Below are 65467 nucleotides of genomic sequence, written 5' to 3'. Positions count from 1 at the left end.
TCATTATCAGTAAAAATAAAGTAAATAATAAAAGCTAGTTTAGTGCTAAAGAGAAATAATGTTGTTTTATCAGTGAAAGAATGATGAATCAGTGATGAATGTTTGCCGGTATTGTGTCCCAGATATTTGGTGCTTAAAATCGAAAGGCTGCTTCACCACTTTTTACGTTTAATATGTGGAATGTCTAGAAGGTTAGCAATAGATGATCTTAAGAGATAAAAGTGATTAAGAGATTTAAAAACTACCAATATAATATTGCTCATGTAAAAGGCTGTAAAATAAAGCCAAATGATTATAATCACATTGACAAAGGAATTTATAGTATATTGCATTATAAATATATTAATGTTTTATGTGTTTTATTCAGACCAGGTGCTTTTGTAGGTTTAACACTCATTGAAGGTGTCACGTTTCGTGACGTAACGGAGATATGACTGATGCAAACGCAGTTTGAACAGGTTTTATTTAGGAGAGACACAGGCAGGAAAACCCAAAACGTGATCCAAAACGTAATCCACAAACATGCAAGAGGTCAGGCGATCGGCAAACAGGCATACACGGGGCAAGGCAGGAATCAAGGTCGTGGTCACGGAAAACAGGATTGAGACACAAAACATGAAACAAACAATGACTGTGAACTGGGAGCGGAGAAACCAGCGTGAACTAAACAAACGAATCGAAACATGACATGAACTATGACTGGTTATCTATCGTAAGGACTCTTAACTAATCTACAATACTATATCTTATCTAATCTATCCAAACTACTCTGTCTAATATTCCGCGCTGTGTGCTGGGAGGCGCGCGGTGTATATACAACCTACTCAGCGTCGTAATAGCTGACGGCTGAGGGCAATTCAGACACACGTGAAACAATAGCCAATGACAGAAACATAAACAAATGCACGTGTAGAAATATCACGATTGTCCACAAGGGAAAAGCAGGTGCTCGCGCACCTGCTTGTGCACGCGCACCTGCTCGTGCACACGCGCTCACGTGCTCCACAGCGCGCTGCTTAAAGGGGAACTCGTGACAGAAGGGAGCAACACTATAATGAAACATTGAATAATTTAGCTTTAAAAAATTTTTATATTGTCTAATAAATGCAACAGGTTTAATTTAATGAAAATAAAATATATTTGAATATAATTAAATATATATAATTTAATATGTAAAATATAATTATTTCATATTCATTTGCAGGTACTTATATTTGGATCATTTTAATTCTCATAGGACTGCTGGGTAAGTATGGTCTCTCTCTCTCTCTCTCTCTCTCTCTCTAATAGATACCTGTAAGAGACACCTCTCTAACACCCGTACAACTGCACATTCATGCAGTTGTCTACTCGGCCAATTATGAAAATATGCAGATACAGTTCAAGAACTTCAGTTAACGTTCACATGAAACATCAAAATGCGGAATAAGTGTGATTTCTGGGACTTTGATCTTGGCATAGAGGTTAAGCATTTCATAAACTGCTGATCTCCTGGGAATTTCACACACAGCAATGTAGAGTTTACACAGAATGGAACGAAAAACAAAAAACATATGAGCAACAGTTCTGTGGGTGGAAACACTTTGTTTATTAGAGAGGTCAGAGGAAAATGGCCAGGTTTGTTCTATCTGCCAGGAAGGATATAGTAACTCATATAATCACTCTTTACAACTGCGGTAAACAGAAAAGCATTTCACCATGCACAAAACATTGAACCTTTAGGTGGCTAGGCTACAACAGCTGAAAGACCACACTGGAAAAAAATAGGGAATATTTTTTTTTCTAAAACATTAGGGAAAAAAATCACCTGGTCTTCAGCTGTCCAGTTTGGGTAAGTCGGTGCTCATGATAGCCTCAGATCATTGTTGTTGTCTGACAGGAGTGGAATCTTATGTGGTCTTCTCGTTTTGTATCCCATCCGCCTCAAGGTTTGATGTGTTGTGTGTTCTTCAATGCTTTTCTGCTCACCACGGTTTTAAAGTGTGCTTATTTGACGCTCTATAGACTTCTTGTCATGTCAGACCAGTCTGGTCATTCTCCTCTAATCTCTCATCAACAAAGTGTTTCAGCCTGCAGATCGTCAGCACACAGGATGCTTTTTGTTTTGTTTTTTTTGCATCATTCTGTGTAAACTCTGGAAACTGTAGTGTTTGAAATTCCCAGCAGATCAGCAGTTTCTGAAATACTCAAACCAGCCCATCCGGCACCAACATCCAAGCCATGGTTAATGTCACAGAGATGAACACTTTTTCCCCATTTTTATGTTTGAGGTTTCCATTAACTGAAGCTCTTGACCTGTATCTGCATGATTTTATGCAATGTGCTGCTGCCATATGAAGGCTGATATCCGCATAATTGAGCAGGTGTACAGGTGTTACTATTAAAGTGGACAGAGTGTGTGTGTGTGTGTATATATTTATTAGGGATGTCACAATACCAAAAATCTAGTAGTCGGTACCGATACCACCAAAAGTACACGATACTCAATACCAAAGTCTATACCACGGTGTGGAATAAAATTTAAGGCACTAACTTGCCACTGGGAGCAACTTGGGGTTCAGTGTCTTGCCCAAGGACACTTCGGTATGTGGAGTCACGTGGGCCGGGAATCAAACCGCCAACCCTACGATTAGTGGACAACCCGCTCTACCATGTGATCCACAGCCGCCCCAGATTAAAATCTGTCTATAACACACACCCACACACCTGTCTGGCTTGCTCAGTAGTGATTAAAATCTATACCCGGATTCCTGTAAAACTTCTTTGTTTTGTCTATTGCTATTGTTAAAAGTGCTATGGGAATCAGTTTTAATTGAATAGTAATGTAAAGCATGGTGGTATTGCTGTGTTTTTTTTGTGTGCAAATTTTAAGCTGTTATTTTCACCTACAATCTTAGTCATGTTTTTTCTGTTTCTTCTTTTTTCTTCTTCAGTTTTAGGTTGTGTCATTTTCTACAGGTTCAAGAAAAATAGAAAAAGTAAAGAGTAAGTGGTACAATTTTCTAAAGTTATTTTTAAACTAGAATTAATCACATGGCATGCTTACTGTTTTTAATGTTTTTTTTTATCATGTGTGAGCATTAACCTGCTGCTTTTTTTTTTTTTTTTTTTTTTTTGCATTTATCGGCTACAATTAACAGCTTATCAGAAATTGAATGTTCTTTTCCAAAACATGCACACACACCATGCTCAATGGCATGTCAAGAACACTAAATACTTCTCATACCTATAGGACATTTTTTTTCGTGCGGGAAGAAGGGCTCTGTAGGGAATCTAGCCAGCGGTGGGCGGAGCACAGACACACAGGAGGCTGTTTAAGTGTCACACGTGGAGGATTTATTTAAAGTTCATGATGGTGTGTGTGTTTGAAGCGTGCTGCCGTGAGGGGAAGTGCTCAGTCATCTGCGGGGCTGCCGGGCCATGCTGGGTGTTTCCTGAGTGACGGGGAACCCATTCTGCAGTATTATTGCAGATAATAAGTCAGTAATACAAGAGTACTTTTGTACTGATTACTCTTGTACAGTAGTAATAAGGCAAGCAATGTCACGGGTGCAGCCAGGGGGCAGAGTCTTTGGTCGCGTCGGAGTCCTCTGCAAAAAACACACAACAGATTAGTATTCATGCCCTGGGAGCCTTCACTCCCTTTGTGAGTGGAGGATCGCCCTTTTATACTGTCCCATCAGGTGTTGGATGATGGAGAATTGCGGCACTGCTTATCAGCCATCAGCCGTGTGTGTCGGCAGCCCCGCCCCGCAGCCACACGTTCTTCGGCTGTCCAAAACATTGGTGGTGCTGAAGCGGAGCTGTCTCTTCAGCACCACAGCAGGAGGAGCGCTCTTTACTTCTTGCGCACCAGCCGCCGGCCTGTCACCACAGCTCTCTGCAGCTGTTTAATATGAGGAAACTAAGCTACGTTTAAACATAACTGATATTCAGCAATGCCCAAAGTCACCAGTGGCAGACTTGCAGGTCTACATATGGTTTCTGGGCTAATGGAACTGAAGAAGAGATGTTATAGCCTCTTTACTATCTTTTTTATTCATTTTTTATTTTTTTAAATCAGTACATGTATGTACTTCACTGTATAAAATGAATGAGTGGGTTGAATGATCAGAACAGTGGATTCGCAGTGACTTAACTTCTGTAGTTAATTAACTTCTTTGCTGGCCAAGACGTTGATCCTACACATCTATGATTAAAATGAACTTCTAGCTTGTTGTTGGTGACACGGCAGATTGAGGAGTTAATAATCTTAGTAATTGAATGTAGGGGAATGCATTTTTCTTTTTGTCCAGCCACCAAGAGCTTTCACATTTCACTGCTTTGTAAAAATTCTGAATTATCACTGTTTTCACTGAATTACGCACTGCTGAATTCTCTAATTAAAATGAACTAATTAATAACAAAAACAATAACCATCTGGAAGAGAGAAATATAAAGTATATCTAAATAAAGTCAGTCTAATGGTTCTGAAGGTTTGTCTAAAGGTTCATCTGCTTCATGCTTTAAATTCACAGCTCCACCTGCAACAACGCTTATCAGCATGATCACATTGGTGCAGTTTTATCAGCTTACTTTGCTTTTCTGTTCCAGACCTAAAGTCCGTTCCAAACCTGAAAACTGTTCTCTGGTCAATGTGTCCTTCATCAATCATACAACAGAGGAATCTTCACCAAAAGGCATGTACTGATGTACCCATACACATCCCAGAGTCTCTCCAGCAACGGAGTCTGGCCAAGATTTGGTTGAGTGTCCAGACACCTTGTTTTAAGGTATTGAATAACCTTAGCATTTATCTACAAAGAAAATGTATGCTTGCTTTTCAAAGCAACGTCTGCTGTATTCTCTATTTTTGTAAAACACAGCTGAGTTATGAGTGACTTCTGACGTTTGTCTTCTTTGCATTATGTTTGCACTAAATTTTTATAGAATGTTGAATCACTGCACTAGGGAGGCACATTTTAAAGAATGCATCCCTTATTTTCAACAAAAATTATTTCCTTATTTAATTATGCCATGATTCATCACAGTCAGTCAGAGAAACTCTCACCTGGAACACCCAGAGCATATGTATATTGCATTTGCCACTTTATGACGTAATGCAAGGTGAGATGGATGCAACTGCAGTAAAAGCTTTATTATGAGAGATGCAGGCAGGCAAATGCAAAGTGAAGAGGAATAACACAAATCCAAAACAGGCATGGTCAGGCCAGTGGTTTTCAAAGTGGGGGCCACGGCCCCTTGGGGGCCGCCAGGGGGCGCTTGGGGGGCCTCAACAATTTGGTGTGAAAAATAAATTCTCACTCTGACAACCACACACACACACAATCAATTCCTAATGTAAAGATGTAATTATTAATAATAAAAAAAGGGGATATATTCAGAAGTGTGTATTTTGAATGTGTTTTAAAGACATCTTGCAAAATGGGGGCCTCGGTCAAATGTTAATGCCATTTGGGGGGCCTTGCCCTGGAAAGGTTTGGGAACCCCTGGGTCAGGCAATCAATAAACAGGTAAAACTAGGCAAAACCAGAATCAAATATCACGAGGGCAAAAGTAGGATTAAAAAACATGAAACAAAGAACATTGAAATGGCTTAGTACAGATCAGGCAGCAAAGCATTGAAAGAATACTTAACAATGAGACACGGGGGTTTAAATATACAAACCAATCAGAAGGGGTAACACGGAACAGCTGATGACAATGATGACACATAAGGGAAACAACCAATAACGATACAGGGCTGGAGACAGGACAGAAACCATAACGATACACATGGCAAAGTAAACAAACATCATCCTGGAAGTGCGCTGTCGTGCTACGGGCTTAAGAGTGCTGAGCGCTCCTAAACTCAGCGCGAGGGGGAAAATACCTGACACACTTGATATGGATCATGGCAGTTATTTTAAAGAAACGTTTTATACATAGACATAATCATACCCTAGCACTTTGGGTCTTCAGTGAAGGTCAAATTGATAAAACAGGTATTTTAAGGTATTGTCTTAATCTATGTCCATTAACATGTTTGGTGCAACCTGTGAAGAGCAGCTGATTACTGGATGGTTAAAAACTTTATATGTACACTGTCTGAGACTTAATGAGAGCCTTTGTTTGAGACACTGAGCCTTTAAAAAGGTCCTACTAATAAATAAAGCAGGTATACGTGTATGTAAAGAGATGTAAGTGAATTATAGTGCCTCCTGACTATCCATACTGCCTTTAAACATGGGAACAAAAAAATGTGTAAGGATAATATTGCAGTATTTCATATGTAAAGAATAAAACACAACAGGGTGTGCTGTTATAGGAAAACAATTAACTACATGGTGGTTTTTACCCCAAATAGTATTATCCTATAACTGTTTTATTCCTTTTATACCACAGAATATGCCAAAGTGTTGAATTTTTATTTATTACAGAATGACATTTTTCATTTACATGTACTTTAATTATTGTGAAACAAGTTACTGTTATTACTTACATTATAGCAGCTATACACAGCTTGTTAACAAGAAACCACAAGTCCTAAAGACTTTCCTGTGATGGAAAACTTACTGACTTTTACAAAGAGTCTATAAATGTTAAATAAACATCACCTTACTGAAAGCTTCTTTATATCAATGATTAAATGTTTTCTGTGTTTAGTAAAACCAAGCTTTTTATTCATTTATTATTAGGCTTAAATTCTGTATAGCGTCAGCCATGTAAGTCAATGTGACTGAGCTGTTAGTGTATGTATGTGTATATATATATATATATAAAAACCCAACAACTTATCAGAGCAAGTGCGTTAATATAAACCTGTGATTTGCCTTAACAGCCGGTACTAAGGTTAGAGCTACTGTTATAGACAATTAATCAACTCCTTCTGAACTATCCAAATCAAGAATTCAACTGTCATGTGATTTGATGTAATATACAACTATATCTGCTTTGTTATAATAATATACAGTGCCTTCCACTAATATTGGCACCCTTCGTAAATATGAGCAAAGAAGGCTGTGAAAAATTGTCTTTATTGTTTAACCTTTTGCTCTTTTGTTCAAAATATTCACAGAAATTCGCTGCACTCATGGATATCAAACAATTGCAAACAAAACACACGTTGATTAAAAAAAAAAGGTTAAATATAGGTGTGCAACAATTATTGGCACCCTTTAGTCAATACTTTGTGCTACCTCCCAGATAACAGCTCTGATTCTTCTCCTATAATGCCTGATGAGGATCCGAGAACATTTCTCCATACAGAATCTCTCCAGATCCTTCAAATTTCAAGGTCCACGCTGATGGACTCTCCTCAGTTAGCTCACCCCACAGGTTTTCTATGGGGTTCAGGTCAGGGGACTGGGATGGCCATGGCAGGACCTTGATTTTGTGGTCAGTAAACCATTTTTGAGTTGATTTTGATGTATGTTTTGGATCATTGTCCTGCTGGAAGATCCAACCAAGCCCCATTATAAGTTTTCTGGCAGAGGCAGTCAGGTTTTCATTTAATATCTGTTGATATTTGATAGAGTCCATGATGCCCTGTAGCCTAACAAAAAATCAATGGGAATATACTTCAAATATATTTTTCTCATATGAATTCATAGGTGTGCCAATAATTGTTGCACACCTATATTTAACAAAATAAACCTTTGTTGCGTTTGCAGTTGTTTGATATCCTTTAGAGCAGAGTATTTTTGTGAATTGAACAAAAGATCAAAAGGTTAAAAAATAAAGACAACTTTTCACAGCTTTCTTTGCTCATATTTACCACGGGTGCCAATATTAGTGGAGGGCATTTTAGTAGCACAGCATTGACTTTGTGACCATAGTGTTTTGTTACACGTTTTTTCCTCCTCTGTAAATTCTTTTTGTATCTACATACAAAATAAGAAACCAAAAATTGTTTTTACATCACTTAAACTGCATCAAGCTGATGTTTTATTAGAATGAAGAATTACCTGAAAATTTGTAAATTTGTATATGAAATAATGTTTCATGTTGTATCCAATGGATTGGGCCATAATTAATAATGAGGAATTATTATTATTTATTTTTAAATACTGTTTTGCTGTCACATTGCACTAATGTAATTGCTCTGTAAAAAAAAAAACATAGCTTGAAAAAAAATTGTTTGTGCTGATATTACTTAATAAATTTTCTTTAATACATTTGGTCTTTACAGTCATTTTTGGGTCAAATGGGTCAAAATCACATCTTAAAAGAAACGAAATTCCTCCTAAAAGATGAAAAGGAAAACTAAACCATAGAGATTGTTCATCTTTTACACATGCTTGTAACCATCTTGACTTATAACTCCAGTTATTACCCCAAAGTCAATTACATTCATCCCTCCTTCTTCTGTTAATTTTACCATATCACCTTTTCGAATCAAATGTTGCTTATTATTCCAAATAAAATGATAATGAATTCAGTTTATTTCCTTAATACACCTGTCTGGTACTGCCAATGGATATGCTGGGTAAATTAATCTTGAGATTCCTTCCATCTTTGTTAATACAATTCTTCCAAAAATTTAAATATTTATTGGTAACCAGTTATTCAATTTAAAAACAAAACAAACAAACATTTTTTAGTAATAGTATGCAATCTAATTTTTTAATGGAATATTTTTAATAAAATTTTGTGTATTATCATGAATAGTGAGGATCTCATATTTTTTCAAGTTTAAATATAACCCTGAAGCATCTGAAAAGGCATTAGGTATTTGATCAGAGTCCTTTAAATATAAGGTTGTGCTAGTTGTGTAATTATCAAGGATCTACCCAAAACATTTAATGTTTTTATACTTTCATTATTTTTAATATACAGTGCTTGTAACTGGTAATATAAGTGCTTGCAAGTAAGAAAAGAAGCGGGCTAACTGGGTGTCCTTGACGTATTCCCCTTTTAATATCAAATCTTCTTGTAGTACCCAACTGAAGTTAGACGGAACTTGTTTGTTGCATTTTGCATATGCAACAATTTGCATATTGCAGAGACTCTAAAATAAAAGGATGTTCAAGTTTATCAAAAGCTTTAAAGAAATCCAGAAATAATAATATACCATCATCCTCTATTAAATATGAATAATCTAACAAATCTAAAACAAGCCAGATGTTATTGTGTATTAATCGATTTAGAAGAAATCCAGATTGTGTATCACTAATTACCTGTACTACTTTTAAGTCTACTAGCCAAAGCATTAGTAAATATTTTGTAGTCAACATTAAGCAATGTAAGTGGCCTTAAATTATCAATAAAAGTTTTGTCTTTTTTTGGTTTAGATATTAACACAATTATAGTTTGTTTCATTGTTGTTAGTAGTGTATTAGTTTCTATGCGTTCCTTCAATGCTTAAATAGCATTTCTCTTATATCAGTTCAGAAAAACTGAAAGGTAAGTTGTATTCCATCTTGACCTGGTGACTTCCTTAAAACCATTTTCTTAATAACTAACAATTTCCTCAATTTTTAAATCAGAGTCACATGTCATTTTAAAATCTTGGTCTATGTTAGGAATAAAAGGATCTTTTTTCAAGAAATTCTCAGAGTTTGCTTGAGAAAAAGATGATGAATATAGGCATAAGGCAAACTTAAATAGTTCATAATTTATTTCTCTTGGATCAGTTGCAACTTTTATTATTTATATTTAGAGTAGTAATTGCATTTCTTCCCTGACCTTGTTTTATTTCTAATCTACTGTTAGGAGGACACATGATGGAATTGATGTAAGGTCAGTAAGACTTTGAGCGTCTTTAAGTGAAACAAGCATTTCATAACAATGGTATTTTTCAAACATGAAACCCCTGCGATCATGGACAGGTATCTGAAGATATAGCAGTATGAATGTGAAACCCCTGTGATCAAGCACAGACGACTATCTGCAGCAAATGGCTTTTCATCTCAAACTGCGCATGATTGTTGACCTATGCAGATTCTCAAAATAGACCACGCCTACCTGATGACACAATATCTATTACACTCAGTGCGTTTACATGGACAACAATAACCCACTCTTAACCCAATTAAGACAATACTCTGATTAAAAAACTACCATGTAAACAGCAATTTTTAATTACTTTAATCCAATTAAGGTCATACTCGAAGTAAACACAAATCGAATTAAGACGTGGAGTATTCCTGTTTTAGTCACATTATCGATGTGTATTACAGACATGTACACACTTTAATCACACTATTAACGGCGTGTGGGAGTTTTCACCGCATTTTGCGACAGGACACGTACACACACAGTAGTGCTCAACCGTTTTACGGCAAACAAGAGAGCACGGCTGCGTCCCAAACCGCATACTTACCTACTATAGGCCTATAGCAGGCGAAATACATGTATCTCGGCTACTATACAGTAGGTAAGTACGCGGTTTGGGACGCAGCCCATGGCTTCAAGCAGTCGTCTATCTACCTCCCTTCCTGAGGCCCTATCCTAACTCCTTAATTGTCATCCAGCCTCAAGGTTATTTACTTCTGTGTAGGAAAGTACAGGCGGATACAGAAAAACAATTATTGTTCAGTAAGACACAGAACTCATCTAACTCAATACACACTTAGAATAGAACTTGATCAAAAAGTGTTCTATGGGTTTAGATTTTTAGAGATTTTAGAGTTTTTTTTAACTCAAGTCAATATTTATGTAATATTTAAATAATCTTTAACAACTCTTTGCCTTTAAAAACCAGTAGTCTCATGTACACTTTATACAGTTTTATGAGAACGTGAGATGATGTTTTTTTTAGCGTTTGTTTCCTCTGTAGTAGACATTTTGTTTTTGCATCTCTCTCTTTTCTTTAAACTTATTTGACTTTCCCTTTTAATTTCTGCTGTGTGATCAAGAAAAAATTCCACCAAATTTAATATTTCCTCTTTCTGCTAAAAAAAAAAAGCATGGGGAGAACATGCAAACTTCCTGCACAGGGCAGATGCAGGATTTAAAACCCCAACCCTGGATGTGTGACGCAATTTGCTAACCACTAAACCACCGTGCCGCCCTATGTAATGTTTTTATTCAGAAACACTCGATATTCTTTTACTCTGATTTGAGACATTTTCTTTTATGTTGGTTCTCAGGAGGATATTAGCTAAGTAATTATACACAAAATTCTGCTCCTTCCTAATCCTCCTCCTCTACCTTTTTCTTCTTCTTCTATTATCTTGTATATATTTACTCTCTATGTGCTTCAAAAGTAAATGTAACTTATTTCACACATATATTTTTTTATTTCAGGGTAACTTTCTTGGACAGTAGTGATCTAGGACAGAGGAACACCTAGAGCCTAGCTGGTGTCAAATATTTACAGTTGAAGATGTTGCGCTACATGATCATCTGCTCTACACTTCTCATGACTGCTGTAACGGTCCGAGGTGAGGTCTCTTTTAGACATTAGATGTTACAGCTGCAGCTCCCCACCTTATATACACAGTATCTCACAAAAGTGAGTACACCCCTCACATTTTTGTAAATATTTGATTATATCTTTTAATGTGACAACACTGAAGAAATGACACTTTGCTACAATGTAGTGAGTGTACAGCTTGTGTAACAGTGTAAATTTGCTGTCCCCCTCAAAATAACTCAACACACAGCCATTAATGTCTAAACCGCTGGCAACAAAAGTGAGTACACCCCTAAGTGAAAATGTCCAAATTGGGCCCAATTAGCCATTTTCCCTCCCCGGTGTCATGTGACTTGTTAGTGTTACAAGGTCTCAGGTGTGAATGGGGAGCAGGTGTGTTAAATTTGGTGTCATCGCTCTCACACTCCCTCATACTGGTCACTGGAAGTTCAACATGGCACCTCATGGCAAAGAACTCTCTGAGGATCTGAAAAAAAGAATTGTTGCTCTACATAAAGATGGCCTAGGCTATAAGAAGATTGCCAAGACCCTGACACTGAGCTGCAGCACGGTGGCCAAGACCATACAGCGGTTTAACAGGACAGGTTCCACTCAGAACAGGCCTCGCCATGGTTGACCAAAGAAGTTGAGTGCACATTCTCAGCATCATATCCAGAGGTTGTGTTTGGGAAATAGACGTACGAGTGCTGCCAGCATTGCTGCAGAGGTTGAAGGGGTGGGCGGTCAGCCTGTCAGTGCTCAGACCATACGCCACACACTGCATCAAATCGGTCTGCATGGCTGTCGTCCCAGAAGGAAGCCTCTTCTAAAGATGATGCACAAGAAAGCCCGCAAACAGTTTGTTGAAGACAAGCAGACTAAGGACATGGATTACTGGAACCATGTCCTGTGGTCTGATGAGACCAAGATCAACTTATTTGGTTCAGATGGTGTCAAGCGTGTGTCTGGGCGACCAGGTGAAGAGTACAAAGACAAGTGTGTCTTGCCTACAGTCAAGCATGGTGGTGGGAGTGTCATGGTCTGGGGCTGCATGAGTGCTGCCGGAACTGGGGAGCTACAGTTCATTGAGGGAACCATGAATGCCAACATGTACTGTGACATACTGAAGCAGCGCATAATCCCCTCCCTTCAGAGACTGGGCCACAGGGAAGTATTCCAGCATGATAACGACCCCAAACACACCTCCAAGACGAGCACTACATTGCTAAAGAAGCTGAGGGTGAAGGTGATGGACTAAACCTTACTGAGCATCTGTGGGGCATCCTCAAACGGATGAGAGGGGGTGTACTCACTTTTGTGAGATACTGTAAAATATATTTTAAGGGGGACAGCAAATTTAGACTGTTATACAAGCTGTACACTCACTACTTTACATTGTAGCAAAGTGTCATTTCTTCAGTGTTGTCACATGAAAAGATATAATCAAATATTTACAAAAATGTGAGGGGTGTACTCACTTTTGTGAGATACTGTATATAATTGCTGACAAATCACTGTGGTATAAGTGGAATAACACTGTTTTCCCCCATAATTTTTCTTTTTTCCAGAAAAAGTCTGTGGAACTCCTGACGGGATTACCAATGGAAGGTATATATTTCAATATCCAGACGGAAATTGGCTCGGTGCAACCATCACAGCAGCATGCAATGAAGGGTAAAAAATTTTTTATCCATATTTGGTTCTGCACACATGTATCTGCACAATAATAGTGAATAAACAGACTGTGGGTAAATAAGCAGACTATGTGATGTATACAAACTATACTGCACTACTACAAAAGTTTGGATACTTTTAAAATACGATTGTTTCCCTAAACGAACAGACTTCATTTAGAACATAGGAGAAGCAGTTAAGAAGAATTTTAATAAAAGCCTCCTGGGTGAAGCTTCTCATGAAGCTGGTTGAGAAAATGCCAAGAGTGTTGATCACCGCATAATTCCATATTTGTGTTAATTCATTGTGATAATGTCTTAATGTCTTTATCCAACTTTTACCTGGTGGTGTAAAATCAAAAGTGTCGCAGATCATACAAAGATAAGACTGTATGTTAATATACCTAATGCAGCTTCTTCACAGTCTGCCGGTCATCATTGAGAGGCCATTAAAGCTGAATATATACGTGTGTGTATGTATGTATGTATGTATGTATGTGTGTATATAATTATATATATATATATATATATATATATATATATATATATATATAAATATATATATATATATATATATATATATATATATATAAAATGTGTGTGTGTGTTTGTGTGTATATATGTTGTTTTTTTTTTTTTAACTTGTTTATTGCTAAATTAAAATCTATTTGCAGTTATCTGCTTGTTGGAGAACCAGTGAGAAACTGCAGAGATGATGGTTGGGATGGGAGAGCTCCTGTATGTGAAGGTAATGTCATTTTTCGCTTTTACATTTTTCATTTTTAAAAATAGTTTTGTGCTACATTATGATTTTATTTAGCATTTAATCAGTTAGGTAAAGACTCATTATCATTCATTCATTCATTGACCTCAGACTATTTCACCTTCACGTGTACAGACTTCTTTCAGGAAAGGCATACTAAGACAATTGTTTTTATTAAACTGTTTTATGTACTGTTTGTGGAATTTCATTTTTCTATAATAATAATAATAATAATAATAATAATAATAGTAATATTATCACTGCACAATATGATGGTTTCTGGCAGTTTCCTTTCTCTTATCACTGTAGATTTTACCACAGAATTTAAACAATTATATTTCCCCTTCAACATGAATATTTATTGTGATTTTTTTCCCCCTTTTTTTTAGTGATTAAGTGTCCAAAGCCTCAGGGTATCAGAAATGGAGCCTTTGGACCAGAGATAGACACACAATTATGGACAGATTGTCAGATACTTTTGTGAGAGCGGACTTAAACTTATTGGACCTTCACTGTTACAATGCTCTGGTGATGGAAATTTTCATCCTTTTCCTCCTCTGTGTCAGCGTGAGTTCCACTCAATTCAGTGTTTAAAACAATATTTCATTAAAAATAAAAATAAAAATCCTGTTTTTACATTTTCATGTTGATGTATGCCTCCTCAACCAGATGATTGGCTGATTGGGGATTCAGAAGGAACCCTGTTTAACTATGGTCATGATGAAATAATCCCTGATAATAAGAATAATAAGAATAAATGTTAATTATATTGTACCTTTTTTTTTTTTTTTACCTTTAATTATATTGTACCTATTGAAACTCATAATGACTTCTCCAGTCTCAAAATGATTCAACTCCCTGAATAGAATTCAAAACAGCACAAATATACAAAACAGGTGTTGTCTCGAGCACACCTGATGCAACTAGCCAAGGGCTTCATTACTTGCACCAGGTGTGCTTGAACTGGAACACACACACACACTATAATATAATGTAATATAATATAATGAACCCATTTTCTATTAGCACATTGATATTAGGTGTACAGTTGATATGGTTTGGAATAAACAGCATTCTATGTTTCTGTTCACTCTTCTCTTTTTCCAGAGACCTGTGATATACCTGAAATAAACAATGGCTATGTTTGGCTATGTCAACTTTTTTTGTATATAACTCATCGGTCCAGGTCCAATGTAACACTGGATACAAGATAGAAGGGCGTAATTTCCTGACCTGTGGCAAAAATGGATGGAATCCACCTCCTCCACAGTGCCACTTAAGTAAGATTAATCAATGTTTTGAATGACTGATGACCAGATGATTGGCTGATTGGGAGTTCATTAGGAACCCTGTTTAACAATTGTCATGATAAAATAATCCCTGACAATGATGTAATAATAATGATGATGATGATAATAATAATAAATGTTAGTTATATAGAACCTTTCATACATTTAGATTGCAGCTCAAAGTACAAGGTGAATTTAAAAAAAAACCCACAAACACTGAAGCATATGCTAGTCCGAAATAAAATGGTAAAATAAGCAAGTCATAAGTAAGGAATAAGACCCAACCTGGCGTACTGCTGTTGGAAAATAATCAACAACAGGGTGTGATGTGGCCCTAAGTGCTTCATTCCTCTTATACCACAGCAGATAGCCGTGTTTCATTTATTAATGAACTGCACTGTATGTTTTTTAACTGTTTCTAGTTCTCGAATGTCCGTGCGCCAAGTTCATTCCTGGTAGCACTTATGTTTATTATGGCTATAAACAGTTGTTCCAGCCTTCCTTTGTTTCTTTCTTTTCAAGTTAATAAGATGCTACTTGTCATGTTAAAGAGAAACCTGAAAGCGCAAAGTTCTCTGTCCTGAAGACTTTTCTTTGTCTTAACCTTAACATTAAGGATTTTAAGTATTAAATCTTTTTATTATTATTAAATATTAAATCTCCTTACAGAAAGCTTCACCAGATCAATGATACATTTGTCATTGTTAAATACCAGCATGATTTAATCTGTTTTGTAACGTGAATGAGGTGTTGCTGTAGAAGAAATAACATTAGAAGAAGCTCATTGCAGCTAGAACTACTGTCAGAGCTGCTGTTTATACAAGAACAAACACCACCTTCTGACCAATCAGAATGGAGAATTCAACAGTGCTCTGGTATAAAAATGCACAATAATAATAGTGTCAGAAACAGTAAGAAATAAAATATTGTATATTACAAAAAGATCTGTAAATAATAGAGTAAATGTACAATAATTTATCAGACACTCAGAGATGTGTAAAAGTGCCAAGAGGCTGAAAAGGCTGATGGAGGAAAAGGGTATAAGCCGTTATTTGCTTTATCCCTACGATAATATTGCTCATGTAAACGGCTGTAAAATAGTCAAATGAATAAATCACACTGACAAAGGAATTGATAGTATATTGCATTATAAATATATTAGTGTGGAGTTTTATTCCAGGTGTTTGTGTAGGTTTAACACTCACAACAGTGGCAACACTGAATACTTGAACTGTGAACTATTTTATATTTTGACTGTTTGATTTGGGCGCACGGTGGTCAGCACGTTCGCCTCACACCTCCAGGGTCAGGGGCTTGATTCCCACCGTGGCCCTGTGTGTGCGGGGTTTGCATGTTCTCCCCATGCTGTGGGGACTATTAAATGTCTGATGGTTGTTAAATGTAAAATTACATCAAGAAACAAGTTTTAGGATTATGATTTATTACAGTTGACATGTCCAGTCCACAAAGTGAAGGTCTGGTGAATTTATTTTCAAGAAAGACATTTCAGTTGGTGCAGGCTAGTTTTGAGAGAGTTGTCATGGATGAGGATACGAATGTTATTTGGAAAAAAAAATGTTTTTGCATAGGTGTATGAAGATAATCGATTAGTTGGACGATTTCCCCCAACTCCTGTTTTACACAACTGTTTGTCCAAAACAGAAAAGAACTCAATACACACACACACACGAATATATATGATTAATGTAGGACGGTAGTTTAATTGGGTGCTTTTTGTGCATCCATAAAAATAATGCATAAATACTATAAAATAAATGTTATATATATATATATATATAAATTTATTTTATAGTATTTATGCTTTTTTTTTATGCACAAAAAGCACCCAATTAAACTACAGTCCTGCATTAAAAATAAAAACTTATTCTTATATCTGATTGATTGCTTGCTTCTGTGGACAGGTGTCTTTTATACAGGTAACAAGCTGAGATTAGGAGCACTCCCTTTAAGAGTGTGCTCCTAATCTCAGCTCGTTACCTGTATAAAAGACACCTGGGAGCCAGAAATCTTTCTGATTGAGAGGGGGTCAAATACATATTTCCCTCATTAAAATGCAAATCAATTTATAACATTTTTGGCATGCGTTTTTCTGGATTTTCTTGTTGTTATTCTGTCCCTCATTGTTCAAAGAAACCTACCATTAAAATTATAGACTGATCATTTCTTTGTCAGTGGGCAAACGTACAAAATCAGCAGGAGATCAAATACTTCTTTCCCTCACTGTAGTTGCGTCTTGGGTTCAGAAAGTCTCCAAAACTACAATCCGAAGTCACCTACATCACCACAAGTTGTTTGGAAGGGTTTCAAGAAAAAAGACTCTACTCTCAACCAAAAACAAACTCGAGCGTCTTCAGTCTTCCAGACACTACTGGAACTTCAAATGGGATCGGGTTCTATGGTCAGATGAAACCAGAATAGAGCTTTTTGGTAATAAACACCAGAGGTGGTTTTGGTGCACACAGAGAGGTAGCCATATGGAAAAGTACCTCATGCTCATGGTTAAATATAGTGGAGGCCCTTTAATGTTTTGGGGATGTTTTTCTGCCAGAGGACCTGGACATTTTGTTAGAACACATGGCATCATGGACTCTATCAAATATCAACAGATATTAAATGAAAACCTGACTGTCTCTGCCAGAAAGCTTAAAATGGTCCGTGGTTGGATCTTCCAGCAGGAATGATCCAAAACATACATCAAAACCAACACAAAAATGGTTTACTGACCACAAAATCAAGGTCCTGCCATGGCCATCCCAGTCCCCTGAGTTGCAACCGATAGAAAACCCCACAGGTGAACTGAAGAGGAGAGTCCACCAGCACGGAGCTCTACATTTTAAGGATCTGGAGAAATTCTGTATGGTCTTCTATCCCTTGCCTTGTAAAACTCCGAGCTGTTATCTTGGCAAAGGGAGGTAGCACAAAGTATTGACTAAAAGGGTGCCAATAATTATTGCACACCTATATTTAACAAAGTGTGTTTGTTTTTTTTTGGATAAACCTTTGTTTTGTTTGCAGTTGTCTGATAACCATGAGAGTAGACTATTTTTGTGAATTCTTTGAACAAAAGATCAAATGGTTCAACAATAAAGGCAATTTTTTACAGCTTTCTTTGCTCATATTTACCAAGGGTGCCAATATTAGTGAAGGGCACTGTATATCTAAATAAACAATGCTTATCAGCATGATCACATTGGTGTAGTTTTTATCAACTTAATTTGCCTTTCTGTTCCAGAACGATTCAAAATGATTCCAAACCCGAAAACGATTCTGTAGTTCTCTACCATTTATAGACCAGAGGAATCTTCACCCAAAAGCATGTACTGACTGACTGAGACCCATACACATCCCAGAGTCTCTCCATCAACCTAATTTGATCAAGATTGGGATGAGACAAGTTGCTTTACGGTATTGAATAACCTTAGCATTTATCTACAAATAAAATGTATGGTGGCCAACCATCAAGGGAAGTCCCACAATGCCATCGAGTCACCGGATTAACTTTACGTCCTATAAAGGAAGCCAGCTTACCGGCAAGAAGGGGAGAAACAGCAAAGCTCGGTGTTCTCTTGGATTGTACAAGCGATCACTTTTTCATGTTGCCTTGCCTGACCTTGCCTGTGATCATTTTCGTCGCATTCAGGAATTATCGGAAGTTGTGCATTAATTTCCTTAGGGACTGAGTCACAGAACATCAGTGCTTCTCACGAGCTCCCGGACTGAGGCGTGTTACCGGTGAGGCCGTTCCGACACATACGCTCACCCACGTTACCCTGGACCTTTACCGACAATTCAAACGCACTCACACAGTTTTGTACACTGTGTATAATTTGCTGTTCCCTGTATTTTCTTTAACTTTTTGTATAATATACTTTGGGTTTTGGCAGAGTTACTGGTAGCAAGGTTCCTCTTTCTTGCGTATACGGTATCTCAGAAAAGTAAGTACACCCCTCACATTTTTGTAAATATTTGATGATATCTTTTCATGTGACAACAATGAAGAAATGACACTTTGCTACAATGTAAAGTAGTGAGTGTACAGCTTGTGTAACAGTGTAAATTTGCTGTCCCCTCAAAACAACTCAACACACAGCCATTAATGTCTAAACCGCTGGCAACAAAAATGAGTATACCCCTAAGAGAAAATGTCCAAATTGGGCCCAAAGTGTCAATATTTTGTGTGGCCACCATTATTTTCCAGCACTGCCTTAACCCTCTTGGGCATGGAGTTCACCAGAGCTTCACAGGTTGCCACTGGAGTCTTCTTCCCAAAAAGGCCCAAAGTGTCAAGGTCTCGAACATCCACCAGCTCTGTGATGTCGTCATGGAGGAGTGGAAGAGGACCTGTGAAGCTCTGGTGAACTCCATATAAATGATTTAATCAAGAAAATAACAGCGCAGTGCCTCCACTGAATAATTACCTCACTCACACACTATGAGCTATATGGGTATTCCCCAGAAACAAATATCAAATATAACTATGTCAAATATATACAAACCTTATAAAATGAAAAAGACAAGTTCAATGCAGCCAAATAATATGTATAACAAAAAAAATTAATTAATTTTCCCTATATTCTTTAACTGTATGAATGTACACTAGACAAATTTAGATCAGTAAACTCAAATACTCATTTCCTCCTCACAAAATGACATACCAGAGATAACCAATGCCTCAGATGGTTTTAGCCTAAGAAACATTAAACACCACGAGCCATATAGTTTATATTTAACAACTTAAACCCTTTTTTGTTAAATGTTCAAAACCTTTACCAAGCGCTTGGGTTTTCTGTTGGGGCCCGTGAGTTGGTGCACATACCAAAAAAACCTCCTGGGTTCCTTTAATGAACGGCTACTAAAAACTCTCCATTACTCACGCCTCTCGAAGAGAAGAATTAGCTGACTTGGAAACGAGCTGAGTGAGAGAATGAATCCGCTGCAAACGAGGTTCCAGCAGGCCATAGTCGAGTCAGCGATGCAGGTTTGACGGTAGAGTCCCTCCTTAGCACCGTGCTCCTTAGCACCGTGCTCCTTAGCACCGTGCTCCTTAGCACCGTGCTCCTTAGCACCGTGCTCCTTAGCACCGTGCTCCTTAGCACCGTGCTCCTTAGCACCGTGCTCCTTAGCACCGTGCTCCTTAGCACCGTGCTCCTTAGCACCGTGCTCCTTAGCACCGTGCTCCTTAGCACCGTGCTCCTTAGCACCGGCACCGTGCTACTTAGCACGTCCTTGTCCCTTCAGTTTCACGATAACCTAGCTGCACTTCACTTAAACGTACGGTTCACAAAGTTACCAAACTGCTAGTTGCACACGACTCTTAGCTGAACAAAATGATATTTGCGCCACTACTGTAACAGTACTACAAACATCGTCACCTCGGCGTTAAAACTCCATTTTCTTTTCCCGCTCTGCTCCCGCGTGTCATTCCCTCCAAGCCGCTTCACCTCTCCTCCCACTCTTTTCGCCACTCCCCAACAAAGGTGATCTCTGATTGGCTAAGAGTGTAATTGAACAGGAAACCTATTGGCTTAGACTACTCCACTGAAAACAATTTTCAACTCGCCCTAAAACAAAGGATTATGGGAAATGTAGTTTTCCATTGAATTTACCCAAATACGTAACGAGCACGCCATTTATTCAGATGCATTTTTTGGAGGTACCTACATTTGTAAAACAGCACAGGTATTTCTGGCTGTAAAATGAACAATAGCTTTATATTAATAGGATAGGATCTAGTACATTATTGTTTCTAAAGTAACAGCTCATACACCGGGACGTGGATGCTTTATATAATACATGATTTAAACATGTTTAACAAAGTAAAGTGTTTTTTTTTTGGAGAAGTTTATTTAACATTTTTGTAAGGAATCTCTTTTGTAAGCACGCTCAGTCTTGGTTACATTTTCAGTTTTCACAGTAAAATGACAGGTTGTGCTTTGTTTGTGTGTTTGTGTGTGTGTGTGTGTGTGTGTGAGAGAGAGAGAGAGAGAGAGAGAATGGTGAGGGAATGACTGTCTATCATAGCTATAACATAGGTGAGAACAGGAGCTACAGTGGTTTCTTCAATAAATAAATGACCAAGTATAATATTTTTATCTCATTTGTTTAATTGGGTTCTCTTTATCTACTTTATGACTTGTGTGAAAATCTGATGAAGTTTTAGATCATATTTATGCAGAAATATAGAAAATTCTAAAGGCTTATAAATAATTGCTGATAAATCACTGTGGTATAAGTGGAATAACAGACTGTATTTCCCCCTAATTTTTCTTTTTTCCAGAAAAATCCTGTGGAAATCCTGGCAATATTCCCAATGGAAAGTATATATATCAATTTACAGACCTAATTTTGTTTGGTGCAACCATCACAGCAAAGTGTCATGAAGGGTAAAAATTGTTTATCCATATTTGGTTCATAACAGACTGTATTTCCCCCTAATTTTTCTTTTTTCCAGAAAAATCCTGTGGAAATCCTGGCAATATTTCCAATGAAAAGTATATATATCAGTCTACAGACGGAATTTTGTTTGGTGCAACCATCACAGCAAAGTGTCATGAAGGGTAAAAATTGTTTATCCATATTTGGTTCTGCACACATGTATCTGCACAATAATAGTGAATAAACAGACTGTGGATAAATAAGCAGACTATGTGATGTATACAAACTATACTGCACTACTACAAAAGTTATATATATATGTATGTATGTATATATATATATATATATATATATATATATATATATATATATATATATATATACAAAATACACTTTGGGTTTTGGCAGAGTTACTGGTAGCAAGGTTTTTCTTTCTTGAGTGTATACAGTAGGGATTTCACGAGAACCGATACTTCGGTATCAAGTCGGTACCAACATTCTTAAAACGTGACGGTACTTGTTTTTCTGCACTAGCGTTTGAACCAAGTCTAATGGAGGTACCGAGGCTGCAATTCTACCAGACCTGATGTGGGCAGCAAATACGCGCAAGTGTTTTAGCCGGTCCACAAGTGGTGAAGAAGAACAACAACACCTACAAGCACACAGGAAAAACTACAGAAGATTAGCTTAGCTTAACAAGTTTAGCTCCGCCCCGACTCATTGAGAGGAAAAGAGAGGAAAGCTAGCATTGGTTTCCGGTGTGCAACTGATGCTATCGTTCATTTCAAACAAAGCGAGGAAACACCTGGAATTTGGCGAAGCACCTGAAAGACGGTCCTATATTATGTTTGTTTGCGGCAGCTGCATTGTAGCCGTGAAACCAGCTAACGTTATGCTCCCTGTAATGTTAGCGATAGCCAGTTATTTGTTAACGACACTAACACATTGCAATGTTATAAACTACCTGCTAATGGGCCACCATGCATCTCCATTCAGCCTGTGTCCTGTCAGCAACACGTAGCCTACCGTCACCAATAATTATTAAAATGTTCATGCTTTTAATAAATCTTTTTGGCCTGCCACCATATCAGTGAATTTAAACTAATGCTTGCATTCAGAGTATAAGGTGTGTGTCTGAGCGTGCACGCATTTAGGAGTGCACCTCCACTCATTGTAATGATCCGTTCTAAAGGATTCATTCTGTCTGTGTGTGTGCGCGCACGCGCATTTAGGGGTGCACCTCCACATCGTTACAACGATCCGTTCTAAAGAATTCATTCTAAACTCTGCCTTTCAGAGCGCATACTGTGCTCTGATTGGTCAGATGTCCCAGTCTGTTGTGATTGGTCTACCACTGTCAGCGTTTTTTCCAAAATTTGCTATGCAGATTATGGAGAATTGGTGAAATTGCAATTGCACGAAATTGTTTTGCACGGTCTTTTGCAGTGATGTTTGTTGGTAAACAAGACCTATTAGCTGTACTGCTTGTGAATCAAAGAGGGTTTTGGCTGCATGCATGTTGTGACGATGTCACATGACCTGACATGGCCCAAATCTGTGGAAAATCCTGGAGGGACTGACTGTTTCATTCACTAAATACATTCATTAAAAAAAAAAATACATCAAGAAACAAGTTTTAGGATTATGATTTATTACAGTTGACATGTCCAGTCCACAAAGTGAAGGTCTGGTGAATTTATTATCAAGAAAGACATTTCAGTTGGTGCAGGATCATTTTGAGAGAGTTGTCATGGATGAGGATACGAACATTATTTGGGAAAAAATGTTTTTGCATAGGTGTGTGAAGTACTTTTTAATGTTAAAAATAGCTACGATGGCCAACACCAAATATTTTTTCCATTGTTTAAAGGTGCAATAGTCAATTTTTTCCCCGATTTTTATTCCTTACTTGTACAAATAACCTAAAAGATATGTAGAACATGTATTAAAAAAACTGGATTAAGCCATGGCCTTAGTGATAGTGAATAAAGTTGCTGAGAAAACCTTTGGAAAACTGAGTTCCAGTTTGGAAGACTTGTTTCTGTTTGGATGCACCTCCTGTCCGTCATTTTATAGACACTCTGTGGGTCCCCATAAGATCTTGGGGGCAGAGCTTAATGAATATCGGTGGGAATAAGCTCAAGGAAAAAAAAAAACATTCAAATGTTGAACCCATCTAACCAGCTTGGAAAAAAACTTGCCTAATGCACCTTTAAAGGTTCATGCCCATTTTAATAAGGATGAACAAACATCATCCAGAATTCCTGACACCCATGTTGACTTTTCCAAATATAATTCCAACAAATCATATCCTGGTTTTCCCAGCCCATTGTTCAGTCTTTGCAGATCTTTGTCAACGTTTGTTCACTTTTTCTACAAATCCCTGAACACTTCAAAGTACAATCCCTGGAAAACAATCATTTCATTTTTTTTCTATGGACATCAAAAGCCTAACACAGTCTTTCCTACTAGGGATGGATTGATGGCCTTAGAACAATTTCTAGATGTGTGACTGGACAGGGACCCACCTACTGAAATTCTCTCAAGATTATCAAAGCTTGTACTAACACCTAACTGCTGCGAGTTCATTTCCAGGCTTTACTCCCAAGTAAGATGTGTTAGAATGGACACTAAAATGGGATCCTCTGATGCAAACGCCTTTGTTGGATTTGTTGAGTAAAATTTCTTTGATCAAATTATGGGGCAGGTACCCACACTATTTATTAGGTACGTTGTAATGAAAATAAAATTTAAGACATATTTTTGAAGTCAGCAGATTCCACTTAAAAAACAAAGCACCATCCATTATAGATTCTTATTTTAAATTCTTCACATCCCAAGCGCTGTAATTCAATTTATTTATTTGCATAGCGCTTTTTATAATGGACATTGTCTCAAAGAAGCTTTACAGAAACATATAAGCACAGGATACAGATTTTAAATGTTTGATTTTATCTCTAATGAGCAAGCCAGTGGCGAGGAAAAACTCCCTAAGATGATCTGAGTTTGGTTCCTCTCAAAGTTTCTTCCTCATAAGGGAACCCGTCCTCATCTGGGTAACACCGGATGGTGTGAGAGTAAAGGAAAGTTCATTGTAGTTTTTATATGAAGTCTGTTTTGTTGAACTGATCCACTGTTCACTGTAGACTTGAGTGCAAAACTGTATGTGGGAATTGCAGTCCAAAGGCCATCGCAACAACCATAGTCCCAGCACTGCAGCGCAATTGTCCATGTGAAATTGAGGTCCAAAACCATTCCCGTGGTACTTCAAGTGGCGCTAAACTCAGCAATCTCCAGGCTGCACCGCTTGGGGCTGTCTTCAGTAGCAGAATGTAGCCTCCAGTTGATGGGAACTCCCACCGGATGTAGGGCATCAGGATGGATCAGGCAGGTCCGGAGAGCAGAAAGAGTCAGGATTACTGGCATCTCAGGAGTATCAAGTGTAGCTTGACAGAGAGGGAGAGGGAGAGATTGTTACCTATGCTTATTCTCCCATAATGGATAAGACAGTGAAGTTTGTGTAAAAAAAAAAAGTCTTCACGGTAAGCTCGAGTAAACAAATATGTTTTCAGCTTGGACTTAAACACTGAGACTGTGTCTGAGTCCTGAACACTAATTGGAAGACGTCCCCACTCCTTGGTAAGTGACAGAATTAGCATTGACAGTTTTCCGTTTAACTAACGGAAAACTGTTTATTCACTATGGGTGAATTTGTAACAAAGTAAAATTGAAGAAACAAAAATAATTCAAATAAACTTTGACTATTTAAATTTAACTGTAAACAAACAAAACAACAATTGGTCAGGATTCCTCTTTGACCACGCTGAAGTAATTCACGAGAGTCAGTTCAGCTCAAAATAGAAACACGGTTTCTGTGAATTCTTCAAGGTTTGTTTGCACTGCAACAGGCAACGGCTCTGTGGTGCTTTCCTCCACTTCTACCTGATGTTGCTGCACAGCTTTGACGTGCAGAGCACCCTCCTTCTCCTCAAACTCAACAAGCACTTTTGGGACAACCTCCTGTGGCTTACACAGAGTTGCTATCCTACACCGAGGCATAAGCTTTACAGCCCTTTCGCTAGAATTCAGCACTCTGACCGGGACTTTACCGTCAGCTGTCTTGGCAACCACATTAGCAATCAGAACACTCTTGGGCAAGCTGACTTCTGGTGAGGCCTCCACCAACACTTGGCAGCTCACTTTTGGTGGAATTCTATAGCGACCTTCCAAAACACACTCACTAAATGCGGGAATAGTTATTGCTTTCTTCCCAGCTACTTTCACGAAGCCAATCTTGTCTCCATTGTTTAATGCTTCAGTCTGTGTCTTAATGTTTGCCAGTACTCGCTGGACTTTTGCCTCCATGACACCATGGCTATACCTGTCCATCTTCCTCATACCTTCAGCAGCCATGAATAGATCTTTGAGGTCACTGTTCTCTGCTCTGAGAACAGCGTCGACTAGTGCGTCCAGGCTTACCACACGTATAGCAGATATATCTTCCTTCACCATCTTTTAAAGGTGCATTTTTTGTCTTGCCATCCTTTACTTTCTCTTTGTTATTCACAATCTGAATGAGCTCTTCCTGTCGGGCAGCTATCTGTTGAATTGCTTCCTGAAGCATCCCCATGGTGAGAGGGGCTGAAGAGCGCTCTGTAACTGTAGTAGCATGAATAGTACCCCTTGAATGAGTACTGCTTCTAGCATTACTTGAAGCTTGCACTTCCTCTTCCTCTGACCAAGTAATAGCTTCCTGCATAAGCTGGATGAACGTCAGATCCTTCTCAGTTTTGACTCTCCTCTTCATTTCACGTCGCAGTGAATCATCTCTGAGGCCCAACACAAACTGTTCTTTCAGTACACCATCAGCATCAGGGACTCTGGATGGTTCCCGGTTTTGGATGATGTTCAGTTTCTCTTGCAAGTCGTATGTATAAGAGCGGATTGTTTCTCCCGGCATTTACTTGCGATCATAAAATTCTTTCAGCCTGTTACCAATGGGAAGTTTATCCCCGTAAGTCTGGTCTAAAACATCGAAAATCTCATCCACTGACCTCTCTTTTCCCTGGAGCATAAACTTGACTGTCATTTTGGCTTCATCTTTTAAGTACTGCTTAACAAACTCTATTTTATCCTCTTCAGGGACTTTCATCATTTTGAAGGCAGACTTCATCAAGTTTATCCACTCTCCTATACTCGATTCACCAGACTTGGAAGGACATCCGCTGAACTCTGGGAGATTACGGTCTCTTGGGATGTAAACGGCAGAAGACGCTCTCTGAACAGCAGCCTGCTGATCAATAACAGCCTTAGCAAGTGAAAGCGCTTCTCTCTGTTCGGCCCTGGCCTGTTCCAACATACCTGCCTGTTCACCAAACCTCCTTTGCATCTCAGCAAACTGCCTTTTTAACTCTTCCAGTTCAGCCATAGCTCCAGCTCCAAAATAAGGAATGTGCACTTAATCAGAATAGTACTTGGTTGATCCTGTTCGTGACGCCAATATGTGGCGGAAGGAATGTACAACCGCCTTGTGGGGGAATTATTCAACACTTAACTAAGGAAGACTGAGTGAGCAACAGGATCCTAGTCCCCCCGCCCAATGCTTTTAGTCTCTGTACAACTAGCGGTTGTATGTTGGGACCTATTGTGTTGCAACGTAGTGATGCTCAAGATGAGATGAGGTGGGCTTCAGGATTTGTTCTGTAGTACAGCAGCCTCCTGAAGTGTGTGTATAGATAACAGGATAAGTATAGTTAACTACAAGCACCCACCCTCCCCGGATCGAAAAGGATAGAGAGACGTCCCCACTCCTTGGTAAGTGACAGAATTAGCACTGACAGTTTTCCGTTTAACTAACAAATGTGTTTATTCACTATGGGTGAATTTGTAACAAAGTAAAATTGAAGAAACAAAAATAATTCAAATAAACTTTGACTATTTAAATTTAACTGTAAACAAACAAAACAACAATTGGTCAGGATTCCTCTTTGACCATGCTGAAGTAATTCATGAGAGTCAGTTCAGCTCAAAATAGAAACAAAAGGTCACTTCCAAATCCAACAGGATGCTATTCAGTCCAATCACGTGTCAGAATGTTCATGAACACATAGGAAGAGTATATGAATCCTTTTTAGAAAAAGTCGCTGGTCATGGTTCCATGAATAATGTTTAGTTGAAAATGAGAAGCATAATGTACATCACCACTCTTATATCTTGGATGAGGTGCTGAATGATGTCCAGCGGATGGCAGGGTAATGTCTCTTCACTCAATGACCCTATCCGATAAGTCAGCCAACTCTTCTCACATGATAATCAATGGAATCCCTTATGTTTTGAGTTCGTTTGAACAAGCAAAACAAAACTGTACGTGAAACATAAAGAAAACACGGGAGTATTCGACTCGCAAATAACTCGCTAAGCGCTAACAGGCCTATTTCCCCGCTCCACACACAAAAACACGAAAGAAAACCCGTTTCATCGCCTTCTATAACAGACTCGTTAAAGACAAACAGATTTTTAGAAACAACATAATGTGGCTCTGGAATACATCACGGGTCTAAACTTAACTTTTTACCATTGTAAAATACCCAAAGTTAACTCTTCAGCTCAACTCTCGCCGCTGCTCTAATTCTCTCTCCTCACCATGCCACTCCTCGTACAAAATGGCGGTGCTCACGTCAACGCAATATCAAAATAAAAGTCTTTACTGAATAGACTTTATAGGTTCCCCTACACTAGCATCAGTTTCTGGTGTGCAACCGATTCTATTGTTCATTTCAAACAAAGCGAGGAAACACCTGGAATTTGGCGAAGCACCTGAAAGACGGTCCTATATTATGTTTGTTTGAGGCAGCTGGCATTGTGGCCGTGAAACCAGTTAACGTTATGCTCCATGTAATCTTAGCGATAGCCAGTTATTTGTTAACAACACTAACGCATTGCAATGTTATAAACTACCTCCGAATGGGCCACCATGCATCGCCATTCAGCCCGTGTCCTGTCCGCTAAATGTAGCCTAATGTCACTAATAATTATTCAAATGTTCATGGTTTTAATAAATCTTTCTGTCCTGCACCCATATCAATGAATTTAAACTAATGCTTTCATTCAGAGTATAAGGTGTGTGCGTGTGCATGTATGCACACGCATACTTTATGCGCACGCGTGCGTTTAGGAGTGCACCTCCACTCATTGTCAGACAGTGTTTGATAACTAAAATACCGCTCTCTCTCTCTCTCTCTCTCTCTCTCTCTTTTTGCCAGTATCAGCCAAAGGAGGTTGTCCTCCAGGAGAGTTTTTAATTTAATTTATTTTATTTTATTTTTATACCACACCGTGGTATCGACTTATCGAGTATCGTATACTTTTGTTGGTATCAGTACCGACTACTAGATTTTTGGTATCATGACATCCCTATTCTGTAGTAGTATTTTGTAATCAATGCGAAATTTTACTGGGAGCCACTGTAGTGTGGATAAGATCGGGGTGATGTGGTCATATCTTCTGGTTCTAGTAAGGACTCTTACAGCTGTATTCTGGACTAACTGGAGCTTGTTTATGCTCCTACTGGAACATTCAGACAGTAAGGCATTACAATAATCCAACCTAGAGGTAACGAAAGCATGAACTAATATTTCTGCATCATGTAGTGACATTATATTTCTTATCTTAGCAGTATTTCTGAGATGAAAGAAGGCTATCCTAGTAATATTATCTAGATGAGCGTCAAATGAAATACTGGAGTGAATAATCACCCAAGGTCTTTTACTGCTGCATATGACGAAACAGAAAGACCATCCAGAGTTGCTATGTAATCAAAAAGCTTACTTCTTGCTGTATGTGGTCCTAGTAAAAGTATTTCTGTCTTGTCAATATTTAGTAGAAGGAAGTTAATAAGCATACAACGTCTAATGTCTTTTACACCTTCCTCAACTTTATTAAGCTGCTGTGTGTCGTCTGGCTTTGCTGAAACATATAGCTGTGTATCATCAGCATAACAGTGGAAGCTAGTACCATATTTATGTATAATTTGACCTAGAGGTAGCATATATAAAGTAAAAAGCAGTGGGCCTAAAACAGAACCCTGTGGAACACCGAACTTTACCTCAGTATGCGTGGAGAACTCTCCATTAACATCTACGAACTGATAACGATCGGTCAAATAAGACCTGAGCCAGGAGAGGACTGATTTTTTTTAATGCCAGCAACATTTTCTTGTCTACCAAGGAGAATAGTATCAAAAGCAGGAGGTATCAAAAGGTATCAAAAGCAGCGGTAAGGTCAAGTAACACACGTAAGAAAACACAACCCCACAGAGGCCAGTAATAGGTCATTTACTACTTTAACCAGTGCTGTGTCTGTGCTATGATGAGGCCTAAATCCTGACTGATATATTTCATGAATGTTGTTCCTATGTAGCTACGAGCATACCTGCTGTGCTACAAACTTTTCTAAGATCATGAGATAAAGGGGAGATTTGATATTGGCCTATAGCTGGACAAATGACAGGGGTCGAGGTCAGGTTTTTTAATCAGGGGGTTGATAACTGCTATAAGTGATTTAGGTACATAGCCAGGGCTAAGGGAAGAATTGATTATTTTTAGAAGGGGTTTGATTGCTCCTGGAATAATCTGTTTGAAGAAACATGTAGTTAAGGGATCAAGTATGCAAGTTGATGATTTTGATGAAGAAATGAATGAATTTAGTTTGGTCTCTCTCTAAGGGGAGTAAAACATTCTTCTTGAAAAGGTTTTATGAGGACAAGGTTTCTTTAAAAATAAAAAAAAGCGTTCACTCAGTCATTGTTTCTCTCTGATTGTCTGTTTCTGCTGTCCTAGCTGCTATCTACCTCCCTTCCTGAGGCCCTATCCTAACTCCTTAATTGTCCTCCAGCCTCAAGGTTATTTACTTCTGTGTAGGAAAGTACAGGCTGATACAGAAAAAGAATTATTGTTCAGCAAGACACAGAATTCATCTAACTCAATACACACTTAGAATAGAACTTGATCAAAAAGTGTTCTAAGTGTTCCTCCCAATGTAATGTTTTTATTCAGAAACACTCAATGTTTTTTTACTCTGATGGGAGACATTTTCTTTTACGTTGGTTCTCAGGAGGATATTAGCTAAGTAATTATACACAAAATTCCTAATCCTCCTCCTCCTCTACCTTTTTCTTCTTCTATTATCTTGTATACATTTACTTTCTATGTGCTACAAAAGTAAAAGTAAATTTAACTTTTGTCATGGAAATTAGACAACACTCGCAGACTCGTCCTCTGAAGATAAAAAGGTTTATTACAGGAAGATGGTTAATACAGGATAGAATAAAGCAGGATAGAATAATGAGAGAGCGAAGGCGAAGTTCAGAGGAAAGTTCCTGGAACTTCTTAGAAGAAATCGCCTCCATGTAATACTTCTCTCAATGTAATACACACATTTCTTATATCATTGACTCCCTTCCATACAGACAGCAATACACAATGACTTAAAATCTAAAATTCTAATTCTAAATTCTTGATGATTCCTACCAGTCAGTGGTAAGGCTGCATCGGTCTATTGCTCTGCACAACAAAGGACACGCCTGTGTCAACACAGGCTTTAGGGTGAAACTTTTCCACGGGCGTCCTCCGTTTTGCTTGTTGTCCAGAAAAGCTGAAAAGACTCGCACAGCCCATCCAGGAGACGCCAAATTGTCGTGGAAATTAGACAACACTCGCAGACTCGTCCTCTGAAGGTAAAAAGGTCCTTTGTTGTCGCTGTGTCCGAGAGCTTTGATTTAGTTTCCCTTGGATCCCTTGGGCCAAGGGAAACTAAATCAAAGCTCTCGGACGCAGCGTGCTGAAATTGCAATCTCCTAGCTGCAATCAGGTTCTAGGTCAAGTGGGGTTGGCTTGCCATCCATTACTGGAACAGTTTCTCCGAGGTTATCCAGAATCTTCGCCGACGGGTCGGGCTCCACCGTATTCGCGGTCAATCAACATCTGAACTCAACATTAAAACCTGACCTACCTGAGATAGGTCACATAAAATGACTCAACAGCTAACTATTAACATGGTCAGCATAACTGGAGTTAATATCAATAACTCAGTAACCACATTCATAATACACTTAATAATTTAACTGGGTGAATGTAGGGCATGAAAACTGGTAACATTCACTAACATCAGTCTTTCAACGGTTACTAGGCCTCAAGGCGTAACAGTTAATACACTCAATTTAACATTCGAAATAAAATACAGTTACAAACATACAACTCAGTGGAGCTACTCCACTTACCAGTGGTGGCAGTCCTAAATACAGAATACCATGAAATATCCTGTTTGTATCAGTTAATGTGTACACAATTTATTAACAAAGATAAGGCATCTTAGCCGTTAGCTTACAGCTCACAGCTAGCATATAGCAACACGAGGCGCGGTGGCTAGCACCGTTTATACCGAGGTCAATAATCTAAAATGGAGGATGACGCATATAAGTTGACGGATATAAACTCACCAGTGCAAGAGAACGGCACATTACTCTAGCATGCCTTCCAACTTCGACTCTTTCGTGACACTCTACACTGTTGGTAATTTACACCCGTAACAGCAGCATCAACGTACCGCCACGATGACTCAGTTACTACTGGCATCTCTTCCTATCTCCCTCGCTAGCTGAGAGGCGGGCTCAGCCATCCCATTGGCTGGAATGTAGCAACTCTCACTCCTACAGGCTGATGTCCTAACAGCACCCTAACCTCGTATTGGATGATAATAATATTCACTCAGGACTTATTTATTTATTTAATCTATTTATATCCAAGTTTTACCCCTGGGTTACAACTACTATATATATGAAACGCAGAGCATGACACACTTCTGTGTACCGATAAGAAGCGGTTTGAGGCAGTTCAAACAGGCTTTGTTTCAGGGTCTTTGAAGATGTGCAGATGAACCTTGAACAGAAAAACATGTTTGTGTCTCTGTATAGCAGATAAACATTCTGTACTGATCAAAGTGATATGACATGGACTTCTTAGGCGTTATCCTCAGATGAACAGAACAAGAACAAAACTATTGCAAAGTAAAAATTAATAATTTCCTTCACATTTATTTAGCTCATATATTTTTTATTTCAGGGTAACTTTCTTGGACAGTAGTGATCTAGGACAGAGGAACACCTAGAGCCTAGCTGGTGTCTAATATTTACAGTTAAAGATGTTGCGCTACATGATCATCTGCTCTACTCTTCTCATGACTGCTGTAACGGTCCAAGGTGAGGACTCTTTTATACATTAGATGTTACAGCTGCAGCTCCCCACCTTAAATATACAGTATCTCACAAAAGTGAGTACACCCCTCACATTTTTGTAAATATTTGATTATATCTTTACATGTGACAACACTGAAGAAATGACACTTTGCTACAATGTAAAGTAGTGAGTGTACAGCTTGTATAACAGTCTAAATTTGCTGTCCCCTCAAAATAACTCAACACACAGCCATTAATGTCTAAACCGCTGGCAACAAAAGTGAGTACACCCCTAAGTGAAAATGTCCAAATTGGGCCCAAAGTGTCAATATTTTGTGTGGCCACCATTATTTTCCAGCACTGCCTTAACCCTCTTGGGCATGGAGTTAACACACCTGCTCCCCATTCACACCTGAGACCTTGCGGTTTAGACATTAATGGCTGTGTGTTGAGTTATTTTGAGGGGACAGCAAATTTACACTGTTATACAAGCTGTACACTCACTACTTTACATTGTAGCAAAGTGTCATTTCTTCAGTGTTGTCACATGAAAAGATGTAATCAAATATTTACAATAATGTGAGGGGTGTACTATATAATTGTACTACACATGAGACATGAGATAAAAATGTTAGTTCTGTTGAAAATCCATATCTCAATATCTATATCTCAAAAAATAAAAAAATAAAAATAAAAACAGGTTATGATTTTGGAAACAGACAAAGTGCAGGCCATACAAAGGACATTTGGATATTTGATAATCACTAATAAGCCCGATCTGTATTTATCTGCTCAGCACAATGTGAGAGACCTGATGTTGGGGAAAACCGGATTTTGACTGAAGACCAACAAACTTTTCCTGATGGATCCACTGTAACGTTCAAATGTTCCACTGGTTATATTCCTGTGGAATCATCAGCTTCCAGATCAATCACCTGTACTGGAACCCAGTGGAGCGACCTCGAACTTCAATGCAAAAGTAAACTGTCTACAAACATCTTTTTATATTGAGCTTTAATTTGTGTATAGTTTGGATTACTGGTGGGCGATATGACAAAAATATCATATTGTGATTCTCAAAAACATTTCTACCATACACGATATGTATCATGATATGATAGTTTAGCAATAAATGATCAAACAGCCATATTACATTAAAACAAATATTTGAGCTTTTTATATTATGTCTACAAAAATTTTACATAAAATAAATAGTAAATTAAAACAAAATATTTGAAGTATTTTTTTTTTCGGAAAAGCAGAAGAAAATCTGTAAATGCTTCAATATTTAGCTATTGTAAAGATTCATTTTAAAATCACATCAGGTGTTTCCAATCAGTTTATCTAAAAAATAAACAAACAAACAAAAAAGATATGCTCAGAAAAGCATATTTGACATAATTTATCACAATGTTGATATTATATTGCCATATCGTCCCTGCCCAAGTAGTTTGGATTCATATCATGCTTTTTTTTTTGTGGACATTTTGCACTTTAATAATAAAATTAAAAATGTTTATTGCATGCACATATGCAACCCTTTATACCACAGCACAGTTAAAGGCTGGAATCTGATTGGTCAGAAGGCGTGTATTATGTTTGTAAAACAGCACAGGTATTTCCGGCTGTAAAATAAACAATAGCTTTATATTAGTGTGCAGGTTCTAGTACATTATTGTTTCTATAGTAACAGCTCATACACAGGGACGTGGACTCTTCATATAATACAAGATTTAAACATGTTTACAAAGTAAAGTGTTTAATTGTAGATGTATGATGTTTTTTGTTTGGAGAAGTTTATTTAACATTTTTGGAAGGAATCATTTTACAGTTTTCACAGTAAAATGACAGGCTGTGCTTTGTTTGTGTGTTTGGGTGTGTGTGTATGTGTGAGAGAGAGAGAGAGACTGGTGAGGGAATGACTGTCTATCATAGCTATAACATAGGTGAGAACAGGAGCTACAGTGGTTTCCTCAATAAATAAATGACCAAGTATAATATTTTTTATCTCATTCGTTTAATTGGGTTCTCTTTATCTACTTTTAGGACTTGTGTGAAAATCTGATGAAGTTTTAGGTCATATTTATGCAGAAATATAGAAAATTCTAAAGGCTTATAAATAATTGCTGACAAATCACTGTGGGATAAGTGGAATAACAGACTGTATTTCCCCCTAATTTTTCCTTTTTTCCAGAAAAATCCTGTGGAAGTCCTGGCAATATTCCCAATGGAAAGTATATATATCAATCTACAGACCTAATTTTGTTTGGTGCAACCATCACAGCAAAGTGTCATGAAGGGTAAAAATTGTTTATCCATATTTGATTCTGCACACATGTATCTGCACAATAATAGTGAATAAACAGACTGTGGATAAATAAGCAGACTATGTGATGTATACAAACTATACTGCACTACTACAAAAGTTATATATATATATATGTTTATATATATGTATTAGTGCTGTCGATCGATTAAAATTTTTAATCGAGTTAATCACAGTCATGGGCTTACGATTAATCGCAAATTTAAAATACTGGGATTTACTTATAAATGTGCAGTGTTGAAATAAATAAATGCATGAGAAACTGGTTTAAGGAAACAGATTCTTCAGTTTTATCGCAACCATTAACATGTTTAACAAGTGTTCAATAACAATCTGTTAAATTGTTGAGGCATCCATTTGAACTGCAGACATATTTAGCAGAAACCAACAACAGTTATAAAGTAATGTCTGCTACAAAGTCACAAATAGCTTACCTGTAAATTTTTTGGATGGTAACATCAACTCAAATGAATGCAACAATAAGTGGTCCTATTTTAGAAATGGAATGCCATAATGTCTGTGAAGAGACAGAGTGAACAGTCTCTACATTCTTGCTTAAAGATAATTACTTCAGTCAGTGTGCATCTGTGCAACATGCCTCCTGTCAACCAGTCATACAGTCTACTCTTCTTTTGACCATTCGCTCAGGCAAACTAACTTGTTCACATTTTCAGATGATAGAGCTGACCTCTTCTTCTGCAGAGCGTGGCCTGCCAAAGAAAACAGTCTCTCACATGGCACTGTTGAGGCAGGTGTAGCCAAGTACCTTTTTGCAATATGAGCCAGCTTACCATATGTACCGGCTCGTGATGACCACCACTGTAGTGGACATGTTTCTATGCTGACACAGGGCTCTGTCTTGTATCTCTCTAGAGATTTATCTGTGGACAGTACCTCTTCATCAGGCTCTGACAATGATCCCATGAGTAGGAGGGCCATCTTCTTCTTTGGTGGCTCTGGCTCCACTTTTTCTCCAGAGGTCTGTGGTTCTCTATCCTTCAGCATCTCACTCAGCTTTTGCCACACCTCTCCACTCTCTACTCTGGGCAAGCACCTAAGGTCTTTGAACCTAGGATCTAGAGTGGTTGCCACCTTTAAATCACATTACCTGCAGGGTTCCAGCACCGTTTCCAACTTTGCCAACCTGTCATATTCAGCTGAGGTTAGCATGGCGAAGTTGTGCTTCTGCTGTGCCAGCGTTGCTTTCAGTGGATCTTTGTTGTGTTGAATCCGCCTTATCATTTCAAGAGTTGAATTCCAGCGTGTCGGTACATCCTGGACAAGGGACTCCTCTATTAGTCCATGAGAGGCTTGCTGAGCTTTCAGTTCTGCGGTGTTTGCGGGACTGTGTCTGAAGTGTCCTACTATTTTACGGCACTTGGCTAAAACGCTATCAAATCCGCTGTCCCGTAAAGTCACGGTGATCACTTTGTATCATATGCACTACACACGGCACATGCTCGAATGGTAGTCTCCTTGCAGCGGCAATCATATTGAGAGCGCTGTCTGTTCCTATAGTTGTGACCTTGCCCGTTATCTCACACTCATTTGCAACATTGATAAACTGGCTAGCGCATGCTTCGGCAAAATGCCATTCTTCTGTTTTTAATATACCTAAAGTGAATGAGTGCAGCTGCCACTTGTCATTGATTATGTGCGCTGTTACACCAAGGTTTTTATGGTTACTTACTGATATCCAGTGGTCTCCAGTAAGTGCAATAAAAGTACGTTCTGCCAACTGCCTTACTTTCGTAGCTTTTCAGCTTCGTACAGTTCATGTATTCTCGTAACAATAGTTCCCCTCGAAGATAGCTTGTATGATGGGTCGCCTGTGGCGATGTGAATGATGTCTTAAAGCCCCGGTCCTGAACTATGTTGATGGGCCTGCAATCTGCGGCAATCCATTTAGCGATTGCACTAGTTAGCTGTGCTGTTATCATTTTGTTGACAAACTTGCCCCGGGTGCACTCCGCCAGTGTCATTTGACGAGCATGGCTTGTTGACCCTGTCTCAGCAATAGCATCTTTGCTAACATCAGCAAAAATGTGTTTCACCCGAAGATGGTACTTCAAGATTGTTGTGCTTTGGTGGAAGGACAGATTGTCACTGCAATAAGTGCACACAACTTTAGTTTTATCAAAACTTCCATCTGGAAGATTTTTATAATGAAACTTGTCGTTCAGCAGAGCGGACACCGTCTCCTCTGTACTCGTATTACTCGCGTTTGCCGTGCCCTAATCACACAAAGCTAGGTAACCATCCATGCTGCGATAACGGGAAGAAGTGGGGGTCAAACTTAATTGTCAAATGATTAATTTGCGTTAAAAAATAATAACGCATTAAAATTTTTAGATTAATCACATGCATTAACGCGTTAATGTTGACAGCTGTAATATATATATATATATAAATTATAATGTGTGTGTGTATATATATATATATATATATATATATATATATATATATATATATTAAACTTGTTTATTGCTAAATTAAAATCTATTTGCAGATATTTGCTTGTTGGTGAACCAACTAGATATTGCAGAGAATATGGTTGGGATGGGAGAGCTCCTGTATGTGAAGGTAATGTCATTTTTCGCTTTTACATTTTTCATTTTTAAAATAGTTTTGTGCTACATTATTATGATAATAGTTTATTCAGCATTTAGCATTTAGTCAGTTAGGTAAAGAAAATGAATTGCAATTTAGTGCTTATGTAATGTGTGACTTTGGAGGAAGGAGTTGAAGACCGTTTACCATAACCTAGTTGCAAAAGTGTGCACACCCCTAAATTAATCCTTTATTATTACATTATTACACCACTCGGTCTTTTTGGGTTAGAGTCTATCAGCGTGGAACATCTTGACTTGGCAATATTTTCCCACTCTTTCTTGCAAAAACATTCTAGATCCACCAAATTGTGAGGGTATTTCCTGTGCACAGCCTGCATCAGGTCACCCCCCAGATTTTTAGGTGGATTCAGGTCTGGACTCTGACTAGGTCATTAAAAATGACCTAGTCAAAAGAAGACTTTGGTCTTCTTTTGGTTAAGATATTTATTTGTTGATTTGGATGTATGCTTTGGGTCATTGTCATGCTGAAAGGTGACATTTCTTTTCATCTTTTACTTACAGTGCTGTGAAAAAGTGTCTTCTGTTTTTCTCATACTAAATAGATTTTAGATCTTCAAATGAAATGCAATGTTACACAAAGGCAACCTGAGTAAACACACAATACAGTTTATATTTAATTCAGATGCGTCTTAATGATGTTCTGGGTTAGCAGTGGTTTTCGCCTCGTCACTCTTCCATGGACGGCATTTTTGCCCAGTGTCTTTCTGATAGTGGAGTCATGATAGTGACCTTTATTGATGCAAGAGAGGCCTGTAGGGCCTTCGATGTTGTCCTCAATGTTCACTCTTTAGTGACTTCCTGGATGAGTAGTTGCTGTGCTCTTGGAGGAACTTTGGAAGGTCGGTCACTTCTGGGAAGGTTCACTACTGTGCTGAGTTTTTCCATTTGGAGATGATGGATCTCACTGTGGTTCTATGGAGTCCCAGAGCCTTTGAAATAGTTTTATAACCCTTCCCAGAAGGACTGAAATACATCACCTTCTTCCTCATCATTTCTAGAATTTATTTCAACTTTGGCATAGTGTGTTACTGGGTAAGATCTTTTAACCAACTTCATGCTGTTCAAAAAGTTCTACTTAAGTGTTGATTTGATTGAACAGGGTTTGCAGTAATCAGGCCTGGTTGTGTCTAGTCCAGCTGAACTCCATTATGAATGCAGTTTCATAGATTTGGGGAATTAGTAACTACGGGGGCAAATACATTTTCACACAGGCCCAGTTGGTATTGGATAACTTTTTTTGCTTCAATAGATAATATTATCATTTTCTATTAATATTATATTTTGTGTTTACTCGGGTTGCCTTTGTTTTATCTTGCTTTAATTTCTGAAACAATTTAGTACGAGATCTACACAAAAACAGAAGGAATCAGGATGGGGCAAATACATTTTCACACCACAATACAAGCAGACACTTGAATGTTTTGCAGAATAATTGACTGGTATTTGTAGCTATTCATGATTCCCTCCTCGATAAAAAAAAAAAGATAAAAGCCCCAGTTCTGTCTGAAGAAAAGCAGCCCTAAAGCATGATGCAGCCACTACCATGCTGCTTCTTTAGAAATTGGAATTTTTGGAATCTCATCAGATCATAACACATTTTTCCACATGGTTTGGGGTGATTTAGTTGGGACTGGATTTTTTGTGAGAAAGGACTTCTGTCTAGCCACCCTACCCCATAGCCCAGACATGTGAAGAATACGAGAGATTCAGATATTCCTACAGCTCCTTTAATGTTACCATATGTCTCTTGGCAGACTCCCTGGTAAGATTTTGTCTTGTCTTTTTGCTAATTTTGAAGGGACATCCTGTTCTTGGTAATGTCACTGTGGTGCCCTATTGTCTCAACTTGTTGCTGATGGCCTTTACTGTGTTCCATGGTACAACTATTGTTCTAGAAATTCTTTTATATCCCTCTCCTGATTGATCTCTTTTGACAAATGAGATACTATACTTGCTTTGTAAGCTCTTTACAGGCCATGGCTTCAGGAGTCATAGCATTACCTCTAAAGAAATCTAATTCATTCATTCATTCATTCATTCATTCATTGCCCTCATACTAATTCACCTTCACTTGTACAGACTTCTTTCAGGAAAGGCATACTAAGACAATTGTTTTTTATTAAACTGTTTTATGTACTGTTTGTGGAATTTCATTTTTCTATAATAAAAATAATAGTTGTTGTCATCACTGCACAATATGTTGGTTTCTCCCAGTTTCCTTTCTCTTATCACTGTAGATTTTACCACAGAATTTATACAATTATATTTCCCCTTCAACATGAATATTTATTGTGTTTTTTTTTTTTTTTAAGCGATTAAGTGTCCAAAGCCTCCCGCTATAACAGATGGCACTTTTGAACCAGAGGATGACTCATATGATTATGATGAAGCAGTCACATACTCTTGTAACAGAGGTCTTGAGCTTATTGGACTTCCAGTATTAACATGCTCTAGTGATGGAACTTTTCAGCCTTCTCCTCCTCGGTGTCTGCGTGAGTTCCACTCAATTCAGTGTTTAAAACAATATTTCATTAAAAATAAGAATAAAAATCCTGTTTTTACATTTTTATGTTGATCATGATGATTTTAAAAGTTATAAATTGTATATTTGAGCACAAACAGGTACAAGAAGTAAAAAAAAAGATGTGACATTCTTTTTATACAGTTGTGTCCTGTGAGAGACCGGAAATCCCAAACTCAGTTAGAACTGAAGGAAAATCACCACCTTATAAATATAACAACTTTGTCCGCTACCGGTGTAATAAAGGCTACAGAATGAATGGGTCTGATTACCTGACCTGTAAGGAAGATGGGTGGAATCCACCTCCTCCTCAGTGCAATGGTACTACTAATGAATGTTTCTCAATAATAAACATAATTATATATTCACACCACAAACAGCATCAGTTATGACTGGTTCACGGAGATTCATGCAATCAGATGTTATGTTCTGATATGATTTTTTTTCAGAGGTTTAATTGCCATTCTTTTCTTCCTCAGCTATTACATGCTTAAAACCTCCTGATATAAAGAATGGAATATTTAACCCCCAGAAGGAGTTATATGAATACGGAGAAACAGTCACATGGTCTTGTAATGAAAGTTTTAGACTTATTGGAGCTTCAACAATATCATGTACTGATGATGGAACATTTGAGACGTCTCCCCAATGTCTGGGTAAGTATTGGAGAAAATCTCAGATACGATTGTGAAATTTGCTGTAAAAAGCACATGTCTCATTAGTGTTAAAGCTTTCATTGTTTTATGGTTAAACACGTACAGCAGGGTCAACCACTTGTGTATTCAGCAAATTATTTCTGTGGAGCCGAGAAATAAGTTCCACTTAAAAATACTGCAGTTATAAGTGATCAATGAATGAAAAAACATCTCTAGTTCTCCAGTATCCTCCTGGAATCCACCTCCTCCACAGTGCCATTTAAGTAAGATCAATCAATGTTTTGAATGCCTGATATGCCTCCTCAACCAGATGATTGGATGATTGGGAATTCAGACGGAACCCTGTTTAAGAATTGTCATGATTATATGTGTGTGTGTGTGTGTGTGTGTGTGTGTGTGTATATATATATATATATATATATATATATATATATATATATATATATATATATATATATAAAGACAATTCTTAAACAGGGTTCCTACTGAATTGTATTTGTTTTGTTTTTTTATATTGACATTGAACTTTGAGCTGCAATCTAAATGTATGAAAGGTACTATATAACTAACATTTATTATTATTATTATTATATCATTGTCAGGGATATATATATATATATATATATATATATTTCATATATATACCTTTCATACATTTAAGTTGCAGCTCAAAGTACAATGTGAATATAAAAAACAGAAATACAGAAGCATACGCTAGTCAGAAATAAAATGGTAAAATAGGCAAGTAATAAGTAAGGAATAAAACCCAACCTGGTGTGCAATCAAAATTATTCAACCCCCATAGCAAATCAGGTTTATAGTCAAAATATTCAGACTTTCAGCTGTTTGCAATGAACAAATCAAACAAAAGCAATTGAAATAGTTCAACAGAACGAATCCTTCAAGTGGTTTCCCCAAATTCAACTGAAAATGCAACTCATAATGACTTCTCCAGTTTCAAAATTATTCAACTCCCTGAATAGAATTCACAACAGCACAAATATGCAAAACAGGTGTTGTCTCAAGCACACCTGATGCAACTAGTCAAGGGCTTCATTATTTGCACAAGGTGTGCTTTGGAACACACACACACACACACACACACACAATAATATAATATAATATGATATAATATAATATAATATAATGAACCCATTTTCTATTAGCACATTGATGTTAGGTGTACAGTTGATATGGTTTGGAATAAACAGCATTCTATGTTTCTGTTCACTCTTCTCTTTTTCCAGAGACCTGTGATGAACCTCAAATTAAAAATGGATATGTTGATCACACATCAAATCTTTTTGTAAATCAATCATTTGTCCTGGTCCATTGTAACATTGGATACAAGACAGAAGGGTCTGATTTCCTGACCTGTGAGGATAATAGATGGAATCCACCTCCTCCACAGTGCCACTTAAGTAAGATTAATCAATGTTTTGAATGACTGATGAATGACTGATGACCAGATGATTGGCTGATTGGGAGTTCATTAGGAACCCTGTTTAACAATTGTCATGATAAAATAATCCCTGACAATGATATAATAATAATGATGATGATAATAATAATAATAATAACAATAATAATTAATAATAATAATAATAATAATAATAATTATTATTATTATTATTATAAATGTTAGTTATATAGTACTTTTCATACATTTAGATGACAGCTCAAAGTACAAGGTGAATATATATATTTTAAAAAAACATACAGAAGCATACGCTAGTCAGAAATAAAATGGTAAAATAAGCAAGTAATAAGTAAGGAATAAACCCAACCTGGTGTGCTGCTGTTGGAAAATAATCAACAACAGGGTGTGATGTGGCCGAAGTCCCTAAGTGCTTTATTCCTCTTATACCACAGCAGATAGCCGTGTTTCATTTATTAATGAACTGCACTGTATGTTTAACTGTTTATAGTTCTCGAATGTCTGTGCGGCAAGTTCATTCCTGGTAGCACTTATGTTTATTATGGCTATAAACAGTTGTTCCCGTTCCAGCCTCCCATTTGTTTCTTTCTTTTCAAATTAATAAGATAAAAATGCTACTTGTCATGTTAAAGAGAAACCAGAAAGCACAAAGTTCTTTGTCCTGAAGACTTTTCGGTGTCTTAACCTTAACATTAAGGATTTTAAGTATTAAATCTTTTTATTATTATTAAATATTAAATCTCCTTACAGAAATCTTCACCAGATCAATGATACATTTGTCATTGTTAAATACCAGCATGATTTAATCTGTTTTGTAACGTGAATGAGGTGTTGCTGTAGAAGAAATAACATTAGAAGAAGATCATTGCAGCTAGAACTACTGTCAGAGCTGCTGTTTATACAAGAACAAACACCACCTTCTGACCAATCAGAATGGAGAATTCAACAGTGCTCTGGTATAAAAATGCACTAAATAAAAGTAGTGTCAGAAACAGTAAGAAATAAAATATTGTATATTACAAAAAGATCTGTAAATAATAGAATAAATGTACAATTTATCAGACACTCAAAGATGTGTAAAAGTGCTAGATCATTAAGAGATTTAAAAATTAGTAATATAATATTGCTCATGTAAACGGCTGTAAAATAGTCAAATGAATATAATCACATTGACAAAGGAATTGATAGTATATTGCATTATAAATATATTAGTGTGGAGTTTTATTCCAGGTGCTTGTGTAGGTTTAACACTCACAACAGTGGGAACACTGAATACTTGAACTGTGAACTATTTTATATTTTGACTGTTTGATTTTTTTTTTTCATGTGTTTGCATCCACATTATTGCCTACAGATTAAAAGTAAAAGGTTTCATTTAATGAAACCAAAATCTAATTTAATTTAATATTCATTTTCACTTCCAGATCATTGGATTTGGATCATTCCAATTCTTCTAGTAGTGCTGGGTAAGTATCTCTCTCTCTCTCTCTCTCTCTCTCTCTCTCTCTCTTTCTCTCTCTCTCTCTGTCTCTCATATAATCAAACCAGTCCACCATGTCACAGAGATCACACTTTTTTTTCCCCATTCTGATGTTTGATGTTACCATTAACTAAAGCTCTTGACCTGTATCGGCATGATTTTCTGCACGGATTAGGGTTGCAACTAACGATTATTTTCATAATCGATTAGTTGGACGAGTATTTATTTATTTATTTATTTATTTATTCGATTAATCGGATGGGGGAAGGGCAATTTTTCAGTACCATTTTTTTTGTTTATTTAAAATAAAATTCACAAACTGAGTGTTACAAATATAAACTTCAGACTAAAACTTAACACAACTGTTTGTCCAAAACAGAAAAGACCCCAATACACACACACACACACACACACACACACAAGAATATATATTATTAATGTAGGACTGTAGTTTAATTGGGTGCTTTTTGTGCATCCATAAAAATAATGCATGAATACTATTAAATAAATGTTTATGTGTGTGTGTATATATATATATATATATATATATATATATATATATATAAACGGAAGTGATCGCTCTCTCTCTCATATATATATAAATTTATTTTATAGTATTTATGCATTTTTTTTTATGGATGCACAAAAAGCACCCAATTAAACTACAGTCCTGCATTAAAAATAAAAACTCACTTTCACTGCACCTTGTGGTTTCTGTTCCTCACTGGCTTTAGGAATATTATTTTACTTGTGTTTACTTTTGATCGTAGTGTTTTAATGAGACATTACAGATCTTACTCGCGCTCCCACTCTGTATCACTGCGTCTGCACCGCGCGTGAGGAGCAACGCGGCCTCGTTACTAACACGTCACTTCCGTTATAATAAATTACAGAAGTTACACTGCAAGCGCAAACACAGCATATAATGACAATAAACTTAAATTAAACTAAACCTTTTAAGCAACTTGCACCAGTTTCCCCTGCCCCTTACACACAGTGGAGCATTTTGGATATAAACATAAGTTTGTCCTCGTGCATGAGTTTGATCTCGCAGTGTTTAAAATGCACCCCTCTGCCTTAGAGGACTTGGAGGTTATACACTTTTTCCTCAGTTACTTGACGATTTCTCCTCCATCTGATGGAGACTGAGGTCATGTTGGGAATAAAAGGTAACGCTGACAGAAAGTAAACAGAAGAAAGTCATTATCGGTGACTCTGGGTGTTTGCTAATGCTAGCGTGCGTATGATGTCATGCACCGTCGTGGCTTATAGGTCCGGTTAGTAAAAAAAAAAAAAGCTAGTGATATATTTGAGATGATATTACCTTTCTAAAATCCACACACTAGACGGTAGTGCAGAATGCATAGTGTAAGTGTACAGTACGTCATTTGGGACACAACTTTAGTATTTACTCTCTGAAGAGTAACGTAATGAGTAAATCTCCCCCGTGCTGCGCGCAGAAAAACTAATCCATAATGAGATTCGTTGACAACGATTTTCATAATCGATTATCGATTAGTTGTTGCAGCTCTACACTGGATAAGTGCATTAATGAGCCGTTGTACAGGTGTTCCTATTAAAGTGAACTAATCTGGCACACCAAGTGACTTTAGAATCCCTAAAAGGGTGGAAAAAAAGAGCAATAAGTTAGTTTTTTTTTACTGCTTTGTGAAACTGACTATTGTTAAAACTGCTATGGAAATAAATTTTAATTGAGTAATAACGTAAAGCATGGTGGTATTGCTGTGTTTTTTGTTTTTTTTTGCAGATGTTAAGCTATTATTTTCATCTACAATCTTAGTCATGTTTTTTTTCTGTTTTGTATAGTTTGTGTTCTTGTTTGTGGTGGTTGCTACTGCTGGAAGAAAAAGAAACATAAAAAGTAAGTGCGATTTTCTTAAAAAATAAACAAATAAAAATACATGTAAAAATAAAAGCTTGACTAAAAATCATATGACATGCTCACTGTTTTCATGTTTTTTTTAAATCTGGCATGAACACTAACCTGATTTTATGCACTTATGTTCTTTGTTCTTTTCCAAAACATGCACACACCATGCTCAGTGGCACATGAAGCACACTAAATATAGTTCCCTTCACTAATATTGGCACCCTTGCTAAATATGAGCAAAAAAGGCTGTAAAAAAATTGTCTTTATTGTTTAATCATTTGAACTTTTGTTTAAAAAAAAAAATTCATACAAATACTCTGAGACTCCCATGAGAGCTCATGGATATCAAGCAATTGCAAACAAAACACAGGTTTATTAAAAAAAAAAACCTTTGTTAAATATAGGTGTGCAACAATTACTGGCACCCCTATGAATTCATATGAGAATAATATATTTTAAGTATATTCCCATTGATATATTACTTTTTCTTAGTACACCTGGGAGACTAGGAACAGGAAATTGTTCAACCATGACTTCCTGTTTCATAGGGGTATAAATATGAGGGCACACACAGGCCAAATTCCCTTAGTCATTCATAACAATGGGTAAGACCAAGGAATATAGCTGTGATGTGCTGCAAAAGGTTGTTGATCCTCACAATATAGGAAGTGTCTATAAGAAAATAGCACAAGCATTGAAAATGCCCATGCGGTTTAGACATTAATGGCTGTGTGTTTAGTTATTTTGAGGGGACAGCAAATTTACAAAAAATTCAAAATGTTTTCCAAACCCGAAGACGATTCTGTAGTTCTCCACGATTTAGAGGAATCTTCACAAAAAAGCATGTACTGACTGAGACCCATACACAATCCAGAGTCTCTCCAGCAACGTAATTTGATCAAGATTGGGATGAGACAACTTGCTTTACGGTATTGAATAACCTTAGCATTTACAGTATCTCACAAAAGTGAGTACACCCCTCACATTTTTGTAAACATTTGATTATATCTTTTAATGTGACAACACTGAAGAAATGACACTTTGCTACAATGTAAAGTAGTGAGTGTACAGATTGTGTAACAGTGTAAATTTGCTGTCCCCTCAAAATAACTCAACACACAGCCATTAATGTCTAACCCGCTGGCAACAAAAGTGAGTACACCCCTAAGTGAAAATGTCCAAATTGGGCCCAAAGTGTCAATATTTTGTGTGGCCACCATTATTTTCTAGCACTGCCTTAACCCTCTTCGGCATGGAGTTCACCACAGCTTCACAGGTTGCCACTGGAGTCCTCTTCCACTCCTCCATGATGACATCACGGAGCTGGTGGGTGTTAGAGACCTTGTCCTCCTCCATCTTCCATTTGAGGATGCCCCACAGATGCTCAATAGGGTGTAGTCCATCACCTTCACCCTCAGCTTCTTTAGCAAGGCAGTGGTCGTCTTGGAGGTGTGTTTGGGGTCATTATCATGCTGAAATACTGCCCTGCGGCCCAGTCTCTGAAGGGAGGGGATCATTCTCTGCTTCAGTATGTCACAGTACATGTTGGCATTCATGTTTCCCTCAATGAACTGTAGCTCCCCAGTGCCGGCAGCACTCATGCAGCCCCAGACCATGACACTCCCACCACCATGCTTGACTGTAGGCAAGACACACTTGTCTTTGTACTCCTCACCTGGTTGCAGCCAAACACGCTTGACACCATCTGAACCAAATAAGTTTATCTTGGTTCCAGTAATCCATGTCCTTAGTCTGCTTGTCTTCAGCAAACTGTTTGCAGGCTTTCTTGTGCATTATCTTTAGAAGAGGCTTCCTTCTGGGATGACAGCCATGCAGCCCAATTTGATTCAGTGTGCGACGTATGGTCTGAGCACTGACAGGCTGACCCCCCCACCCCTTCAGCCTCTGCAGCAATGCTGGCAACACTCATACATCTATTCATTGAGGGAACCATGAATGCCAACATGTACTGTGACATACTGAAGCAGAGCATGATCCGTATGCAGTATTCCAGCATGATAACGACCCCAAACACACCTCCAAGATGACCACTGCCTTGCTAAAGAAGCTGAGGGTGAAGGTGATGGACTGGCCAAGGATGTCTCTAGACCTAAACCCTATTGAGCATCTGTGGTGCATCCTCAAACGGAAGGTGGAGGAGCACAAGCTCTCTAACATCCACCAGCTCCGTGATGTTGTCATGGAGGAGTGGAAGAGGACTCCAATGGCAACCTGTGAAGCTCTGGTGAACTCCATGCCCAAGAGGGTTAAAGCAGTGCTGGAAAATAATGGTGGCCACACAAAATATTGACACTTTGGGCCCAATTTGTACATTTTCACTTAGGGGTGTACTCACTTTTGTTGCCAGTGGTTTAGACATTAATGGCTGTGTGTTGAGTTATTTTGAGGTGACAGCAAATTTACACTGTTACACAAGCTGTACACTCACTACTTTACAGTGTAGCAAAGTGTCATTTCTTCAGTGTTGTCACATGAAAAGATATAATCAAATGTTTACAAAAATGTGAGGGGTGTACTCACTTTTGTGAGATACTGTATCTACAAAGAAAATGTATGGTGGCTAACCGTCAAGGGAAGTCCCACAACGCCACTGAGTCACCGGATTAACTTTATGTCCTATAAAGGAAGCCAGCTTACCGGCAAGAAGGGGAGAAACATCAAAGCTCAGTGTTCTCCTCTTGGATTGTACAAGCGATCGCTTTTTCATATTGCCTTGCCTGTTCTTGCCTGTGATCATTTTCGTCACATTGAGGAATTATTGGAAGTTGTGGATTTTCCTTAGGGACTGAGTCACAGAACATCCGTGCTTCTCATGAGCTCCCGGACTGAGGCATGTTATCGGTGAGGCCGTCCCTGGACCTTTACCAACAATTCAAACGCACGCACAATTTTGTATATTGCGTATAATTTGCTGTTCCCTGTATTTTCTTTAACTTTTTGTATAATACACTTTGGTTTTGACAGAGCTACTGGTAGCAAGGTTTTTCTTTCTTGAGTGTATACGGTATCTCACAAAAGTGAGTACACCCCTCACATTTTTGTAAATATTTGATTATATCTTTTCATGTGACAACACTGAAGAAATGACACTTTGCTACAATGTAAAGTAGTGAGTGTACAGCTTGTGTAACAGTGTAAATTTGCTGTCCCCTTAAAACAACTCAACACACAGCCATTAATGTCTAAACCGCTGGCAACAAAAGTGAGTACACCCCTAAGTGAAAATGTCCAAATTGGGCCCAATTAGCCATTTTCCCTCCCCGGTGTCATGTGACTTGTTAGTGTTACAAGGTCTCAGGTGTGCATTAGGAGCAGGTGTGTTAAATTTGGTGTCATCGCCCTCACACTCGTCACTAGAAGTTCAAAATGGCACTTCATGGCAAAGAACTCTCTGAGGATCTGATAGAAAGAATTTTGCTCTACATAAAGATGGCCTAGGCTATAAGAAGATTGCCAAGGCCCTGACACTGAGCTGCAGCACGGTGGCCAAGACTATACAGCGGTTTAACAGGACAGGTTCCACTCAGAACAGGCCTCGCCATGGCCGACCAAAGAAGTTGAGTGCACGTGTGATGCCTACAAATGTATTGTCACAATTGTTAAATTGTTTTGTGTATTGGCCTGTATAAAAGGAACAATTAGAATGTATTTTTGCAATGGATTTGAGTGGTGTTCTTGAGGATGCAATTGCTTGATTGTGCCACAAGGGGAGGTGTTTGTTTGTGTGAGCGCTAGTAGGGCTGCGCCATGCTTCCACTTCTTAGACAGAGAACAGCTTGCTGAGCAATCAGAAGTAACATCTCCTGTGTCTGATTTTCCTGTACAAAACAGGTTAGTAGTGTGTATTATTTTGCTGCAATACATTTCTAAGGACTTTTAAAGCCTTGATTATGTTGTTCCGACAATGTTTTATGTGTAAAACTGTGGTTTATTCAGTTGAGAGACCTTGAATTGAAGTGCAGCTAGATCCCTTGTAAAAAGTGTAAGCGACATGGTGGTCTTCCCACGCCGACATTTATTTTGTTTGGTCATTGCTCCTGGACATGTGCACCTTATAAGTTTATAAATTACAGTTATTTCAATAGTTGTGTGTGTATATATAGTTGTAATGTGTTGGTAAGGTTAAAGAGACCGAGGTATTTGTATAATGTAGGCCTCTGTATTGTTTTTGTATTTTGTATTTAAAAATGTACTAAAAGTGTGGAACAAGCAGGCTAAACAGTATTAAAGCTGCTGGATGGATATGATTTTGGAGCTGATAAGAGCAGTAACTATGAGTCATAGTACCAGTTAAGACTGGGATAGGTGATGTATTTCTGTTAAACTTAACAACAAATTTGTACATTTATATAATTTGTAAAATATATTATTGTCAAAGTGGTTTGAATGAAGAAGGAAAAAAAAGATATATTCTGTTTAATAAAGACAGAGAACAGCTTGCTGAGCAATCACAAGTAACATCTCCTGTGTCTGATTTTCCTGTACAAAACAGGACACAATATCTGTTCACAGGTTACTCATGCTTGAGGCCTGTAACAGAAATTTGGAGGCACCGCTGGGATCGGCATCTGACGAGAGTTGGTGCTGATCCTTTAACCTACGAACCAGGCAGATGTCGCAGGACCAGTACGGTGGAGTGGCAGGCGTGCAACTGAGGCGGCTACAGGACCAGAGATTGTGAGGGAACCCCAGCTGGAGGAATGCAGTTTTGCTTGCTCAAGGTGACTGGACTCTGAGTCATTGCTGGCCAAGGGACATGGCATGGAGGACGTTGAAAGAAAAGAACTGACCTGGAAGGTAAAGAAGAGTCTTCACACGCTGACAGTGGAGGAACTCTTTCAGGTTGCTGAGAACATCACACCGGTACCAGATCTTGATTCTTCAAGTGTAATCCATGGTGATGAGGGAAGTTGTTTTGATTATATATGCCCTTACCTGAATTTTAAAATGTTGCTTGATTTAGAGGACCAGGGATGTTCTCACTTGCTCTCCTTGAAAGATGCTATTACTAAACTCCTTGCTATTCATGTCACTGAAGTCAGTCAGCCTACAGTATTAGGGGATGATGCTATTACACTGACAACAACACTCACACAGGCTGTAGCAGCTCCACGGGGTACTGTAGAGAGTAATATTACAGACACATTTCCTGTAGAGCCACAAGCAGTTGAGTACAAAAAGCTAATGGTTAACTATGAGGCTTTGGGTAGGAAGCTAGCTGAGTTTCAGATAACACAACCAGCACAACACACACCTACCTCTACTGCCACACAGCCACCACACTCTAGACACACAACTAGACCTCATAGCCACCCTAACCTCACAAGACCCAAAACACTGTACACCTGACAAGGTAGTCTCCCTGAGAGACCTATCATTCCTCCAACGCAGAGAATTTAAAGTACATAGAGGTCAAGTTGGAGACAAAACAGCAGACATCAGCTACCATGGATTATGCAAGCAGATTGATGAGGGACTCAAGGCGGGCCATACAGAGGGGGAGGTAATCCAAGGTGTTCTCCGCATCCTCAAACCAGGACAGTTTAAGGATATGTTGATTAACAAGGACGACTTGACCCTCTCTGAGCTTAAAAGCTTCATGCGTTCTCATCTTAGTGAAAAGAGCATAGCGAGTTATTTCAGGAGCTAATGAGCACCAAGCAACATGAGCATGAGAGTCCCCAGCAGTTCCTCTACAGAATGATAGGACTGAAACAGAAAGTCATGTTTGCATCCAGACAGGATAGTATGGACATTGAGTATGAGCAGCGCACAATCCAGAATGTGTTTCTGCGCACCATCCATCAGGGTCTTCTCTCCAAGTACAGTGACATTCGTAATGAACTCAAGCCTCTCCTGTCTGATTACACTGTTTCAGATGAAACACTGATAAGACAAGTTAACAAAGTGTCTAGTGAGGAGAGTGAGAGACAGCGAAGACTGGGACATTGTCCACGACAGAAGGTAACCCATGCTCACAGTGCTCAACTGGAGCCTGATATAGACAGTGAGAAACTACCTGATTACAAAGCAAAGAATAAAAATAAAGTCATAGAGGAATTGAGTGCGAAGGTTGATGCTCTGACTAAAATGGTGGAGTGTCTCACAGCCCTCAAGACGCCCGAACAAACTTGTCAATGTACCCATACCAAGCAAAGGGTCAAACAAACAGCAAAACAGTATGGCTGCCCTAAGTGTGTTGAAAGGGGTGCTAGCTCTTGCAACCATTATTTCACATGTGGGGAGGCAGGTCAAAGGGCAGTAGGATGTCTCAAACGGGGTCAAACAAGGAACATCATTCAGCCCTCTGCTGACGCTCACTCACTAAGCAGTAGCAGACAGCAGTACCCCACAAAGCTAGAGTTGCAAACAGATGAACCCGCCCATGTAAAAACCAGCTGTGTAAATCCCCCATTAACAAACAAAGAGACTGAAGCTAATGAAAGAGTGGCTCAGCTAGTGGGAAAGAAATGTAAAATAAAGTGCTATATTCACAGCTATGCGGTGGATAGTTTGTTGGACTCTGGTGACCAAGTAAGCATCCTCGACCGCAAGTGGGTAAAGACATACCTTCCTGACCACAAGCTGCGACCACTGGCTGAACTTATAGGACAAAAGGCTCTCAGTGTGCTAGCTGTGAATTGTCAACCGTTGCCATATGATGGTTGGGTGGGAGTGATGGTGAGTTTTCCAAACAACAGTGACCCAAACCTAGCAATACAAGTGCCCTTCCTGGTGAGTAGTGTGCCCATGGACTGCCCTCTGATTGGTTTTAATGTGGTTGAACAGCTGATACTGGGACCAAAGGAAAGCACAGATCTCATACCAACCATTGTGAGTCTTATTTGTCGTGCCATGGACCTACAGGATGACAAAGCCACTTCGTTAGTCAACTTCGTCCATGCAAAAGTCGCCAGTAATGATGTCAGCCAGACTCAACTGAAAGTGGGACTGCAGGATGTGGTCATTCCAACTGGTCAGGTCAGACACATTAAGTGTAAAATACCATCCACACTTGACATATCCAACCCACTTGTGCTCTTTGAACCCAGTGAGAGTAACCCACAGTTACAACAACTGGATATCGGCGACAGCCTTCTAGAGATTTGTCAGGCTAGTGGCCCTTTTGTAAGAGTCCCCATTGGCAACCACACCAAACACGACGTGACCTTGTTCTGTAAAACTGCCCTTGGGAGCATTGAGCCAATATCCAGAATTATACCGACTGATGAGCTGAACCAGACTGAGACAAGTGTTGCTCAGGGGGGCAACAGGGACGAACACCCTGATAGTCAGCAGGACAAACGGGGGAGAGTGGCACAGGAATGGGACCCACCAGTTGATGTTAACCACTTAACTGAGGATCAGCAGAAGATTGTAAAGAAAATGTTGCGAGAAGAGTCCAGGGCATTTGCACGAGACGACAATGACGTGGGGTGTATACCTGGCCTGGAAATGTCCATTACCCTCAAGGACAGTACTCCAATCCAAAAATCATATACTTCTATCCCAAAACCCCTTTATAAAGAGGTAAAGGAGTACATTGAGGATCTTCTGGTTAGAGGGTGGATTGTGAAGTCTAAATCTCCTTACTCAGCACCAGTAGTCTGTGTGCGGAAGAAAGATGGGACGCTCAGACTCTGTATTGATTATCGGCTCTTGAATCAACGCACTGTTCCAGACCGACACCCTTTGCTGAGAATCCAAGATCTCACAGATACTTTGGGTGGGTACAGTTGGTTATCCATCCTAGACCAAGGGAAGGTGTACCATTAGGGGTTCATTGCAGAGGGGTCGCGCCACTTGACTGCATTCATCACCCCCTGGGGTCTTTACGAGTGGGTACAAATCCCCTTCAGGCTAACAAATGCACCCGCTGTGTTTCAACGCAGTATGGAAGAAATGCTTGCTCCCCTTCGAGATGAGTGTTGTATTCCATATTTGGATGATATACTGTGCTACGCCAGAACATTCGAGGACCATGTTGAAGGGCTGAGAAAGGTCCTGAGAGCCCTACAGAATCATGGAGTCAAACTCAGGCCAACAAAATGTGACCTGTTTAAATGAGATGTGAGATATGTTGGTCGTTTGGTTTCAGCCAAGGGTGTGCGCATTGATCCTAAGGACCTGGAGGCAGTGTACGATCTGAAGAATGAAGCACCTGCCACTGTTGGAGATGTGCGGAGAGTCATGGGCTTTTTGAGTTACTACCGTTCATATGTCCAAGATTTCTCCAAACTGGCAACACCCATCTACGAACTCCTGCAACCAAAGAGAAACAAAGAAGAGCAGCCTCACGGGAGACATGGGGGACAGAGAGGAAAGGGTGCACAGTTTCCATCTAAAACCCCAGTTGACTGAGAAACATCAGGAGACACTGTGCAAGTTGATTGACATGCTGGTGAACCCCCCTGTCCTCGCTTATCCAGACTTCGAGCTTCATTTTGTGCTCCACACGGATGCGTCCGATAAAGGACTTGGAGCTGTCCTTTACCAGAGTCAGGGTGGGAAGCTGAGAGTAATTGGATATGGCTCAAGGACCCTTACACCAGCGGAAAAGAATTACAGGTTCCACTCAGGCAAACTAGAGTTTCTTGCCCTAAAGTGGGCAGTCTGTGAGAAATTCAGGGATTACTTGTTTTACGCCCCACATTTTACCATCTACACGGACAATAATCCCTTGACGTATGTCATGAGTACTGCTAAGTTGAATGCAGTTGGCTACAGGTGGGTGGGAGAACTATCAGATTTTAGATTTGACATTCGTTACCGACCCGGCAAAGTAAATGTTGATGCAGATACTCTTTCAAGATGCCCCCTCGACATCAACAGATATGTCACTGAGTGCACAAAGGAACTCCCCAGAGAAGCTGTCACTGCCACATGGGAAGGCTGTGGGGCAGGCAAGCGTGGAGATGTTGCCTGGGTTGCTGCCTTGGCTCTAACACAGGGTGACCAACTTGAACCAAGCAGCTGAGAAGTCGTGCCGCCTATTGATTTGGCTGAACTACAAAAAGCTCAGAGAACAGACCCAGTGATCGGTGAAATTTTGAAAATGAAAGAGTCAAACAAAACACTCACAGATGAAATGAAACGCAGTGTGAGGGGCAGTGCCAGGAAAATGATGCATGAATGGACAAAGTTTCACATTGAAGATGGGGTTCTCTACCGTAAGACAGCGGAGAGACGTCAGCTAGTCTTACCTGTCGCCTTTAAGTAACTAGTTCTCAAGAACCTACATGATAACATGGGCCATGTCGGAGCAGAAAGGGTCCTCGGTTTGGCAAGGCAAAGATTCTATTGGCCCTACATGAGGCGAGAGATCGAAGCTTATGTCACCAGACATATGCATAAAACAAAAGAAGCCAGTGACAAACACACAAACCCCAATGTCTAGTATAACCACAAGTTCACCCATGGAGCTCATCTCCATAGATTACTTACACCTAGAACTGAGCAGAGGAGGCTACCAATACATCCTAGTTGTGGTAGACCACTTTACTAGGTATGTACAGGCCTACCCAACCAGCAATATGAGTGGGAAAACAGCAGCGGAGAAGATTTTCAACGATTATATTCCCAGGTTTGGCTACCCATCAAAGCTGCACCACGACCAAGGGTGCGAGTTTGAGAATGAACTCTTTCAGACACTACAACAACTGAGCAGAGTGGGACACTCACGGACAACCCCCTATCACCCCCAGGGTAATCCAGTTGAGCGGTTCAACCGCACTGTGCTGCAGATGCTGAGGACCCTAGGTGAGAAACAAAAGGAAAGGTGGAAGGATTATCTTCCTCAGGTTATCCATGCATACAATTGTACATGCCACGAAGCAACTGGGTACTCACCTTTCTTCCTGCTTTTTGGCCGACATCCATGTTTACCTATAGAGCTGCTATTCAGAATGACAACCAGTGAGCTACCACAGACAGCAAGAGGGTATGCTGAAAAGTGGGCAGAACGGATGACCGAAGCTTACCGGATAGCATCAGAAAACCGCAAAAAGTCGAGCGCTCGTGGTAAGAAATAATATGATCAACACACAAAAGGAGTAGTGTTGCAACCAGGAAATTGAGTGCTGGAATGAAACTTGAGTGAAAGGGGTGGTCCTGGAAAGTTAAGGTCATATTGGGAAAACACTATCCATGTTGTGAAAGAACAGATCAATGACAGTCCAGTCTACAGGGTGGCCTCAGAAATGGATGGCAGCAAATCACGAGTCTTGCATCACAATCTGTTGCATCTCATTAGTGACCTCCCTGTTGACGTACCGGCAGCAGAAAAAGAGACTTAGACATCACCAGAGAAGAAGAAAAGACCAAAAACAGCTCACAAAGAGGTGGAACTGCTACCGAACAGTGAGACTGGTTCAGATGATGACGAAAGCTCCACCTACGATGAACTAAGATATAACCTGAGAAGTGGAAACGGAAAGAATGTTACACCTACCTGTGAACCTACCTGTGTTCCCTTCAGGAATTCAGCTCCTGCTGAGTCCAGTCGAACAATTATCTATGGAGAATACGTGAGGGACGGAGGAACAAAGCACATGGGAAAGACATTCACAAAAGTAACAAGAGGACAAAGAGAGACTGAACCAGGACCGGGTGGTAGACACCAAAATGATGAACCTAACAGTGACAGTGAAGAGGGGGGACCTGCAAAAGTGAGAGAGTCAGAGATCAGCCATGTACTGGCCATGGGGAGTGAAAGTGAAGCTGAGCAGTTCCGTCCAGAAGAGTCACAAGTTGGGCCTGACCTGACCCCTGACCCTGATGAACACACACTCAAAAGGTCCACTAGAGATAGGCGGCCAGCAACACTGTTTACTTACAATACATTAGGTCAGCCTTCTCGACATTCATTAGTCAATAGTGTAGACATTTATGAAACACCAAACATGGCACTTTGGGGCATGCAACCATATCACCTGGCACCTAACCCTTTTCAAGTGTCATATCATGTTCCATCTTCCTATGCTCCACACCTTTACACCATTCCAGTATGTCATAACAGGCCAGGTCTATATAGGTTAAGAGGCTAAGGAAATGCACTTTGAGTTACGATTGTTTTGAGTAATGTTGAGTAAGAGTTTAAAGGTAAAATGTCAGGAGCCATTTTATTTTTTGTTGGGGAGTGTGTGATGCCTACAAATGTATTGTCACAATTTTTAAGTTGTTTTGTTTATTGGCCTGTATAAAAGGAACAATTAGAATGTATTTTTGCAATGGATTTGAGTGGTGTTGTTGAGGATGCAAATGCTTGATTGTGCCACAAGGGGAGGTGTTTGTTTGTGTGAGCGCTAGTAGGGCTGCGCGATGCTTCCGCTTCTCAGACAGAGAACAGCTTGCTGAGCAATCAGAAGTAACATCTCCTGTGTCTGATTTTCCTGTACAAAACAGGTTAGTAGTGTGTGTTATTTTGCTGCAATACATTTCTAAGGACTTTTAAAGCCTTAATTATGTTGTTCCGACAACGTTTTATGTGTAAAACTGTGGTTTATTCAGTTGAGAGACCTTGAATCAAAGTGTAGCTAGATCCCTTGTAAAAAGTGTAAGCGACATGGCGGTCTTCCCACGCCGACATTTATTTTGTTTGGTCATTGCTCCTGGACATGTGCACCTTATAAGTTTATAAATTACAGTTATTTCAATAGTTGTGTGTGTATATATAGTTGTAATGTGTTGGTAAGGTTAAAGAGACTGAGGTATTTGTATAATGTAGGCCTCTGTATTGTTTTTGTATTTTGTATTTAAAAATGTACTAAAAGTGTGGAACAAGCAGGCTAAACAGTATTAAAGCTACTGGATGGATATGATTTTGGAGCTGATAAGAGCAGTAACTATGAGTCATAGTACCAGTTAAGACTGGGATAGGTGATGTATTTCTGTTAAACTTAACAACAGATTTGTACATTTATATAATTTGTAAAATATATTATTGTCAAAGTGGTTTGAATGAAGAAGGAAAAAAAAAAGATATATTCTGTTTAATAAAGACAGAGAACAGCTTGCTAAGTAATCACAAGTAACATCACCTGTGTCTGATTTTCCTGTACAAAACAGGACACAATATTTGTTCACAGGTTACTCATGCTTGAGGCCTGTAACACACGTGCTCAGCGTCATATCCAGAGGCTGTCGTTGGGAAATAGACATATGAGTGCTGCTGGCATTGCTGCAGAGGTTGAAGGGGTGGGGGGTCAGCCTGTCAGTGCTCAGACCATACGCCGCACACTGCATCAAATTGGTCAAGAAGGAAGCCTCTTCTAAAGATGATGCACAAGAAAGCCCGCAAACAGTTTGCTGAAGACAAGCAGACTAAGGACATGGATTACTGGAACCATGTCCTGTGGTCTGATGAGACCAAGATAAACTTATTTGGTTCAGATGGTGTCAAGCGTGTGTGACGGCAACCAGGTGAGGAGTACAAAGACAAGTGTCTTGCCTAGCATGGTGGTGGGAGTGTCATGGTCTGGGGCTGCATGAGTGCTGCTGTCACTGGGAAGCTACAGTTCATTGAGGGAACCATGAATGCCAACATGTACTGTGACATACTGAAGCAGACCATGATCCCCTCCCTTTGGAGGGACTGGGCCGCAGGGCAGTATTCCAGCATGACAACAACCCCAAACACATCTCCAAGACGACCACTGCTTTGCTAAAGAAGCTGAGGGTGAAGGTGATGGACTGGCCAAGCATGTCTCTAGACCTAAACCCTATTGAGCATCTGTGGGGCATCCTCAAACGGAAGGTGGAGGAGCACAAGCTCTCTAACATCCACCAGCTCCGTGATGTCGTCATGGAGGAGTGGAAGAGGACTCCAGTGGCAACCTGTGAAGCTCTGGTCAACTCCATGCCCAAGAGGGTTAAGGCAGTGCTGGAAAATAATGTTGGCCACACAAAATATTGACACTTTGGACATTTTCACTTAGGGGTGTACTCACTTTTGTTGCCAGTGGTTTAGACATTAATGGCTTTGTGTTGAGTTTATGGTGCTAAAGAGGTTCGGCTTTGAGGATGGACTGATATCATGGATCCGTTTATTATATATGGAACCGCAAGCTTCCATATATACCAACGATGCTAAATCTGACTATTTTACTTTGTCATGGGGTACGCACCAGGGATGTCCTCTGTCTCCCTTACTTTTTGTCATAGCCATTGAGCCTCTCTCATTGACGCTTAGAACTCTTCCTGTATTTCAGAGTATATTCTGCAAATGGAATTGAACATAAACTAGCCCTATATATAGCCTATACATCCCTACACATATTAAATGACTTTGGGAAATTTTCCGGGTATAAACTGAACCTGCAAAAGAGTGAATGCATCCTCATAAATCAATCTGGCCAAAAAATAAAACTGACTGAAATACCTTTTCATTTGGAGGATTCAAAATTCAAATATCTCGGAATTAATGTCACCGGTTCATTTTCTGCATTAATGGCGAATTTTACACCCTTAATTTCATACATGAAGTCAGCCTTTCAAAGATGGGCAGCTCAACCATTATCCCCTCTTGGTAGAATAAACACAGTAAAAATGAACATTCTTCCAAAATTCCTCTACCTTTTCCAGTCCATCCCTTTGTTTTTACCCAAATCTTTCTTCAAGAATATAGACCAATTAATCTCCTCTTTTATATGGGCAGGAAAAACACCAGGGTTTCCAAATTTTCACTTCAAAAGAGTCGACTTAATGATGGCCTCTCATTGCCCAATTTCATGTATTATTATTGGGCGGCTAATATTCAGAAACTGGTGCTCTGGGTGCAGGCCCCCTCTCTTCCATGGTGCCACTTAGAAGCAAAGTCTTGTCACAATTACTGAGCAAGTGTGTAAAAAAAAAATCAATGTTCAAACTAGGCTTGCTGGGAAGTCGGTGTTCCCGGTGTTACACTGTGTTTGGCCACACACCGATTACATCACTTGCCCACCGTGGCACCGCCCCCACTGTCGTTTTGCTTTTTTATAGTAATAAAAATCATTTAGTTCAGTTAGAGAACGGACGCTACAATTAAAAACTGAACACGTCAGCTCAATTCAGCATGACATGAATGAGTCCGAGTCACAGCACAGATCAGATTTCATTTATCACGTAACGAGAGTGAGGCGAGCGGACTGACAAGACGATGGTGGAATATTTGGTTTTGAAAGTTCTATGTTTAATATAAGCGAGTTTTTCATTTAACTGTTTTGTTGTGTTTTTCATAAAGAATAATAATGAACCCAGCATTTAAGCAATTGCTTAAATTAACATGGGAAATTTTCCTCAAACATAAATGCTATCAGTTCAGTGTTGAAACAATAGAGTTTAAAGGTCTAAATCTAAGGAATCACAAATAAGTCTGAAAAGTCTAAATGGGGGCTACAAGGATGAAGGAGGTCAGGCACGTGGTTAGAAGGACAATCTGTCTGTGAACCTTTGCACTTATGAGATATTTTCAAAGTGTCTCCTGGTTTTTGCTCTTTAGTTTACCCAGATATCACCTGTGATTCACCATCTGTCCCAAATGCGGTTGTCAGTGGAAGCTCACCTTACAGATATGGTGTCTCAGTCCAAATCTTGTGTAATGAAGGCTACAGAATAGAGGGGTCTAATAAGTTGACCTGTGCGGAAAATGGATGGACTCCACCTCCTCCAAAGTGCAACAGTAAGATTAATCTTAAGATTAATCTTAAGATCTTTTTCAATGATTGATCAAACCTTATATCCAGTAGTGTTTCTAGCCTTTTGTTAAATTTTTATAAAAACCTGTAAACATCAGTGTTCTGATTGTGTGTTCTCAGTGTTAGTTATGATTCGTATCTGTACATTATTCCCAGATTCTCCTTGTTAAGTCTTAACATTAGGTGCTATTTGAATTGATTCAAAGAGAAGTTTTTTTTTTTTTGCATGCTGGTGTGAGGGAGTGGCTCACAGTGGTGGAAAAAGAACAAACCACACTGACTTCAGTAAAAGTACTGCTACAGTAGTATTGATGCAGTTGAGTAAAAGTAAAAACAGTGATCAAGGAAATTACTCAAGTAAAAAAAAAAGTAATCTAGTGAAAAGCTACTTGAGTAATTACTTATAATTTACTTCTTTTTTTATGTGTCTACAATTGACACAACTAGTCTGAAAGTGTTCCACATATAAGTAACGTATTTTTGAACAGTTATATTAACTAACCAAGTGAACTAACTGGTTAGTGTGACGATACGGCCAGCAGATGGCACTGTGGCTCGTCTTCGGATGAGTCACATGACTTTGTTTTGGTTCGCTCGCTTCCTGCTGAACATTTATTGAAGTGACTTTCATTTGCCACAGGTGTCTATGTTTTGAGTTTGATTATGTTTGGTATTTAAACGCCTTGGTTACTGAGCACGGGGCTCAGTATTATTAGTTGTATTGGTTGTATTATTTGTGTCGGTCGTTTCCATACCTTTGTTGTGGATAAAAATGACATGAAATAAACAGGAGGGAGACCTAGTATGAGTAATATGTAATTTTATTGAAAATTCACAGGACTGGTTGGAGTCACACTTTAAGATCTTTAAGAGTAACACACTATGGTTTATTAGTCACAGAGAAATATAAGAGCTGAGGAGGGCAGGCTGAGAAACACACACACACACACACACACACACACACACACTCTCACACTCTCACACTCTCGTATAGTCAAGGGCAGGCGTGCAGACATAACACACACAAAGGCCCAACGCACACATAAAACATTATGAGATAACAACATGAGACTAAGGTCTGTCTATAATTGTTTTCTCTCTCTCCCACTTTCAATCCTAATGGTAGTCAGAAAGTCCTCTTTCAAAAAATAATGGTAAATTTGATAAGCCTCTTTTTAAACATCATGGTAATGTAGATGAGCTCTTTTTTAACCCTATTGGTATTGATATCATAGTCTTTCTAAAATATATTGGTTATCTACTGTGTAAATACAGTATAAATACTGGAGCTTGAGCTCCAGGTGTCAGATCACTTCTGAGAATTCTCATTGGTGTGGATCTCGTGAGGTGGAAATAAATCTGGACCCTTGCTTCTTCTCACTCACGGCTGGTGTCTTTTTTTCTATCTCCAACTGGGTTCACAGATGTGAGTATTTGCTTCTATGTTGAATTTTAAGTGTCTTTGGTAATAGGCTAAATTTGGGCCAGCATTTGGCACCCCAGATGGGACTGGATTAAGATCTATATGTCTGTAATCTCTCCCGTGGGACTTCACTCTCTAAGCAACAGATAGGCCGTGTAGAAAGGAGGCATTGCAGACGCCTGTTATTTCAAAGCTCTGTCTTCGTGATCTGTTGTTACGGGTGGGAAGCCCCCGGGGTGTTTAATATGAGGAGACTAAGCTACGTTTAAACATAACTGATATTCAGCAATACCCAAAGTCACCAGTGGCAGACTTGCAGGTCTACATATGGTTTCTGGGCTAATGGAACTGAAGAAGAGATGTTATAGCTTCCTTAATATCTTTTTTTTTTTTTTTAAATCAGTACATGCATGTACTTCACTGTATAAAATGAATGAGTGGGTTGAATGATCAGAACAGTGGATTTGCAGTGACTTAACTTCTTTAGCTAATTAACTTCTTTGCTGGCCGAGACGTTGATCCTACACATCTATGATTATAATGAACTTCTAGCTTGTTGTTGGTGACACGGCACATTAAGGAGTTAATAATCTTAATAATCGAATGTAGGGGAGTGCATTTTTCTTTTTGTCCAGCCACCAAGAGCTTTCACATTTCACTGCTTTGTAAAAATTCTGAATTAGCACTGCTGAATTCTTTAATTAAAATGAACTAATTAATAACAAAAACAATAAACATCTGGAAGAGAGAAATAAAAATTATATCTAAATAAAGTCAGTCTAATGGTTCTGAAGGTTCGTCTAAAGGTTCATCTGCTTCTTGTTTCAAATTCACAGCTCCACCTGCAACAACACTTATCAACATGATCACATTGGTGTAGTTTTTATCAACTTATTTTGCTTTTCTGTTCCAGATCTAAAGTCCGTTCCAAACCTTAAAACTGTTCTCTGGTCAATGTGTCCATCATTCTGTTACACCATGGCGAACTCGTGGCCACCGAGCCGGCGTGGACTACATATCCCGACCACGCCTGTGCTCAAGTTCGCCAGAGTACTGAGTGCCAACACCTGTGCGCTACCCAAGGTTATTTAAGACCTTGTTAACAGCAGCGCGGCGTGAAGTAACGTTCAATTTTCCCCAAACGCGAGTAAGTTACCAAGCTTCCTACTACGCTTCAGACTTTCTTGGTTAAAGGACTCTAGCCTCGTTTATGACTTACGATTCCCGGATCTCGTCTTGGACTCTTTCTATTGCTTCGGACTGTGTGCTTTGCGCTTCACGCTTGCCTCGCCTTTCTGTCACTGCTCGGCCCGCGCTTGCCTCCCACCTGGTAACGTAACAGTTTACTTTGCCTATCATGGAGGCAGCGGGCGACCCAGATTGGGCACACGCTGGTCAAGAACAAAGTCATGTGATGAGCGCGCAGCGTGAGCAGATAGCACGCCTCACTGAACAATTGGAGCGCCTCCGCGTCGCCGAGGGGCAAACTGTGACCCTCCCCGCTGCTGCTGTCTTTCCTCCCGCGTCTCCCCGCGCACACGGCACTCGCACCAGCCCCGCCGGTGGTGCACTACCCGCCCCTGCCGACACCAGAGCGCTATGCTGGCGAGTCCGAACGATGCAGGGGTTTCATACTTCAGTGCACTTTGTTTTTTGAGAACAACCCAGATATGCTGGAGGTGCGCCGGTTGGCACACTTCATAGAGCTACTCACTGGACGCGCCCTGGAGTGGGCCACGGCAGAGTGGGCGTGAGGAGGCAGGGTTAGACCCTCACTAACGGAGTTCTTTGCCCGCTTCCAACGTGCATTCGATCATTCCCCAGACGGTTGGGAAACCGGTCAGGAGCTCCTTACGATCGCGCAGGGCCCCCACGACGTAGTGGATTACGCCCTGGAGTTCCGTACCATTGCTGCAAGGGGTTGGTGGAATGAGCCGGCACTAAAGACTGCTTTCCGTCGGGGCCTCAACCCTGAGCTGGTTCGAGAGTTAGCATGCCAGGGTGAACAGCTGACCCTCGACAGGCTCATCGACCTGGCGGTATGGCTGGACCGCCTTCGCCGCACTAACTGCCCCACGTCGTGGAATCCCGTACCCACCGAGCCGCTACCTCCAGCAGAACCCATGCAGCTCGGCCGGGCCCGGATCCGCGAGGAGGAGAGGGAGAGAGACGACGCAGAGAGGAACGGTGCTTCTACTGTGGGGAGAGCACCCACGTCGTTCGCCAGTGCCCGCAGAGAAGGCCGCGATCAACCGAGGAGGGCAGGACCAACGAACTCCGTCGTCCCCAGGTGAGTGTGTTCCAATTACTCAAAGCAGGATCTTTTGTGTTACCCGTGCTGCTCGAATGTTCAGAGAAATCCTTTGTGCTTTCAGCGCTCATCGACTCGGGGGCAGCAGAGAACTTCATAGATGAGCAGACAGCGCGAACCCTCTGCCTCCCCATCCAAGCCCTGTCCCCAATAGGTGGCGGGGTCATCTCACATTGTACAGCCCCAATCACCATGCAAGCCAGTGCCCTCCATTATGAAACCATCGCCCTGTATGTCACGGTATCTACTCGTCACCCCATCATTCTCGGCTTACCGTGGCTTGAGCGCCATGACCCACAGATATCATGGGCGGCCAAACAGGTAACCAGGTGGTCCCCTTACTGCCTACGTCACTGTCTGATGGGCCACATGGCTCCAGTAGCCGCCACCACAGTGGAGAGCCCCCTGACCCTGTCACCGTGTCATCAGAGTATCATGACCCCCGTGAGGTATTCAGTAAGGAACGAGCAAGTGGCCTACCTCCACACAGGGCCTATGATTGCGCCATGGACCTCCTCCCCAGAGCCAGCCCGCCACGGGGTCGAGTGTACCCGCTCTCCCAAGCAGAACAGCGGGCCATGAACGCATACATTCAAGAGGCACTCCAACAGGGATACATTCGGCCGTCCACGTCACCCGTGTCCGCTGGGTCCTTCTTCGTGGAGAAAAGGGGAGGGGGTCTGCGACCGTACATCGACTATAGGGGTCTCAACCAGGTGACCATTTAAGTACCGTTATCCCCTGCAACTAGTGCCCGCAGCCCTTGAACAGCTGAGGTCCGCGTCCTTCTTCACGAAGCTGGACATACGCAGCGCGTACAATCTGATCCGCATCAGGGAGGGCGACGAGTGGAAAACGGCCTTTAGCACCACTTCCGGGCACTATGAATATTTGGTCATGCCGTATGGACTCGCTAACACTCCCTCGGTGTTCCAAAATCTGATCAACGAAATCCTGAGGGATCTATTGGGGCACTGCGTCGTCGCATACATTGACGACATACTGATCTACTCAACGTCCCTGAAGGACCACATCAAACAGGTCTGAGAGGTGCTGTTCCGCTTGATGGAACACCAGCTGTACGTGAAGGCCGAGAAGTGCAAATTTCACCAACGCACTATCACGTTTTTGGGGTATGTCATCAGTCCAGAGGGGGTTGCCATGGACCAAAACAAGGTGAGGGCGGTGGTGGAGTGGCCCACTCCCTGAACCGTCAAGGAGCTGCAACGCTTCCTGGGCTTTGCGAACTTTTATCGGCGGTTCATCCGAGATTTTAGCAAGATCGGACAACCCCTGACATCCCTCCTAAAAGGGAAACCTCAGCGCCTCGCCTGGACCTCTCACGCCCAGGGGGCCCTGGAGAGGCTTAAGCGGGCGTTTACTACTGCCCCCATCCTCCGACACCC

The 65467-nt window shown here is 39.6% G+C and overlaps 4 protein-coding genes and 1 long non-coding RNA gene across 12 annotated transcripts in view; 4 read left to right on the top strand and 1 right to left on the bottom strand.

Moving 5' to 3' along the window:
- The window catches only part of LOC128619827 (complement component receptor 1-like protein), a 41705-nt gene extending 20300 nt beyond the window's left edge, over nucleotides 1-21405 (top strand). Inside the window, exons 13-19 of one of the 4 annotated variants that reach the window (XR_008388013.1) lie at nucleotides 1205-1246; nucleotides 2934-2985; nucleotides 4594-4772; nucleotides 11230-11366; nucleotides 12907-13012; nucleotides 13686-13759; nucleotides 14164-15658. Coding sequence is in view for 1 of the 4 variants with exons in the window: in XM_053644280.1 (XP_053500255.1) it covers nucleotides 1205-1246; nucleotides 2934-2985; nucleotides 4594-4690 (191 nt within the window). In the remaining 3 variants the exon portion in view is untranslated. Of the gene's footprint in view, nucleotides 1-1204; nucleotides 1247-2933; nucleotides 2986-4593; nucleotides 8157-11229; nucleotides 11367-12906; nucleotides 13013-13685; nucleotides 13760-14163; nucleotides 15659-21361 lie in introns of those variants that run through there. The other 3 variants (XR_008388011.1, XR_008388012.1, XM_053644280.1) reach the window with 3 other exon arrangements.
- Nucleotides 21406-30636: 9231 nt separating this feature from the next.
- Nucleotides 30637-46744, top strand: LOC128619832 (C4b-binding protein alpha chain-like). 2 transcript variants are annotated; one of them, XM_053644295.1, is made up of 12 exons: nucleotides 30637-31192; nucleotides 32577-32713; nucleotides 33486-33668; nucleotides 34884-34989; nucleotides 37525-37598; nucleotides 39961-40140; nucleotides 40314-40490; nucleotides 40649-40825; nucleotides 42073-42246; nucleotides 43688-43729; nucleotides 45571-45625; nucleotides 45808-46744. In XM_053644295.1, exons 2-12 carry the CDS (start codon nucleotides 32656-32658, stop codon nucleotides 45815-45817), a joined length of 1236 nt encoding a protein of 411 aa, XP_053500270.1. In that variant the 5' UTR covers nucleotides 30637-31192; nucleotides 32577-32655; the 3' UTR covers nucleotides 45818-46744. The 2 variants fall into 2 exon arrangements, with proteins under 2 accessions (XP_053500270.1, XP_053500272.1); XM_053644297.1 differs by lacking the exons at nucleotides 43688-43729; nucleotides 45571-45625; nucleotides 45808-46744 and adding an exon at nucleotides 43014-43237 and having other exon boundaries at nucleotides 30638-31192.
- Nucleotides 30736-32447, bottom strand: LOC128619836 (uncharacterized). Its single transcript, XR_008388014.1, has 2 exons — nucleotides 31955-32447; nucleotides 30736-31467 (listed from the first exon to the last, which is right to left on the bottom strand). It is a non-coding gene; the product is annotated as an uncharacterized LOC128619836 (long non-coding RNA).
- Nucleotides 46745-48146: 1402 nt separating the features above from the next.
- LOC128619826 (uncharacterized) lies at nucleotides 48147-60266 on the top strand. Of its 4 annotated transcripts, none has more exons than XR_008388010.1 (2): nucleotides 48147-55414; nucleotides 55547-60266. XR_008388010.1 is itself a non-coding variant. In XM_053644277.1 (2 exons), exon 2 carries the CDS (start codon nucleotides 51305-51307, stop codon nucleotides 53429-53431), a length of 2127 nt encoding a protein of 708 aa, XP_053500252.1. In that variant the 5' UTR covers nucleotides 48147-49486; nucleotides 50148-51304; the 3' UTR covers nucleotides 53432-60266. The 4 variants fall into 4 exon arrangements, 3 of the variants coding, with proteins under 3 accessions (XP_053500252.1, XP_053500251.1, XP_053500250.1); XM_053644277.1 differs by having other exon boundaries at nucleotides 48147-49486; nucleotides 50148-60266; XM_053644276.1 differs by having other exon boundaries at nucleotides 48147-49486; nucleotides 49592-60266.
- Nucleotides 60267-63107: 2841 nt separating this feature from the next.
- On the top strand, nucleotides 63108-65083 carry LOC128619394 (uncharacterized). The gene is made up of 4 exons (XM_053643559.1): nucleotides 63108-63315; nucleotides 63575-63670; nucleotides 63774-64040; nucleotides 64126-65083. The coding sequence occupies exons 1-4, from the start codon at nucleotides 63108-63110 to the stop codon at nucleotides 64641-64643; spliced, it is 1089 nt and encodes a 362-aa protein (XP_053499534.1). The 3' UTR covers nucleotides 64644-65083.
- The last annotated feature ends 384 nt before the right edge of the window (nucleotides 65084-65467 follow it).

Source organism: Ictalurus furcatus, chromosome 15 (assembly GCF_023375685.1).
Source record: "Ictalurus furcatus strain D&B chromosome 15, Billie_1.0, whole genome shotgun sequence".
In the NCBI taxonomy this organism is placed as follows: domain Eukaryota; kingdom Metazoa; phylum Chordata; class Actinopteri; order Siluriformes; family Ictaluridae; genus Ictalurus; species Ictalurus furcatus.
The sequence above is the reverse complement of the archived record's forward strand: the minus strand, read 5'-3'. Positions and strand labels throughout refer to the sequence as shown.

Bases quoted from the DNA above. Each gene is read 5' to 3' on its own strand.
- LOC128619832 (XM_053644295.1), top strand. From the start codon at position 32,656: ATGTTGCGCTACATGATCATCTGCTCTACTCTTCTCATGACTGCTGTA. The intron at 32,714-33,485 runs GTGAGGACTCTT...TTATCTGCTCAG, and splicing joins GACTGCTGTAACGGTCCAAG to CACAATGTGAGAGACCTGAT. The intron at 37,599-39,960 runs GTAATGTCATTT...TTTTTTTTTAAG, and splicing joins GAGAGCTCCTGTATGTGAAG to CGATTAAGTGTCCAAAGCCT.
- LOC128619826 (XM_053644277.1), top strand. From the start codon at position 51,305: ATGAGCACCAAGCAACATGAGCATGAGAGTCCCCAGCAGTTCCTCTAC.
- LOC128619394 (XM_053643559.1), top strand. From the start codon at position 63,108: ATGGAGGCAGCGGGCGACCCAGATTGGGCACACGCTGGTCAAGAACAA. The intron at 63,316-63,574 runs GTGCACTACCCG...ATCATTCCCCAG, and splicing joins TCGCACCAGCCCCGCCGGTG to ACGGTTGGGAAACCGGTCAG. The intron at 63,671-63,773 runs GTTGGTGGAATG...GACCCTCGACAG, and splicing joins CCGTACCATTGCTGCAAGGG to GCTCATCGACCTGGCGGTAT.